The 52,919-nt window shown below is 43.8% G+C and overlaps 1 protein-coding gene across 7 annotated transcripts; it reads right to left on the reverse strand.

Annotated features, from left to right (window-relative positions):
* Window positions 1–371: 371 nt before the first annotated feature.
* Window positions 372–40,776, reverse strand: LOC308224529 (integrator complex subunit 6-like). Of its 7 annotated transcripts, none has more exons than XR_013957505.1 (19): window positions 40,491–40,776; window positions 40,323–40,400; window positions 22,425–22,574; window positions 21,407–21,496; window positions 20,908–21,091; window positions 19,971–20,099; window positions 17,872–18,035; window positions 16,660–16,812; window positions 14,954–15,086; window positions 9,074–9,168; window positions 8,231–8,341; window positions 6,234–6,449; window positions 5,650–5,773; window positions 4,939–5,081; window positions 4,347–4,578; window positions 3,559–3,951; window positions 2,000–2,093; window positions 1,014–1,315; window positions 372–575 (listed from the first exon to the last, which is right to left on the reverse strand). XR_013957505.1 is itself a non-coding variant. In XM_080624556.1 (18 exons), exons 1-18 carry the CDS (start codon window positions 40,599–40,601, stop codon window positions 1,216–1,218), a joined length of 2,700 nt encoding a protein of 899 aa, XP_080480682.1. In that variant the 5' UTR covers window positions 40,602–40,776; the 3' UTR covers window positions 372–1,215. The 7 variants fall into 7 exon arrangements, 5 of the variants coding, with proteins under 5 accessions (XP_080480682.1, XP_080480684.1, XP_080480683.1 ...); XR_013957506.1 differs by having other exon boundaries at window positions 938–1,315; XM_080624556.1 differs by having other exon boundaries at window positions 372–1,315.
* Between the last annotated feature and the right edge of the window lie 12,143 nt (window positions 40,777–52,919).

Genomic DNA, 52,919 nt, shown 5'->3' on the forward strand with positions numbered 1-52,919 from the left:
AAAACAGTTAGAGGAACGGAGGAGAGGATACCAGCTCAGGTAACCAAAGGTTTGCTAAACTGGAACCTTCAACACTGAGTGAAAACCTGCACCCCAAGCAGGCTGAGCTGAGCGATGGAGCAGGTACTCCAGGGTGCAAACGCATCCTGCATCTCCCACTACAAGCCGTGTTCGAGGGCGTGCAAGACCAGGTGGAGCTGCAGTGTAACTGCTCACTGGTGGTACAAGACCCCTCGCAGTCTGTTGGTAACAGACAAGTGGAGGAACTCAGTGCTGCCCGCTACAGACTCCTCAGATGAGCGCTTCTTAAAAATTAATAAAATGGTTTATTTTATATATACATATGTTCCAAAAAAATTTATACAGTTAAAATAGCAAATTAGTGATCTGGTAACAATACTGTTCAAAATAATCTCTTTCGTATGAACATTAAAATACACGGTTTGTTAAAAGCGTTTCCTTTTAGTGCTTCCAAAGCACAGCGTGTGCCAAGGCCACCTGAAGAGTCTCCGTCCTCCTCACAGGATGAAAGAGAACTGAAGTCGGGGACCTGGGAAGCCTCAGGTGCACTTTGTCTGCAGACAAAACAGAAGAGAGTCTGAGGTAGATTGTTTAGTGACCAGCGGGTGGTAACAGTCACAGGGCTGTCTTTAGCTTTCATTAACACAATAGCAGTTTCTTTACTCTCAATCTACACTGAATCTCAAGGTTAAAGGCATGGCTAGCAGTTCTTGGGAACAAGACCCTTGTCTCTGTGGTGGCAACATGCAATTTTACCAGTGCAGGTGTTTCTGGGAGGGTTTTTTTTTGGGAACACGGGCTCTCTCCACGATGCAGACAGTGTGTGCATTTGACAGTGCCCCATTTTTAGTGCAACCTGCTGCCTATAGCACGTAAATGTCTAATGACAGCGTTCAAATGAGTAAATTCTCATCACCTGCAGGAGGGGCAGCAATGGGTATTTTCTTCAGCCTGTTGAGCAAATAGCACCCTCCACAGGAAAAAAGCCACACCTTTCATAGCAAATCCTTAAGGTTATAGCCCAGCTTCTGCCGATAGAGGTTCTTAAAGTTAAAGCTCCACTGCTTCTTCTCAGACTGTGACAGTAAAATCACTTGACTGCCAAGATGGTGAGGGCGGCAGCGACATCCTCTTCCACTCTTCTGCGGCACAGCAAACTCATTCCTGGTCCATATCCGTCCGGCTGGTACATTATTATCTACTGTTGACATGATTAACTCTGTTGGGGAGGCTGTTGAACTCTAGTTCCTCTAGTATTCTCTCTAAGTGTTGTATTAAGACCCGTTTTTTAAACCTGAAGAAGAAAGGGAGAGCAATTTCAATTCGCATCTTCCAAAAATACAGTTGAACAACTCAAGACAGGACAAGGGCTGATGGCTTTAAACTGAAACAGGGAAAGTACAGGTCAGATATAAGGCAGAAGCTCTTCCCTGTGAGGGTGCCGAGGCGCTGGCACAGGGTGCCCAGAGAAGCTGTGGCTGCCCCATCCCTGGCAGTGTTCAAGGCCAGGCTGGACACAGGGGCTTGGAGCAGCCTGCTCTAGTGGAAGGGGTCCCTGCCCGTGGCAGGGGGTCGGAATTGGATGATCTTAAGATCCTTTCCAACACAAACCATTCTCTGGTTCTAAGACTATTCATCCACAACAAAACATATTACCAGAGGATTATCTTTTCCCAGTATGGAAGAGCTCGTTTAATTTATGCCATCAGAATGGCCAGAAAAATGTAATTTAATGCAGCCATCCTTGCCCAATGCACCCAAATTTTGGGCTGGTCTTCAATAACAACCCATCTATGGAGTTTACATTTAAACTTTAAGTAAAAAAAAATTACTCTATAAAAATATAATAGTTGTTTTAGCACTGAAATAACTACAATAATCGAAATATGGCAAAAAGGAAACCAGAAATTACTAGTACTGGAAAAGTTTGATTTACTACTTATCTAAATCAACGCAAATCATTTATATCTGTACAAACCTTGCTGCTTCCTTGATAGCAAACTCAATGAAATACTTCTGAATTTCCATAGGTCCTTGCACCTCCTCAAGGAGTGAGAAAATTTTTTCATAGTCTAAAAAGAGAAAGAAAATAAAAATTCAACCACTTATGAAAAAAATAAACCAAAACCTTGAAAAATGCATTTTCAATAAAGCTTAACAGTCAAACAAAGAACCAAAGCCCAGCTCCACGTGACTGCATATGGCTATATGTGTAAGGCAAGAAAAAGCTCACATTAGCTTTATGCACATAAAGCAGGTGTAACCCGAAGTGATACTGAAATGTGGCACCAAAGAATTAGGTTGTCTTTAAGAGCAGTAGCTAGGAACATCTGTCCTTAGAAACTGCAGGCTAGGGAGAGCAGCCTCCTATCCCCATGGCTGCTGCTCCCGCCTCCTGCCTGAACTCTGCAGCAAGAAAGGTGACTCACAGTGAACACAGTACTATTTTACTCTACAGCACCACTTCCTAGACATTAATTTGGTATAAGATTAGACAAGCCCACCTTGCAAAACAGGAATCAAAGACATACCCAAATAAGAAGTTTTCAACCATCCTAAAAATCAAATACAGATGCAGCATAAAAATGGCTTCATCTCTCAACAGCTTCTGTCTGCCACAATGATTACAGGCATCAAAATACTAAGTTTTGGGCAAGCAATCCAAGATCAGAAAGCCAGAAAAGTTAAGAACACTCCGTTATACTGATTACTGGCACTTGACAATGCATTAGAGAAAGAGCCAATAGTTTAATTTGTAGAGATAATGCACTCAGACACAGAGCATATATGGGACATCTGCCATTGGCAAATCCTACAGCACATACGTCAGTTGGAGTTTCAGGTTAGTGTTTTGATTTTGAGCCTGTACACAAGTACGGGCAAAAGTATGTAACAAAAGATGAGGAGGAAAATTACTTTTCCTCACAACAATTTAGATTTTGAGGGGTTATCAAACCTTACAGGAAAAAGGAAGAAAGAAGTATTTAGTCTTCAGTTCCTATGCATTTGCAACAGTTTCCACCAGTAATTACACTGTCTCCCAAAGTAAAACAGTTAGTGGTAAAGTGATACTTTTAAGATTCCCTTTGGAACATATTTCAAAATGCACCCTTGTAGCTACATATGTCTTTGCCCTCCCCAAAGGAAGCTTTGAGGGGCACAGAGCAACAAAGTATACTATGTACACACAAGGAGCAGTGCAGCCTAAGGCAAAGTCTAATCTCATTAGATCCTCACCATCCAACCCAAAACCTCTGCTTTCACAGAGTACCTTTTACACCAACCTATCTTCAAGGGCAAACAAGGTCACCTGGCACTCAACTTCCTAAGCCCTGCTGGCTGAACTACAACTCACTTACCCAGTGTGCACGAACTTGCTTCATTTTCTGCCCCTCCATTGCTCACACGCAACAACCAGAAATGACTCAACATCTGAAGTTGTACATGGACTGAAAATAGCTCCTTATTTCTAGGAATAGCACCATGTATATTACATTCATAAAAACCATACACCCACACACAGGAAATCCAACTTACTTCTTCCAGGTTTGCGAACCTCTCTCATCACTTTAATTTTGATATCAGCATTGTTTCCCTCCAGCATCATAGGGGTTATCTTAAATGAATTTGGCACAGACTCCGAAGTAGACTCCATGGCCCGTTTTTGGTCCTCTCCAGGCATGCTGCAATTTAGAGGCCCTCGAACAAGTGCGTTGGGACCAGGTTTATGATCCAATCCATCTTCACTTAAACAATTGAATTCAACAGGTAGAGAGTCCAAGTCGTTGTGTAATACTTCATCCTCTCCCGTAGCAGCTGGAACCGAAGGACCCATCTGCACAGGTAAGCCATCCATCTGCTTTTCCAGTGACTGACAGTTCTCTGCTTTCTTCTCTCCATTGCCATCTTGGACAACACTGTTATTGGTATCTACAAATTAAACACAGGTATCTTACTAGTGTGCAACTGCAAGATCAAAAAAACCCAAAAGGAAGCAGTTCTGGATCCTTTCATGTCTGAAGTAGCACACAGTGATGTGACAGAGCTGGACAACTCTCCAATACTTTAGGTGACCAAAGGAATACTCCCTTCAGACTGTTACCACCTCATCTCACTATCGTGAAGTCACCATTTTCCCATTTTTATTCCAGTCTTCGTTAGCTATAGCAGCAGCCTGTTTATCTAGGCCAACAAAAGAAACTCAGTCCTACTGCACGCTAAAGCATAAGCTCTATAAAGCACTGAATCAGCTCAGAACACACACAAGAGTGCTTTGCTTCCTTTTTAAAATCATTTGCAGGCTGCTGCACTACAACTCAATATACCTTTATTTGCTGGGACACCTTTGAGGTTCGAATAGGACGGGGATCCAGCAGCAGATGGTGGCCCTTTCCCACCAACGTGGTTGGTGACGACAGGCGGTGACTGTGGCCGTCTCAGCAGTGGTGACATGCTTCGCCTTCTCTTCAGTGACGCTGGAGTGTTGAGCTCTCCAGGACGTTTGATCTTATTCTGAGGCCCAGCAACAAATTCATCTGCTTCATCTATCATCATACCCTGAAAAGGAAAAAATACCCCCAAGTTTTAAGAACAGTACATAAGAGAAATTATTCCATCGATGAACTGATGAAACAAGCTCCCCTGTGTTAAAATTCAGGTGGCTTTCCAAACGCTTTACAGCTCTTGGAACAGAGTTACCTAATGTATACTGTAACCAGAGACAGAGCAGTGCCACATCAGCACGATCCTTTACACATTTCCCTTGAACCACGTGAAAGGCAGCAATCCTTTCCTCAGATGACACAAGAGCTACACAGGTTAGCAACATACTACAGTTGCGAGAGAGAAATTCTACTCTCAAATGATTTCAAGCCATGTTAGATATAAAAGTATAGTAGATAGTGTGGCAGCTCCTACCTTCTTGTCCTGTTTAAATGGATTGCCAAATGTATGAAGTCTTTTTGGTTGGTCTGGGTCAATCTCCCGAAGGGGTGAAGGCATCATTTTCAGGTATTCCTGGTAATTCCCCATTTGAGCAACAGGAACACTGTGAAGACAGTCTGCAACAGAACAAGAGAGATCTTACTTTAGAGTCTACCTTAAAACTAAGGGAATACAAACTTCAAGCATTTTAATTGCAAGTGCTAGCATTAAAGAACTAGAAATGACTATTTCTTTTCACTAGGGAGGAAGAGCTGGAGACTACATCTTTAGAAATAAGGCGGGCAAGAGTTGAGCTTAAATAAAGGAAGAATGAAACAAAAGCAACTTCAATCTCTATGCTAACAATTGTAGCTTTAGACTACTAGCACCTAACAAAAGTAAACCAAAAGAAGCTCCTCTCTGCTTTATGGCTATAAAACCCACATCTACTGAACCCCAGTGTACAGGAAAGCTCTCCCACAAAACTGATTTTTAACATTCAAAGCAAGATGACATCTTGCATGACCCAAGGCAAAAGTTTCCCTCTTTCCCCTTCAGAGTCAAAAGGGCATGGACTGAGTCAGCAAATGACGCAATGTCCATTTCTGCTCCCATACTGAGGGCAGAAAACACTATTTCAGGGAACAGAAGAACCAAAAAGCTGTACTCTCTCCAGACTGCTGAACAACGACAGTGGCTCCTTACCTTCATCCTGCCCCAAGATAAGCCTGTGTGTTTTCAAAAGATTGGTTCTCATTCTAGTGAGCTGGTCCAGAAGACTGCGACGAGGAATATCATAGGCATTTCTGAATGCCTGAGGCTTCAAATCCTAGTTTTAACACAAAAGAAGGCACTTTCACTTAACCAGTCAGTTCTCATGCACGGAGAAATTCCTCTATGAGCAGTAATAATGTTAACTGTTAATTATTCTGAAGTCACTTCAGAGCCTCAGAACAGGATAGAGCAGACTCAATGGCTGTCCTTTCAACAAGACCTTATTGTGCACTAGTGCTTTCAGTTCCATCAAGCCCAAGCATGTTAAGTCCTGACGAACACCACAAGCAGGGATTGTCACTTAAAACAGTTCTCTGTTTACTACTGTGGCATTCCCAAACAGTCCCAAAATCAAGTGCAAAATCTGCATTTGCTCTTCTCACCATTTATGCCTATGCTGCATTCTTCACGCCTCAGTGAAAGCACTCCCTTCCTCTACACTAAGTCCATAAAAGTTACCCATTTAGAACAGATGAAGTTAACTGCTTAATCATGCAAGATCACTCTGTGTTTACCTTGTTTAACAGTCCTATGTGGAAGCCAGCGAATTCTTTAACATTCATTTCCGCCAGTCTCAGTGGAGATTCCCCAGTGATCCCTTGCAGCAGTTGCTTAAAATCCCTACTGTGTACCAAGGAGAGGCCACTGGAGTGGTTTTTCACTTTTATTCCAATTTCTTGTGGTACTTTCTTACCCACTGAACCTATTATCCGTTCCGACTCTATTTTTGTCTAAAATGGAATCACACCATGAGTTATCAGCAGGAATTGCACATTTCCAGTATAAAACATAGTACATTCACAGAATCAAACTATGAATTTAATTCCCAACTGCTCAACAAACAGGAGAACTACCTACCCCAGGATATATTGGATTACATAGATTAAATCTCAAGTAGAAAGAAATCCTAATGTGCTAACATATGGAAAAGCCATTTAGCCAGTGTATCCACATTAACATGCCAGTAGGAGATCTGTGAATATCCCCGATTTTGCTAAAAGTCTCATTTTTTGGGTCCCTAAAGAATCATCTTTCAAGGGAAAGGGGAAAAAATAAGGAAAAAGGAAGGTGGGATAGGTGGGATGCCTTAGGTTACTGTAAAGTTGCATCTAAACCAATAGTATTATTCAAATACAGTAACATAATTTCAGGTCTTATTACTGAAACCACCTACAAGCTAAGGTTTGCACTGTATGATTGCAACAAGGGAGAGAAATCATTTTAATCAGTAAGTTTCCAAAAACATATTACTTCTCAAATTAGCACAGATTTCTTATTACAGTTACAGATAACTTTACTGTATTCAGCTTTAACTGTAGCAAAGGAAGATTTTCACCCACTTGCAGTACCTCCACGAACACCCCAACCAACCAAAACCCCAAACCCCACAGTGACTGTAACCCACTTCCCCCAGCTCTCATCCTCTGCAGGGTTTGCTTCATTATCAGCGGGAAACTCTGAGTGTCAGGACAGCAGCAGCACAGCGCCATTCTGGAACTGCTTGTCCCTATACAGGAGCTTATAATGCATCCAACACATTGACACTGTTTCATGTGCTAAGAATGTCTGTGAAAACCACAGTAGCCATCTCAAGCCATTCCAACTCCATATTGCACATAAGTAATGTGAATTTGGATATCATTAAGTTATATATCACAGAAGTTTGATGTCTAATAGTCACTCAGGCATTCAGAGGCTTTTGGAATGTATTTTGTGCATTTAAGGAGGAGGATTTTTTCCTTTGTAATTATAAAGGCTGCACTGCTTCCCCACTGACTTCTAGACATTAAACTACTGTTGGAAGACCCATTTGCGCTAAGGAGGCATGGCTTTCTGACAGTTACATCTGAAATGGCATTCTCAACAAGGAGAAAAAGATATGTAAGACTATTTGAAGTCTTCAACTGTTCAAGGCCAGGTTGGACGGGGCTTGGAGCAACCTGCTCTAGTGGAAGGTGTCCCTGCCCATGGCAAGGGGTTGGAACTGGATGAGCTTTAAGGTCCCTTCCAACCCAAATCATTCCGTGATTCTATTTCCCACCAGGTCATGTTTAACACACATTTGACCTGAAGGAAACAGGAAGCTCAGATTTTGTTCCCCATGGACAAGAACATACACTTCTTTTGGAGCACACACATTGCCCGGGCACATGTGGAAATAAACATGAGACAGAGCAAGCCTCTGACTTCAGCTGTGAAGAAGGATGGCAATAGGAGTGAGCAATCCAATTAGTGATCATCTCTGGACCTTAAAGATCTAGTAGATACTTAAAATATAGTTGAACAGGTCTCCTTTGTGCTCCCCTCCACCACTTACAGAAGGCACAATCACTGGCTACAGAACCACTCTGGCTTCACCCATATTTGCAGTGGAAATGCTCCCCAGTCTTCAATTATAGTATTTGCTGTACACCCATATGAACTCCCACAGGGATTTAACTGCTTTATAATGAGATTACCACAAACTAAATAATCAACGCACTTCTAATTGCAAAGGTTTTATCAATACTACCTGTTGGCTGAGTTTTTTAAGGTAAGAGATAACACTGTAACTAAGTCCACAATCTAAATTATCTGATATCAGATTTGGAGCTCCCATCATCCTTAGGGCTTTCTTTAATGGCTATAAGGAAAACAAAATACACAATAGTAAGAGAAGAAGTATTTAAAAAGAAAATTGATAAGCTCAATTACAGGAAGCTAAGGCACACAGATCAGTGCTCTAGCTTTTCCACTTTTGGCCACTAAAATTCAAGTCTATTCAGATAACATGTGACATGAGTTTGGTAGTCTAACTAGCTCGCAATGGACATTATGCCACACTACCAAGACACCACACAGAGTGGTGCCACTGGCAATTTCCACTCAAAGGCTCAGTACCAGAATAGCCGGGATGATGCAAGTCCGTCTTGAGGTGCATTGTCCAAGCTACATGTAAAAGGTGCCTCCCGCCACCCTTTATTTAGCCCAGGCAGTTCTCTTGGTATCAGCTTCCCAAGTTCTAGCACTTCATCCACATTAACAAACAAATCTGCATTTTCCTTCTCAAGTTACAAAAATAATGCCAAATTGGGTTTCTCTGAACCATGAAGTACTTTAGATCAAAGCTTATTTAATATTTAATGAACAGAAAACACATCTACTATCTGAGTACAGTTACTATTACTCAATATTACTACAAACTTATTTACTACTACATGTTTGAACTGTTCTACGTACCTCTACAAAGCAAAATGTCTACTACCTAAAATGTCATCATAATTACATCAAGTTTACTAGGAAGAGGTCTGATGCACAGGACTCTGGTGACACCAGCCATTATACCCAGGAGGATGAAATAAGTAAAGGAACATACCAGTAAGTAGTAAGGAGGCATTGTTTTTAAGTAGTTGTCAAAAGCCTGTCGCCACTTCAGATTTGGCTTAAGTTTGTGAACCTTAAACAAATCATCTGCAACAAGGAAAACAACAGAAGAATGTTTCATTTATACCGTCCCAGACCATTTGTGTTATCCAAAATTCAGTGTGCCAAGTTCCAACCCCCCTTCTTCTCCTCCCTCCACCCATCTCCCAATGGGGCTTCCCCACAAAAACTGTTCTTAACCTCAGGTTTGAAGGATTGTGGATCCCCAGTCCTAGCTGCAGTGGACAATCCAGGACAAAGTCCTCATTACAGGCAAACTTACAAGGTACACCAGACTCAAACCACACAGCTCCTAGCAGCATGGAAGGTGCAAGAGATCACCTCCCTTGCCTGTTTCCTGCATCGTCAGGGACTCCCTGTATCTGATTTAACCAAACAACATTCATTTGGTTCAATTTCCATTTTCAGCCCAGCTTTGCTTTGTTCCACCTGTATGAGGAATTCTGGTCTCCAGGAAAAGCATTTTGGAGTACGAAAGGGAAAGAAAAGTGAATAAATCAGAGCAGGGAATCCCTCTGGTCAGCTTTGCAGCCACACTGCCTGCCTCCTGCCACAGCAGCAAGCTCTCCCTCTCATACAGAGACAGTCATCAGCTACAAAAACTGCTGCCCTTTAAGAGATGGGCAAGTAGGCACATTATTTCCTTCAGATACTGGTTCAGAAATACCTTGCTCACACTACAGGTGTGCATATTGCTGTTAGGAATCACTGAGTTGAAGCACTTGCTGTACATGCTATAAACTGTTAACAGTGATCTCTAAAACATCACCACAGTATCCTGCAATTAATTATTTGAAATTATGGATAATCAATGGAAATCAGGTTTCTCCTTAAGCAAGGCAAAGTGACACAAAGCGAAAGATATGCAGCACTGGAGAAAGGGATGTCCAGAAACTAACTGGGGAGAGCTGCAGGAGAGAGATGCACAGAAGAGGGTGTGCGAAAGACAGATGCAGCCAGGAAATTGGTTTCTTCAGATTGAGCTTTCATAAAGATTTGGAGAAGGAAATTTGACTTGCATAGTATTCTGCACAAACCAAACAGATGTTAAGAGACCATTTCCCCAGTTCTCATAGTCAAAGCACACTTGATTTCAGGTATTTTCCAATCTAAATGAGTTCTGTATCACATATAAAAAACACACTACAGATGCTGCTTGTTCTTTTCCCTGTCCTGAAGGAAGTGGGGTGGAATTTGAGAGGACAAGTTAGAACTCCATTTGAAATCTCAGTACACCACATGCTTAGCGCTATTATCCAAAAGAACTTGTGATGGTATCATGACATATGGCAAATATAAAATAGCATCCATTCTGATCTTACAGGCCTATTAGCTTTTTGCAGCAAAATGGAAGTTAAACTATACTCCTGCTCCCAAAATTCAAAATGAAAGGAAAAAAATGCAATGTAAAATGTTCAGTATTACAGTACGGATTTATGGGCTATGAGTTGCTTATGAGTACAGCTCTAACCTTAAAACCCTTATCAGCACTTTATTACTGCCTCACTGCACTGTGAAGGTTGTAGCAGTCCATAACCCCTGCAGCTCAACCGCAACAGCCACTCTTAAATGGCAGAGACCTTGCTAATGCTCAGCTGGCTGTGACTCCTAATCCACAGCACAGCTGCACCCCGAGATGTCAACCACAAAAGCACATCCCTGATCTCTGCTGTTCAAGTAAGAAGTGCTCAAATCTAAGCAAAGATTTATCTACTTAAAGCGAGAGCCTCCGCACAGCACACGCTCACTGCAGGCACTCCTACCCTCTACAAGGGAGACAGTCATGGTGGTAAACACAGCCCCAAGTTTCAAAGAGAACATCACCATCAACATCTTACCTGCCTCTACTGTGACAGTTTGAGACATACACTGTCAGCAGATTGAAACATAGGCACTGGAAATGTGCTTTTCCCACTGTGCCCTGGGCTGCACATAACCATTTATATCAATAAGCAAACAGTAACACACTTAACTATGTCTTTCATAGATTAAATACCAAACTTCCATAGGTAACATCCAAAAGTATTGAAAAAAAATAGCCTCACATAAATTAGTTTTAATCCAACCTATTCATTTTCAGATGCTGCTCTTTGTATAGTCCACTGATGGCAGAGCTCCTTTCGCTTCTAAACTCAGAAAGCACTGGGTAATTTGGAACATGGTATCAAGAACCACTGGGGAAGGGCCACAAGCTGCAACAACTCAAGAGATCAGATAAACCCACAGACAGACCAATGAATTTCAAGCTATGTTGCAAAGTCTTTATCCGCTTCAGATGAATGTACAGAACAAGCAAACTGCGATAAACACGATACCAATGCACAGGTTGAATCCCAGTGCTACCTAAGGGGGCTTGATGCACTTTCAATCTCAGTGAACAGTTAGAAAGGTGATTTAAAAAGAGCTCAGTAGTTCAGCTGGAGCCTAATTACAATAACAGTTCATGTGACAAGTGCCTGGCTGTGAGTGACAGCTTGTACCATGTAACCCAATGTAAAACTTACACTGGTTTTTAAATCACCACTCATTAAATTCCACCTGAGCAAGCACACCACCATTCCCTACTGACTCCTGTAATTCCCTGAGCTTTCTAATGCCTCTGCACTTTAATGCTCCTTTGTTTTAAGCAGTAGAGAGCCATGATTTTACATTCACAGAAAGCAGCATCCTTCCCTGCAAGCCATCTAGCTAGAAATAATGTACAGTGGTAGCCACCATTAAAAGAAGGTATTTTGGCACTCTTTTCCACTGATACAAGATGTCTGGCTCTCCCTCCAACAGCATTGCTGTGGTCACATTTGTGGAAAAGCCAGCCCTTGGTTTCCAAAAGATTAAACATTACTTGCAGGCTGTCTCAGGGAGCAACTGCCCATGTTGCAGCCCTTCATGGGCAGACAGTTTTGCGATGCTCATCCTTCTGCATGTTTAGACCCACAGAGAAAGGGTAAGGACCACTGTGTCATGGTACCTTTTTATTTCATCGCTGCTTCTGCTGACACTCCCAATGAATAAAATCACTCCTATCACCCAGCATTAGCACTCCCACTAACACAGAAAAAGATCACAGAACCCCAGAGTGGTTTGGGTAGGAAGAGACCTTAAAGCTCATCCAGTTCCAACCCCATGCCACAGGCAGGGACACCTTCCACTAGAGCAGCTTGCTCCAAGCCCTGTTCAACCTGGCCTTGAACACTGCCAGGGATGGAGCACTCACAACTTGTGATGATGCTGAGGAAACATCTTGGCAAAGCAGGAGCACAGAGAAGTATACTTCATCTCTGCTAAGCTCTCCATCCCCTCATTCAATTCTACTTTAGGGACTTGGCTGTACAATTGGTTTTAAACAGACCAGTATCTGAAGGACTAGAGCTTTGCTGGTATCAGTTAAAGGCAACAAAGCTTCAAGAGGAAATGTCTATAACGTGTGGGCCAAATGTCCTCAGCAAAAAGTAGTGAGCACCTGCCTGTGAGCTGTTCTGTCTTCAGAAGTCTGCCTCACCGAGCAAAACACAGTGCATGTGTCAGGTTAACACATGGACTCTGTGGATTCACTGTTCTATCAAGTCTCATTAATTGGCTCCTTTCCATACAAAGCTTCAGATTTTAAAAGCAGACCCATTAAGTTACAACCTAGGAGAGGCTACAGCATTCCCAAAGCCACTCTTGCAAAAAAACAGGGTAAGGAATCACCAAACCTATAGGATGTGGTACAATTTACCTCTGTCAGTCCCAGAGCACTACACCTTGGTTCGGTTTGCTCAAGTACCACCTGCAAGCTTCCTCATGCCTAGCTATCTTACCTGTCCTTTAGGGCTGTATCTTCAACTATTTTCCAAAACCAGAATTAAAACTGCTCAAGAATGCAGGAGGAAAACAAAAGTTCAAGGAAAAAGAAAACATCCTTAAGCATCTTACTCTATAAGGTTGAACACACACAAGCCACTTGAAAGTGGGTTTGGCTTTGTCTGAAATAATCACTAGATGGAACAGGTATGGTACAGGAACATGGTACTATCCCAAGGTAAGTCCCAGTCCTCCAACACAATATTCTACCAGGAGGGCAGTAGTCACTTGAATCATAGAATCCCAGACTGGTCTGGGTTGGAAGGGACCTTAAAGCTCATCCAGTTCCAACCCCTGCCACGGGGACAAGAACCACACTGATGCAGCAGTATGGGTGGTAATGGCTGATTTCTCCTGGGCTTGGAAGCTCCACATCCTTTGTAATCCAGATCAGACAAGCTCAAATCAGCCCTCTGCTGAACGTCAGCATCTACTACTGATATGTATGAAGAGAGACACAAAAGAAGTATTTAAAAAACAGAAACTACCTATCTACAAACACAGTGTTTTTTAAACACCTATAAATAATTTAACAGGTATCTTAGCCATTTTCTGTGCTGCTAAACAGGAAGGGTGCCAGATCTGCTTCCATGCTTTATGTATATTCCACAGAATTGAATTCCACCATGCCTTAGAGACCAAGGATAAGCAAAGTCCTGGAAGGAGATCTGAATGTACCACTTTGTGTCTGTGTTAACAGTACCAAATGCACAGTATTTGCATTCTAAAGAAAACATCCCACTTTACAACTGGGGCAACAGAGAAGCTCTGCATCTTCCTTTAAAGTGCCGTCAGGAATGCAAGATGTGGGATAACCAGGTGAATAACTGCAGAATAGCACTACACATACTGCAAACAGAGTAAAACAGCTTTACAGCCCTGCAAAAAAGGCAGGGGGAAGACAAGAGCTGCCAGGGAAGACACAGCAGAACTGCACATGTCAGCTCAAAATGAACAGGGGAATTCATTCAGCATCAGTGATGGCAGTTCAGGTAGTGGATCTGCTGCAGCAATTCAGTAGCCACAAACGTGCAGAAGCTCTGATTTAGTCTAAGTGTATCCTACTTGCACGCTTTGGGACCGTTATTAGGCTACATGGATGGCTGTAAGAGACAAACACAGATTTCTGCCCTTGGTTATGACCAGGATTATGAAAAAGCATTCCTGAAATGTGCTGTGGGGTTTTTTGCTGGATATGAATGGAAAAATCCTGTGTAAGGCAGTCAGAGTCAATGTTAAGTCTTTGATCTCCACTCCGTATTACTAAACACACCCACAAAATAAAACGGAACAAAAAAGTCTTACAGCATCTGCAACTAAAAGGGTTCATAGCACCCACAAAAGTCTTCTCTCTGCCATCACCTTTATGCCAGAACCCTCATAGCCACAATTATTATGGCAGTTATTCATACAGCACCTTTTCATACCATCTTCCCTGTAGAAAGCATTTCACTGTGGGAGTGAAAGGGGAAAAAAAAGCCACTGGTCCTTTGGGCAGGGAAGAAGTGAGACTGGTTCAGTGCTCAATTCCTTCCTACTGCTCTAAACTGCACCAGGGAATTCCCTCTTCCCAACACCCATGACAAACATTGCATCTGATCTTCCAGTAAAAAATTAGCTGCTACAGGAGCAACTGCAAAACCTGGATACACCAGCCCCTAAATGAGGGAAAAGAATGGAGGTTGAAGCTTACTCCAGGTTAAGGAAGAGGCTATGTGTCTAGGAGGTGAACAGCATCAAACATGCACTGGAAGCAGGTAGCTCTCCTCCTCTGCTGGAGAGAAAAAAAGGGAGAGGGGGTATGAAAATCCTCTCCTCCCAAATTACGTTAAAGAGTTTGCAACATTCTCTACTCTCTGATCTCCATTAGTTTATAATGTCTCAAACTAAGGCAGAACACCAACCATTATTGTTTTGCTTTTACTCTGAAGTAGCTGCATTGGCAGTGCAATGTAAATAGATTACCTACCTAACAAGGGAAGTAAAACAGGATAGTTGTAAGGCATCACAAAGAGGTTTACACAGGTTAAAGTAGTGCTTGCTTTTAAATACCCAAAAGGATGGCCAAGTTCGCTGTATTTTCCACTGCTACTCACAAACACCTGACAAAGAATAAGAGAGATCACTGCATTAGAAGAACATGAAGAGTATTAAACATGAGACATTAAAGATCAAAACTAACCTGAATCCAATCGCATTAAGACAGCAAATTATCAGGAACAGCCAAGTTTGAGGTTGCACACATCAGGATGGGTAGGAACTTATGTCCCCCAGTCACAAAACAGACATACATTTAGCGCACCCCTAGCCACTGTGGAAATGCACTTCACAGTCTATAACCTTTAGTGCTTCAGTGAAACTACTTTGAAGTGATGCTCTGAAAAGCTTCCCAAAGTATCTAAAATAGATTAGGGGGGATCTGCTGAAGGTATGTTCAAAACCAATCTACTTAAAATCAGTCTTCTGACTCATAAAATAGCGTGAATAAAAACACTGAGATAAGAATGGTAAAACTTCTAAAGTATAGAATTTAAGCAAAACAAATATTTAAGCAACATCTTTTAATCATGCCAAACACCAATATTATTAACATGGACTTTTTTAAAGTGTGTGTGTGTGTGTATATATATATATGTATACACATGGGGGTATTAACACTGAAAAGCAATAGATGTAAACTATAACTTCAACAGTACAAAGATGATACATATTCTTACTGAGACAGTCAAAATAACTATCATCTAACCAAAAATAGCTTTCCTCAAATTAAAAAGGTAAATCCTGCAGTAAAAAAAGAAGTGGTTTTCCCCTCTATTTTTATTTCAGGTCCTAAGCAACTGGATTTGTTACATGGTTGCTATGACAATGAGCCTATTCCTCTAGTTTGGAAGGGTTTGATACGTAGCTGGGAGAAGAAAAGCAGTTTTTGCTCAACAGCAGAGTCATTTGAACTTAAGCATTCACAGGAACGTTATTTGCCTAAAGGACATTCTGAAATTACTTTATTAAAATCAGTGTTGCTTTTTTCTTCTGAATATCCACGTTATATTTTCATTGAAGTTGTAATATTTATTAGGGAAACAGAAACACATAAAGAAACACCTCCAAGCCCATCTTTCCAACTAAAGTATCCTACTAAGCAAATTCTTGGTGAAGATATTAAGCTATTCTTTACAACACCACCACTGAGAAGGGAATTAGAAACTTTATTTTATAAAGGATGTAGAAACAAGTCACATATTCAAAAAACACAAAAAGGATCAAGTGACAAAGGATTTCTGCAACAGAAGGCCAATTTAGTCACCAAGATGAGCAGCTTCCATGCAATTCCCACTATTTGCAGCTGTAGACAAAGTAAGTGATGGAAACTACTGCTTGGTTTTCCCTGTAAGCAAATGGAAGCCTACAGAGAGCTTTCAATTTAGCCAAAAGTGGAACCTGAAGGACACATTTCTTAGTAAAATGAGATGGACACAGAAAGAGAATGAAATGAGATTACAAAGTCTATAGAGGGAATGCTCATTCTGACTCCTGATAATTCTACTAGAAAGGAGGTAACTGAAACCTTGACATGTTTCTTATCAACTGCAGTGTGCAACCAGACCCCAATTCCCCAAAGACAAGAGTACCTCAGGATACCTATTACATTTCTCAAATCAAATAAAGGGCAAATACCTGCCAGCAGGTATGAGGAGACTTTCGTTCCAAGATGTATTGTGTTAGAGGTGAAGGCTCAAGCTCATACTTGTCAAAAGGGAGCTTGTCTATTACCATTGGCTCACAATCAACACAGGAGAACCTCACAACAGGGTGAGCTGTGCGTGGAGGCTGAAAGGAAGGGGAAAAAGCACATCAACTGTATGGTATTTATTGCAATCAAATCAGTTCTCTTACAAAGACTCACAAGGCAGATATTTTACCATCCTATGGGCTTAAACAATCAGTTCCCACAATCTTCTTTAATAGAGAAAAAGATGCAAGCACTCACAACACAATATAGATTCACTAAATATAAACAAAGCCACACACTGCTACACACATTCTTCCCACCAAGAGAAAAACATGGTTAATAGTCAACTCTTTATGTTCATATTCTAAAGCCTCTGTATCAATCCATAACAACACAGATAGGTGGCTTAAAGAAAACTTCAACTCTGCTTCCCAGCTTGATGTTCACAGAATCACAGATGTGAAACTGCACTCACTTCACAAATGGTATCTCAAGAGATTCCCTGCAAGTCTGATTTTTATGTTCCTCTTGAATCAGGGGAGAAGATGGACAAACAGTACCTTGAGTACTTGCAAAGTACAGAAACAGAACATGCCTAACAGATGTTTAGAAAGGCAAGTAAGGCATGCCAAATGTATGATCATTTCAATGAGCAAAGGAGAAATGCTGTTTCCTCCTCACTTTCTGAGGCAGTTATCTCTTCTGTTTCAGTTTTACTTCTTCCTGCTACTGAAGGAAGAGTCTATATGTGAAGTAAACTTACAGAAAACATGGCTGATGATCTATCAAGATGAAATACCCCTTTTTCCATCTAAATGCATTTTATAAAGCTTTGATTAAAATGTAATAGGCTCTCTAAGATACATGGTACATGAAGTATTTTACAGTTAAATTTCATAATCTTTTAAAAAACATTTACCAAATGAACTAATCATATACATGGAAGTAAACCTTCCAGATGCAAAAACTATCACAGCATACAGTATCTACGTTAGATTATGCCATTCTATGTTAAGAACCGTTTTAACTACCTTTGTAAAGCAAAGACAGATGATACTAGTAAATATGTAAGAAGAGAAAGTAAACTCCTGTAGTATTCAGTTTCCAGCCTGTTTCATTAGGTGGAGAATCCTTCTTTCAGTTCTTGTTTTACTTACCAGGGTTGGTGAATTCTGATCAGGCCAAAAAGATTCTGGGATTGGCCAGTGCCCCACAGGAACCCCCGTTTTGGGGTTAGGCCGGACGTAAATGAGTTTATGACAACTATGCCACGGTTGAGAAGCAAATGAATTGATGGGCCTGGATGAATCAACAAGTCCATCTACAATTTAAACAAAGCAAAATAACAGAAAGGAAAATAAAAAGCCACATGCATTTGTCTCTCAGTATTAGCAACCAATACGATGTTTCATCACAGATCTTTACGTCAGTGTTTGAGAAAACTTGAAGGACCAAAATGTAGAACAGCATCATCTGAGGAGTAAAGGTCACATTTGCCCATATCTACCCTTCTGCTCCTGTGGCACAGTCATCAGACAATGAGTGCAGCATAGCACACTGGCACAATATGGAAAAGGCTTTTGCTTAAGCTTACGAGGTTGATATAGATCTGATAAGCAACAAGCCTGTTGGTTTTAGCCTGCTGCACCTGCAAAGACTAATCCTTCACATGTACAGTCCTTCTACATGGGATACAAAACTCCCTGACTGATACTGCCATTAGTGCGAACTGAAAGTGAAGAAAAGTTTCATGGAGAAGCTGCATGCATTCTGCAGGACCGGCTCTTGTCTCAGTTTTAAGCAGTAATAATTCACAGACCATTTAAACCTCACTGGCTACCCCAGTGTGCTCTGCAGTGTGCCAGCACGGACTCCCCCCTACAAACTGAAGACAGAGGTTTGTAGCAGTACAGAACCTGACCATTAGTTTTCAAAGCAAACAGCACAGCAGATATCACCCATTTAAAGAATCATCTTCTTTTTAAAGAGATACTACATTACTGAGTTTTATAGCTTTAGCTAGCTGGCCAGTAGTACTCTGGAAACCACCTTTCAGCTACACATCAGTTTGGTTTCTCATCATTATACACACAATGATTTCTATAGCTTGGGTAAAAATCCCATTCTATTTCTATCTAGTTTAGGACTTTCAATTCACATGAGGATGCGAAGTCTTGGTATTTATACATTCATGCCCACACCACATCACCATTTAAATGTGACCAAAACGAGAGAAGGTTTCACCAGTCATTTTGCCACATAGGAGAGCATTTGGGCCAACAGAGTCAGAGGAATTTGCTGAGGTGCTGTCCTGCTCACCATTCTAGGAAAGCCTTCCAATAAAATGACATTTAAATAAGCAAAAGGAGAAAAGAAATATATACAGCAAGAAAAAAGGTGATTCAAAAATGACAGCAGAGATCAAGCCGGCTATGCTTGGATGCTCAGGGGATCCTAAAAGCTATTATGTTTCTGACATTCCAGAACATCTTCATTTCCTAAATATGAACTGGTCAGCTCTCTCCTCATTTTCAGCCATGAATTTCTGCAGATGTGAAAAACCACTCCATGTTCAGAGGGTATTTTTGTCTTCCCTGCACTTCCCTTAGAGCTAGCAAAATAATGCCTTGAGGTTTGCATGCAGCTTTACACTTGCAGCTCAGAACATTCAACAAACTTACTGTGCAGTGATCAACCAGCAGAACGACAATGTGCAGAAAATTAAGCATTGAGATTACTTTAGAGATGTTCAAGTGTTTAAATACACCAGTCCTGGATTTCATTATTTTAAATCCAAGTTTTCACAACGCTAATTCAAACTTTACTGCTTCCTCCAAGCATTCGCTTTCCTCAGTGGCCAAAAATAGAGGTTAAGATGACAGCAACAGGAGAGCTGGCAAGCAGGCACATCATCCATACAAACATATGCAAACTTATGGCACCATTTAACTTATTCAGGATCAAGCTAACACTTGTGAAAACGTAACAAAGACAAGACTAAACATGAACATAAAACTACTCAGAAGCTATGAACAGCACATCCATTACGATTCGGGGTATTTAAAGAGGTACCAGAGCACTATCACTCAAGCATATAAGCTTTAGAGCTTAAGGGCTTTTAGCAAATGTATTAGGCATCTGATGCATCCTGCACACTACAGGGAAAAGCTAGTAGAAAGGACAGGGAAAAGAGGGATATTTACATGCATACAAACCCCCTCTTGAACATTAAGGGAAGCAAAATGAGTTACTGTACCTTCTCCAATAGGAGCTGGATCTGGTCCTGACTTTTCAAAGTTAATAACAACTCCACTTTGGACTTTTTGAACTAGAGATTCTAAACATTGATTCAACATTCTTTGTGTCCGAACACAGTAAGAACGACCTATGCAAGAGAGAATTGACATAGGGAAAACATGAAAGCCAGTTTTGAGTCATCTGCATTAAGGAAGATGGTTTATGACATAAAAAAAAAGCAACAACAAACTTTGTATAAGGTAATGGAAAAGGCAAAATACTTTTCAAATGCAGTACAACCAAGGGGGGAGAAGAACCACCAACTTTTACTGAGCTTTTACTCACTACTGAAAAAAAGGCCATTAAAGCTAAATCAGGCTGGTTCAAGGCCAAGCTTATAAAGACCCTCGAGAACATCTGATTTCACACACACGTGTATATATATATATATCACACACATACATACACACACTGCAGTCTATATAATCTATCTGCATTTGTCTACCTAAACATTACCAACTCCTATACATACCCAAACTTCCCTCTCCCACAGATTAAACATCAGTTAAACTAAAATCTGATCAACATCTCAAGGAACAGGCTCCGGAATTCATTCTTAAGACTAAACGAGCCCTGCAGCAGAATGAACATCTCAGTAATACCTGCCCTACTGAATTCAGCAATCTCACGACTGAGCAAAGCCAGCCTCTGGAAGGACAATCCAAGACATTTTCCAGTGCCTCCTACTGGTGCATTAAGGAAATGTTCTCACTTCTAGATCTGAAATATTGCTTTATTTTAAAGTTCTCGTGTGCTGCTGGAAACCAAGCTCAAAAAGCACCACACAGACACAGAGCAGTTCAGATGGAAAGAACAGCAAGAGGTGAAGCCCAACTCTAACTGAAGAAATATTTTAAGGCAGATGCTAAATGTAACCCAAAGTAATATCTAGTTACCTCCTGTAACTTCACACATCTGTGTGATAGCAGATTCATCAGTAGGCACACTCCCAAGCTGCTCTGGTTCGGCAGATGCAGCTCCTGGCAAACGCAGCACCAGAGCAAAGAGCCTTTGATCCCAACGAAATGGTTCTTTGGTTAGTTCACTTCCAGGCAAAGGAGAGTTCAAAGGAAGATGAAGCTGGGAAAAGAAAGATTGAAGTATATTTTTAAGTACTTGACAAACCATCTAAAACCATAATATCCAAATTCATTCATTACCCTGTAAAGGACCCCATTTCTCTCCTATCAACTCATTTATCTGAAGTTAACGGTCTGGAAACCCATAGGGCTATGAATTATGGGGTTGGGCAATTAGAGCATAGCTAGCTTCTGTTCTCTATAAAACAGGCTGATGAAGCAGAAGTAGCATTGGAAGGAAAAAACAATTAATATTCATCTCAGCATAGCACCAACTTGCAAGATCCTAACTTGAAAGAATTAAATACAAGCTTACCTCCTCTTGAACTCCAGCTGTATTTGTCAGCTTGTTTCCATCCGTGATGGTAATCAAAATAGATGGCTCCAAAAAGAACGGATTCCTTCCCTAGAGACAGAAGCAAAGGAATGCTGAGAGTAACCTTAACACTCACTTACAGGCTTGTATTTTTGTCTGTATAAAATAAACAGTAAGATGAGCAATGTCTCAAAACAGACCTGTAATTTTCTTTCAGGAGGTGTGGAGCCATACGGAACTATGCAGGATGTGCTGCTCTGGGCACTCACACACAGTCCCCGTAAAGATATGTTTAAAGTTACTAATCTTTTTTCCTCCAGTTATAGGCTCAAACGCCTCTAGGCCACAAAAGTGGTACATAAATTGTTAATAGTATAGAGAACTCAATTCCATGACATCAGGGGCAAAAATCAGAGGACTTTAAACTGGACCCTTCAAACGAGAGAGGGGAAGTCAGGACATGAACTACACATAACGCAAAACTGCAAAGCAGATTCACTGCCATCCACTGTCCATACTCCCATACAGCATTCTGCATCAACAGTCAGGGTCATTTATACTACTACTTTCTTTACAGTTCAATAAGGAAAAAGGTACTAGTACCATAGAATCCCAGACTGGTTTGTGTTGGAACAGACTTCAAAGCTCATCCAGTTCGAACCCCCTGCCACAGGCAGTGACACCTTCCACTGGAGCAGCTTGCTCCAAGCCCCTGTGTCCAACCTGGCCTTGAACACTGCCAGGGATGGGGCAGCCACAGCTTCTCTGGGCACCCTGTGCCAGCACCTCAGCACCCTCACAGGGGAGGACTTCTTCCCAATATGTAATCTAAATCTCCCCTCTAGTGTGTTCCAGGGTATGTTCAGTAGGGAAAGAAACAGTTCAGAGCTCAAGCTTTAACATCCACCTATCCAACATTTGAAAGGAAAACTGAAAAGCAAACCCAAACCTGAACCACTGATACCTCTCCCCTACTATGATTTCAAAACCAACAGAAAAATACAAACAGATTTGTTACCTGCCCATAGTTGTCTATTCCAGACACTAATCTATTGAGATTTAACAAGTCAAACGATGACCTGAGTGCCTGACCAAGGGTTGTTAGTCCTGAAGCCTGAAGATTCTTCAGTTCATTCATAAACGTGGCGTGGTTTTCCTTCCATCCAGCCTATTACATGAAACAAAAAAGCTTCTTAGTTATTCTAGCAACAAACTGTAATCAAGTGCAGGTTGTCATTTATCTCCCTTCCCACCAAAAATTAATTACATTCCTGATTAACAGACACGCTGCATCATTAACATGCTACACACATGTGCACAACTTGATCTGAAACGCACAGTTAAGTCTACAACCTGAGACTCAAAACACACACATTTGAAACAACTTGCAAATATCCATCTCTTACCATGGAAACTGATGTAGAGGTGACAGAATTAATAGAAATCAAGCCCCCTCTGCCACTTCTGCATTACAACCCCCCTGCCTTTCTCCTTCCTGGATGTTTTGACTGCCATTCCTCTAACTACACTCTCCCGTCCTCATATCCCAACGCACAAAACACTGTGGGGTAGTTGCAAACACCCTATATAACACAGAACCAAATCACTGTGTCTCAGGATCACAGCTTGACACTTTAGAGGTCTTGAAGAAGTGAAGTTACTGCTGACAGCACCTGCAGCCCATTCAGAGGAACAGTGATGAGGATGGCTCAGTCTCACCAGCACTCTGGATCCCACGTTAAGCACGGCTGACACATCAGCATCACTTGTGATTGACATGCCCTTCTCTTAAGAAGTGGAATGCTGCAGACTGAGGTAACTACTTTAGGAAACACAAGCTTACACAGAGATTGGTAAAGGATTTAAGCTGCCTCAACTAGAACAAGCAAAACTTGAAAATCCCAGCTATTCACATAGTTACCAGCCTTGCTATCACACTGTACTCTCCACAGCAGTTATTCACTCAGGCTCGCTACCCTCTGGCACCAGAAACATTCCTGTGCTCCACAAGGAATCCCAGTTACCCAGACATGGAGAGAATCATTTCAGACAGCCTGACTTTTGCTGGGACAACCTCCAAGCAACACGGCCTCCGCGTGAAGTAGCTTCTCTGCTCCCCAGTGCAGGGAGCTCAGCAGCAATCACCACACTGTGTAAGAACCTGAAAGGATGGGATTTTCCTGTCCTTTCCACAGCTATATCCCACTGCTAACCTTTAGTACATGTGGGGCTGTGGAGGTGGTCAGAAGACAGACAATAAGTTGAGAGCCCTAAAGGAAAACAAGAATGGAGCAGGGAGGAAGGACAGAAGATGATCAACAGCTCTGCTGAGCTCTCAGGCCTAAGCTAGGGAGGATTTCTTTCAGAATGAGGGCTTATCATAAGGACATACAACAAAAATAGGTTTTGGTCATGTTTAGCAACCTGAACCAGTTCTTCAGGCTTCATATTAGCACCAGGGAGACAGACAGAAAGCTCTGCCATGGGGCAAAGAGAGAGCAGACTTTCAGCAGGACTGGCCCAGCTTTATCATCAAACCACACTTGCAGCTCACGCGAACAGTGTGACCACGATCAGCCAGGTCATTCTCAGTAACACGCCATCAACAACCCACTCCCAACCACAGCCTAACAAACTACAGCATCTCATCAGCTGAGCCACAGCAACTCCTCACGTGCTCAGCCCAAAGCAAGAGTAAAGTACAAACACAGGGTCATTGTTTTGGAGTAAAAGTGACTTAGTTAATGATCTTTCTCAGAGTAAAACCACACCAAAGCCCAACAAAATGACGATGTGTCAGCCTAAAAAAGGCTGCCTTAAAACAATTTAAGTGATCAATGACAAAGAGCTTTCTGTATGAATTCTATGAACCCTGAGCTGTAGGTGGAACTGCTTCCTTCTGGAAGTCTGGTAAAAACACCCATCTGAGGAGTCCAGCTTCTTGGGAATAGCCAGGCTGCAGTTCAAAGTGTTTGCCAGCAAAGACTGCTGTTTGAATTACTTTGGTACCAAAGCACAGGAGGGAACAAAACCTTTACAAAGGCAAACATTATTCCCAGCCTGCAACTCTTGATTTGAACTCTAATGAATTTAAGAGTATTTCTTGGTAAAATAAACAGGAACAGTCTTCACTGAGATTTGGAGATTCTGCTGTTTTCCCATCTGAAAACATTAGCTCAGCTTCCAGCTCCTGCTGTGCCTGATCTGGCTGCAGTGCGGCCAACTGCCTGCAAAGCATGCTGCCACTGCCCCATGCAGAACTGAGCTGAGGGCATCATGAGCAGCTGATCCTCACTGCTCTGCCTGCTATGAACACTGGATTTCATCTTGCAGCCTCCCCTAGGATCTTTAAAGCTGAGAAGAGCTGTATCTTTTAAATAGAGCAACACTGAAGAACTCCTCATCAAGAGGACAAGGGCAGCAAATGCAGGATTTCCTAATTCCATATCCAGTAAATAAAGGTCCCATCAGTTAATGTACTAAGAGACCTTGTAACAGTCTTGCAATACCTAAAGGGACTACAGGAAACCTGGAGAGGGGAGCTTTGGACAAGGGCCTGTAGGGACAGGACAAGGGGAATGGCTTGAACCTGCCCGAGGGGAGACTGAGATGAGCTCTTAGGCAGAAGCTCTTCCCTGTGAGGGTGCTGAGGCGCTGGCACAGGGTGCCCAGAGAAGCTGTGGCTGCCCCATCCCTGGCAGTGTTCAAGGCCAGGTTGGACACAGGGGCTTGGAGCAAGCTGCTCTAGTGGAAGGGGTCCCTGCCCGTGGCAGGGGTTGGAGCTGGAGGAGCTTTGAGGTCCCTTCCAACCCAAACCAGGCTGAGATTTCTACGATTCTCAACCCTATTCTCAGAACCAGCTTCTTGAATCAAAGCCACCACAATCAGTGACAAGAAGGTCTATTGCAGCAAAATGCCTTCTCCAGAAAGACTCAAGCCAATGTATACAATTAAACATGTATTTGAGGGATAGAAACTCAGGCCCCAAAGAACTCTGTATATTTGCCTTTCCATAGATACAGTAGGATCATTCTTAGGGCAAAATAAAGTCAAATACATAACGCTGAGCATATGCATAAAAAGTTCAAGAAAGCACTTTGAAGTGATTAAATAATAATCCTTCCTAAATTCAAAATACTGACACTAATGCTGCTTAGAGAGAAAAAAAAACCGCACTGCTTTTATGGAGCACTGCTTCCATTTGGCAGCAGAAACACTAACGGCCAAAACAACCCTCCAACCTTAGAGGACAAAACACATTTTCTACAACAACTGTGTATCCTCTATAGGTCAGTAATTATAGAGAACTTGTTATTTTAGTTGGTTATGAACCTATACTGAGAGTGATTTCTGATCATCTTCAATATTACATTCCTACGTAGTCACTCTTATGCCCAGCATTTACTGACAGCAATACCAGCAGCCTTTCCCATGCCATGATGTTACTTGTTTCTCCTTTGACAATGTAGATGAACAAATCATTTCAGTCTGTACAGACACACTGAAAGACTTTCAAAGATGGCTGGGGAAAAAAAACCCAAAACCCAGTATTATGAGCAACAATCTCACCCTGCTTGCTTGTGCCAGAAGAGGCAAAAATGCAGTGTCATTTAGCCTCCTGTGCTGACACGCTCTGGACACCGTCCCATGAAACCCCGAGGTTTGGAAGCAGCATCCCCCCTTTCACCTACTGGCTGCTGCCTCTGTAAGTAAATCATACTGGGGAGAAAGGAAAATGTACTTATAACACAGGGTAAGTAAGTTAGGGCTGTTCAGCCTGGAGACCTCACAGAGCAGCTTCCAGTATCTGAAGGGGGCTACAAAGATGCTGGAGAGGGGCTCTTCATCAGGGACTGTAGCGATAAGACAAGGGGTGATGGGTTCAAACTGAAACAGGGGAAGTTCAGGTTAGATCTAAGGAAAAAGTTCTTTACTGTGAGGGTGCTGAGGCACTGGCACAGGGTGCCCAGAGAAGTGGTAAATGCTCCATCCCCAGCAGTGTTCAAGGCCAGGCTGGACAGAGCCTTGAATGGCATGGTCTGGTGTGAGGTGTCCCTGCCCACGGCAGGGAGCAGGAACTGGACGATTTCAGATGCAAGAGGCAGGAAAGGAAGTCTTGTAAGAGGCTTTAGTAGGGGAAACCAAAGAAAACCAACTCCCCACTACCTTTATCACACACAAGAGAACAGTATCAAAGTACAAGCAAAGCATTCCCAAGTTTTAAATGTGTGCAACTCTTGCACGTTGTATTCTTAATTACACTGGCTCAACTGTCATATTTAGTGATTTTTATTGTAGGGGTTTTAGTGGTTGGTTGTTGGTTTGTTTGCTTTCTTAAACAATACAACATTTTGGGGCAGCATGGGCTTTTTTCCAACTATTCCTTAGCATGGTTTGGTTACCTTACTGGAGGAAAATCCAGAGGTTGGGCATCAGAGCACAAGAATTCCAGATCCAAAGCCGTCTCTCCTGCTTTCACCAGGGAGCTGGCTCCTTTGAGGCTGCAAGCCTTCGTTTTTAGTGCTTCTCCACACCATGCCAAAAGACAGAACTGTAGTTTATTGTTCACTGGATTGCTTTCAGATCTGATCCAAAAGACAATTTGCAAGCAGGCATGCCAATCTCAACAGCCTGGGTTGCAGCAAGTACTCAGTATTTAAACATACAGATTCTGGTAATGCTGCTCTAGAAGGAACTGGATCTCAGATATCACAACTTGTTTAAAGAATCAGTTATTCCAGCTATTACTAAATGCACCCATCTTGGAAAACCCAAGACAAGTTCATGATAACACGCCTGTGGCATCCCAGGTTGTCAGCGACATCCGTTTGGAAAGCATAAGGTCAGAAAATCCAGCTGTAGTCATCTCAAACTGCTCCTGCTGTGGAAATTCCAAGTGCTGTGGGAAGACAGTGAAACCAGCAGCGAAGTTTGCCTTCCAAACCAGCAGAATGGCTCATCTTTATATTACCCTTCTGCTCCCTGGTAACTGTACATAACCCAGACCTGTCCATGTCTGTGTGAGCTCCCTCAGGAACTCAATTATTCTTTCAGACCCCCTATAATGCTGCTTCTCAAATGCCAAAATACCTTCACCTCTTTGTAACGTCCTGAACATAGCCCCAGCGTTGCTCAGTGGGTTCTGCAGCAGGGAGCACCCTCCTATGTAACCCCAGGGCTTCCCAGCCCCAGCAACTCCGGAATAGGAGGAAACACACAGACCATCTTGGTCATCCCAGTTTTCCTACAACAAGATTTAGCCAAGAGGGAAAAGGAGAGACATCATCAGTACGATGTCCACGTTCTTTATCTGATGTTCAGAGATTTACTAGTAAGAAAAAGCACACAGCAGAAGCACTAACATGTAACAAACGTTTTTATTTAACATTTAAAAGTCTTAAAATAATCCAACATCAAACCACCTGTATCACCTACTAATTTCACCCTCACAAGTGTTTGTGCTGTGTAAACGGGGCAGAAGAACAGGCCTAAAACATATGCAGACACTAATTCCCCTCAAAACACTTATAAATGCCATTTTTGAGGCAACAAAGCTCTCAAGTTCTGACTGTACCTTGGCTGCAGACTAACACTTCTCTCATTTCAGTACCTATGCTCTCTAGTTACTTTTATGCAATGTTCCAATCCTGTCACTGTCCTGTCACTGTCCAATATCAAACAGCCCTGAGTAAAGAAACTCACAAGATCAATTCGTTTTTGTTCTTGGCACAGAACATCATCACGACACCCACCTCTTAGACAGCAGATTAGGATACCTCCAGCACAGGATGATACTGGCACACAGGCCTGAAATCAGCTTATCATCAGGGCAGTGCTGAACACAATGAGCCAGCTTGGATCCAAGCTGTGCCGTCCTGGATTTGGAGAACTAGTGCTGCTGAAGGTACATCAGCAGATCTTAACTATTCTGATGCAAAGCTATTGGGAAGAGAAGGTTTGATGGGCTCAAGCCAGCTGTGAGTAATTGCTATCTCTGTGTTAGGCACATGAACATGCAGAAAATCATCTATATGACTAGTTTTATTCCCCACTCTTCCAGTCTCCTCTTGCCTTAGATAAGGGTTCAAAGCACAAACAGCTGCTACCCTTATCCTTTGCTGTAACAAAGTCAGATTCAAGGGCAAAGATGGACAAAAAGACAAAGAACGTCTTGGTTAGCAAGCTGGGAGCTTTTCACACTGAATTCAAACAGGGATTAGAGTTTGAGGGTAAAACTTTGACATGACCCTACTCAGACACAACAGGAACAAGCCCTGGCCACTCAAGCAGACAGTATGAGACCAGCCTAACAAAAACCACCTTCTCAGTCCTCATCTGAGGAGTATTTTAATGGATAGTCAATATGCAGGCTTAAACTACTTCCTCAGTAAACCCACAGAGCACTGAAGTACAGTTAAGAGCCTACAGAGCATCACTTGGTTCTCTTCACATCAGAGCTAGTGAGCAACAGGTTAACATTAAGGCTAAAGCATTGAAAACAATAAGATAATTGTATCTTCCCACCAAGTTATTTCTGCTGTCACTTTGCTTAGATGTTCTCCATCTCCATCCACTTCAGGCACCACAAGTCTTTTCTGGCACAGACTATGTACCTTGATAACAAACACAGAATCTCTGCTCACTTCACCCACATTATTTTTCCCTATACAACTGGAAACAGCTTTAGTGCAAGGAAGAATTTGTCATGCACTGGCTACCTTTGGGCCAGCAAGCAGTTCAGCACAAAAGTCAGTGGTTTCTAAGAGCTGATGACAGCCACACAACTGGATTTCAGGGGATTTACTTCATAATAGCTGTCTACAGTAGAGTCCTGCAGACTCATCGCTCAGGGGCTGGGCTGCATCTTCCACTTTCATTTCATCCAAAAGCTATCAGTTGTTGTGCTCCAAGAAAGGTCTGTAGAGTGAGCTGAGGTGCACAGGACACAGAATCACAGACTGGTTTGGTTTGGAAGGGACCTTAAAGCTCATTCAGTTCCAACCCCCTGCCACAGGCAGGACCCTGTCCAACCTGGCCTTGAACACTGCCAGGGATGGGGCAGCCACAGCTTCTCTGGGCACCCTGTGCCAGCGCCTCAGCACCCTCACAGGGAAGAGCTTCTGCCTTAGATCTAACCTGAACATGTCCTTTGATTGCACATTTCTAAGCTGAGCTCCCCTGTAGGTGCACCAGCAAAAGACTAATTCATTTATAGAAACAGACTGTTTTCTAAAGCATGCATTAGTGAATGTGACCAAGATCAGAACTGCATTCTAGTGCAACATGTAAGTACCGTTATTGACAGCCAATTACACAAAGGTTTAATCTTGGACAGAAAAAGTATTTCTCCATGATACCTCAAAAAGCATCACACACCTTAAGACACAAGGTCAAACTACACCACGCAGCTCACTGTCTTTTTAAGATGACTTCAACAACAAACAGGATACAGAAATGCTTTTCCATCGAGGAGAATTCAAGATGTTTATGCAAGAACAATTCATATTCATCTTTAAGCACAGTATCCATACAACACCAGCAAAGAGGCTCTTGAGCTCCAGTTACAAAACAAGTACTGGGCCTTCTGTTAATACCAGCATTTACTGTAAGGGTGGTGAGGCTTGCTTGAATGGGTTGCCCAGGGAAGTTGTGAATGCCCCATTCCTGGCAGTGTTCAAGGCCAGGTTGGACAGAGCCTTGGGTGGCCTGGTTTAGTGTGAGGTGTCCCTGCCCATGGCAGGGGGTTGGAACTGGATGATCTTAAAGGTCCTTTCCAACCCTAACTATTCTATGATACTATGATTCAGAGAGAAGCAGTACCTTCTCCTGTTAGACGTGTCAAAAACAGATGCCATATGAACAACTCAAAGCCTGAAACTGTGCTTGGAATCAAGCGATAATAATAATCAGTGCCAAGAGAAAAAACCCTACACTACCTTTTTATTTATTACCTGCTGCTTCTACTTTAATCCATCTCGACTTAGCTTTTTGGTCAACAGTATTTCATACGTTTTGACAGCTACACTCACTGCACTCTGCTGCATGAGGATGAAAGGACTACACATGAAGGAAGGGAAGTATAAATACCAAAGAGATCTTTGTATCATCCTACTGCAAAAGGTATTCTTATTTAAGTAAAAGAACACCATCTTGTTAAAAAAGCATCAATTTCTGAGAAACACTCCTCAAGCACAGTTGAACCAGACCAAGCTATGTTTCACACTTAGTAGAGAGGGAACACAGATATAATCATCCAACTTGCAGCTCTAGCACAGTAAGCAAACCAAGAGGCTGCATGCTTCTTTTCAGCAGCATAGCAGTCATTTCAGAAATACCATTAAAGGTGCATCTAAAACAGCTACTGTACAGAGGGCAACCATCAAAACACTGAGGTTTCCATCAAAAACGTGCATTTAGCCACAAGCATCCACTGCTTTTCCAGACTATCCAACATGTTTCCAATGCCAGTCAGCTCCCAGCTCTGTCACAGAATGGTTTGGGTTGGAAAGGACCTTAAGATCATCCAGTTCTTACCTCCTGCCATGGGCAGAGACACCTCACACTAGACCATGATGCCCAAAGCTCTGTCCAATCTAGCCCTGAACACTGCCAGGGATGGAGCATTTACCTTCTGGTCCCTTCCTAGTCTTGTGGTTGGAAAAGTCACAAGGACTAAAGGCAAAAGCTAAAAGGTTACAGAGTGTGTGTGGCATTGGCACAACGGATGCTTCAAGGCACGGTCTGGAGAATCAAGTGAAAACTGACTGGTGAACCTCTACCTTCACAGCCCAGAGCAGAGACCACACAGCATGATCCACACTCATTCTGGAACCATCAGATTCCTTCCCCTCCTTCCAAAAGCACATCACACAACTTGTGCACATACTGCAAGTTTACTTTGGATCCCAAGAAGGTAACCAATCTAAAGGGGGTCATCTATCCATAAGTTCCCTCAATGCATGTCCGAAATGCCACCTAAGGCAGTGCTGGGGAGAAAAAGAAGAGACAGACCAGTGAGCACAACACCAGGACGATGGAGCAGCTACAGGCGCTCAGTGTTGTGGCTCAACAGATGTAGATTTTCCCACAAAGCAGAGCTGAACTCATCCCCCTTTTTTCTTTCTATTAAATAATAACTTTCTGGCTCCACTCACATGCTATGAAGACCAATACTAATGCGTTATTCTCACTTAGAAGCAACACAACAACAACAGCTTAACCACACTGTAGAGCTTTGTTTTCAGCCAAATGAGTTGTTCAACATCCACCTTATGAGGATTTGTATGGGTTTCAATACTGTTTTAGACTGTTAAGAGTTTAAAAGCATCTCTGAACACACAGCTCAACAACCACCTTCATCTTTTAAGGGCAAAATTCAGGCGTTCTGAAGCGTTCCTTTTGTAGCCTAGAATAACATTTAACACACCTAGTGCTGTTGTTCCTGGAAAGCTTGCACAGGAGCCCAAGCAAAGAATCACAGAAACTGGGTAAAATGTGAGATTGGCCCTTTAGCTAGAAAATAATAAGGGGACGGAAAAGCTATTTAGAAGAAAACAAGGCTCTGCTTTACTTACCTGGTAAAATAAGTAGTTCAAGTGTCAGAGATACTTATAAATGCACTAAAAGAAACTTTGTCTTTCAAACAAAGCAGAGTGAATTCTGCAGAGTGAATACAGAGATTCACAGATTCACTCTGCAGAGTGAATACAGACTTGTAAGTCTACGGGCAACCACAGACTCTCATCTGCTCAATAACCGAGTCTCACTATGAGAATATACTTTTTCCGTGGCATCTTACTAAGACCTTACCCTTAGAACACGCTGCTTACAGCTGAAATTGAATTAGGAACTGATCACTACACAACTGTTCTCTGAATAATCTAAAATTAGCAAGAAAAATGCAAAGCAAGACTTTATATTACTACCTGTATATTTCTTTTTTGGGGGGTAGAAGCACAAGAGTTATATATTAAGTGGTACACTGTAACAATGATGGTTAAGAAGGAAGAAAAAAATACCAAGACTCTAAATTTACAAAAGTGAATTACTTAAATAACAATCTGCGTTTAAGATCTGAAACAGCAGCAACTGCTCTTTGCATTGATTTTCTGATAGTCTATGTTCTTAAATAAAATCAGGGCTATGGGCATTCAATAGAGAAAGTGAGTAAGAGAGGAGCTGAAGAATTCCGGGCTTTGCTCACAGGCCCTTTGGACTTAGGGGCACTGTCCTCCCCTTCAAAAGACAAGTGATATGGTACAGAATTTACCTTTCCCCATTTGATTACAGCTGTCTGAAACAGGAAAACACCAACTTTTGTCTTTCCTTGTTCACAAGCAGCTTAGAACATCATTCTTACACCACTGCTGCAAATTAGTTCTTTCTGGCAAGCTGTTCTGAAGAGTATTTGCAAGGGTGAACACTGAGAAGTGTCTCCAACCTTAATTACCTTTCCCACTGATCTACTGTGAGACAACCAGCATTTAGCACCATAGTTTAAAAGAGTAAGCACAGAAACCCCCAACTTCACGAAGCCCCTTCCCCCTGACAGAACATCCCACCACAAAAATACAACCAGGGAGCTCCCAACTCAACTGTTTGATTCCCCATTTTAAGCTTCTATTTTTAAAATAAAGACAACCTTTGCACTGAGGATGAGTTAAGCCTCTTAGTGCAAACATATCTACTTTTGTCTAGTTTATCCTGCAGTCTTAAGGGCTTACATCTTTGAATGTGCCCAAGATCAACTCAAGAACCAAACAGAAAGACGAAAAAAGTGAAATGGCTACAGCAGCTATGAACACCAGATGTTGGGTTCCATTCAAAGCCTCTGGCATCTCATCAACAGTAGGAAGCCGCAATCCACTTCAGATGAAAGAACAAGCTTTCAGTTCGCAGATTCCTGAGAAACAGGCCCAGTTCAAGTATCTGCATTACGAATTAGCTAAGCAGCACAGCCTCCCTTCCCGTGCAGGCAGGTAGCAGGCAGAAGCACAACTTCCAGTATTTAACTTCAGAAACAACAGAAGTGACAGCCAAGCAGAGTTCAGGCCACTCTGTCAAGAAGCTCATTTCTGAGCTGCCCTTCCATTTCAAATTAATCCATTGCAAAAACTTCATCACCTTTGTGCATGAACTTGATTTTTTTACACGAGACCTCAATTTCAGAATGGATTACAGTATTTCTTTTAGAAGAATGAATCACTCTGATTGTTACTGGTTTATCTGGGTTCTTTAGAAGGAAAGGTACATACTGAGCACAAAACTCCTCAGTAGGGTGCTTTCTCCTCTCACACCAGTTCCTGCAGAAGGATGTTCACCACAACTCACAAGTAAGAGGCAGACAGCAAGAAGCAGTCACTCAAGACAGGGAGAAAAAACAAGTGAGACTTTCATGCTTACACAGGTTTAATAGCATTTAAGATGCTTTACGCTATCCAGTATCTTGTCTCTCAAGAAAGGGAATGTGTTTTTTAAAGGATGCTCTCTACTGGAACCCATTTAGTACCTTTATGAACTAAAAGGAGCTACAATACATTATTACATGCTACTACAGGCATGCCAACTGATAATTGTAAGGCTTTTTAATTAGATTTTTAGATTATAAAGACACATGCACTGCAGTATATAAAATACAAGCCTACCACTTGAACCAACAAGAACTTTTTAGCTGCAGTTGGCCTTACTTATCCAATTCAAAATAGATGCTTAATTAAAAAGTATCTTTCTGCATGCATACACACACTGCACACATCCATAAGTGATAAGGCAGTTAGAAAGGAACACAGAAAAACTCTTTGGTGAGAGATTCTCAAACAGATGAGGTATGGGTTTGTTTTATTCTCAGAAAGAACTAGGCAACCAGGATTTGCATGAGTGCTCCTTAAACACTTAAGTGACTCCTGTTTTCTTAACTCCATTGTGTTTAACAGAGGAAGAGTAACTGTTGGGTTTAACCCGCCACTCATTTATGCTGAAAGTCAGCCTGCTGCAAATACACAAATTCCATGACAAAACCCAAGCATGCTCAGTGAAAGACGTATGGCAAGACTGAAGGGGAGGTTGCAATGAAAGATGGTAGTGCTTATAAATAAAAACTTTGCTCAGACTGACTCAAAACATGTATGGTGGTAAAGGAGGACGGCTCTAACTCCCCTAACAAATACAGAACAGCCTCCTCAGTTAGTTATCAACAGACTCTGTAGTCTACCTACATCTCATCCAGTCTTCAGTACTACATTCTGCATTTTCTTCCTCTTTCCAGGAATGTGTGGCTAGCAGGTTCACAAAGTTTGGCCATCATTCACAGCATATCTGGAGAGAAAGACAGGCCTCTCCCACTGACCTCGGCTCTTTCCCTTTTGTATCGCCCCAGTATCAGCTCCCCTCCTGCCCCTGTAGTCAGTATCTGTTCTGCACCATACAATTCTGCCTGTATACCTCAGTTACAACTTGTGAAACCCCAACTGTATTTCCAGCTGTTCATACGGCCTTTTCCACAGCACAGGTCAGACCACCACGTACTCACATTTGCCAAAAGCCAGACCTTTTACACATAAAACTGATGGGGTTTTGTGACTCAAGGCTCCTGTACAGGCTTAACCAATTTAAAATTATTCTGTGGCTTTGCTTTAAGTCAGTTTACCAGGTATTCCTCTGGTTTTCTTCCTTGCCAGAATTTAAAACACACACGTACAAATGCATTTCCATCACTTCAGGCAGCTTTCCTGAAGAACTCTGCCTCAAACCCAACAGGTCTCACAGTTGGGTTTCTCTTTCTCCCTGCAGCTCCAGGTCAGGAGCTCTGATCTAATACCTTCCAGAAACAGACAAATGGATCTCCCATCTCTGTTTTGCAGCACAGCCTACTCATTTGCCACCCCTCTTTGCACAGTCAGTGGCGGCCAGTGGCAGGTCAGACCCTGAGTCTGACCTTATGAAGTCCCAGTTTTGAAGCACTATTTTAATGCCATAAATGAACAGGGTATTTACATGTAATAAATACTCTTTGAGAGATGTTTAAAAGAGCCTTTATAAATTCCTATTCCATCCCAATCCAACCTCAAAAATCAGAAGTCATCAAGCTCAACCCCTTATGAGAATTTGAGGGGGACAGAAGAGGTTGCTCAGTCCATCACAACAGGCTGCTTCCACAAGAGAGCTCTTGAGCACTGAACATATGTTCAGACTAGCAGGGAACAGCAACAGAACTGGAAGGCATCCTATCTATCAGTCCCAGTTTGCATTTCTCAAACAGTAAAGTGTTTCACTGTATTAACTATTTTAAGGTACTTCTCAGACAGCTACGTCCATATTTCTGCAAATTCAGTGAGCCTATTTTTGTAGTGCAGTCACAACTGAAACAAATTCAGTGTAACACATAACAGAGAGAGGAAGATACATAATACATGTAATTTCAGATTTGGCAAACATAACTTCAGTTCTCTGTCCTCTGACTTATGGCCAGACCATTTATGAAGGTCATACCACAGGATCTCACAAGAATGCAGAGCAAAAGCCATATTTCTGTGACCCTACCATAAATAATATTCCTCAAGCACTGAGGCAAGGCCATCCCACTGCCAGCAGCCAGATACCAGTCACAAGGGAACAGAGCAGACCAGTTAATCAATAACTTCACATCTGACCACCACTGGGCCTGAACTAACCATTTGCAGCACAAACCCACAAGCAGACCACAAACTGCAGGATGTGGGGTTTAGCAGAAATTAAGAATGTAATAAAAACCAAAGAGCTAAACCTTGCTTTCCTTTCGGAAAACTCCATTTTAGGCAGAGATTTTGGTACGAGCTCCATTTACACAAGAATCTAGGTAGGTGTTGTTGAAACCTCCCTCCCTCTTTTCTGCATCATGAGAAAACACACTTAGGTGTGGAGAAACACACATCTGACAGAGGAATAAAAAGCATCTGGCAATGCTAAAAGTTATGTGATTATGTGGTCTAGTGTGAGGCATCCCTGCCCATGACAGGAGGGTTGGAACTAGATGCTCCTAAGGTCCTTTCCAACCCAAACCATTCTATGATTCTATGATTTTGGACTAATAGGTAGAAAAAGCCACAGAAAACCATTGGTGACATTCCAACTCTTTGCATGGGTGTCTGAACCACAAGCTGCAGGAGCTTGGGAAGTGCTCTGCAGAGCTGTAGGTAACATTCTTGGCCTGTTTTCACCCTCTTCCCCAGGCATTTGGTACCAGCCATGCAGGGTACTGAATCCAAGGGGATGAGAAGGGTGAGGCTGGCACCCAAGGTCAAAGCACCCATGGGATGGAGCAAGCTCCAAGTCCTCACAGTCCATGAATATAAAAGGCTTCAAAACAAGGACACATCAGGTACGAAATCCATTGAATCAGATAACACATTTATCTCAGCTACAAGGCCAAGAACACCAAATGCTGTGCCAGAGAACTGTTCTGAAACCCATTTTTCCCACTCAAGAGAACTGGATATACACGGGAGAGTAAATTACTTCAATGTCTATATTGTGGTTTAATTGTAATAGACACCTGCCACACGCTACTGGTTACAAGGGAGTTTTACTATAGGTATTGTGAGCTTCCGAACCGTGTCCAAATACCCCAAATCAGAATGGACCAGCTCACTCCAACGTTGCTAACATGCCACTATCCTGAAGTGGACTCCCTTGACAGCATCCTATTATGGTTTTAATCTGAAAACTCACAGTGGTGGAAAAACACACTATATTATGTTGAACTTTCTTACTTCATGATGTAACATCCAATTTCTCCCTCCTAGCCCACAAAATGAGAGTCTAACCCAATATTCAACCGAACTTACAGACATCTTTCCATTTACCTGTACAGCATCACACTGTTTGACCACTATGGGTTTATAAATCTCATAATATGCTTTTAAAATACTAAGTATTTGTCTCTTACTAGATAGTGTTTTGGAAGCAACGTCAGAGTTGAACATGGCTGCATAATTACTGTCACAAATCACCATCTATGCATTATGTAATGAACAGCAGAAAAAGAGCTAATGAGGTTCCAAAGACTTTTGCTACGGGAGTGGAACTGAATTCCTACCATCCCAATCTCCTTGTCCTCACGTGCCCAGCTCAGCACCCTGTCTCCTCTTTAAACACATGCCACCAGAGTTCCTGCAGAGCTACAGTGCAAACTCAGAGACTGAATAATCCTGGTTTTAAAGAGGGGCACAAATAGAGAACTATGAGCAGTCAATTAAAAACAGGTCTCTTAACTATTTTCAAACCCTCTATACTAAAGACAACTCCAAATACATCCTCTTACTTTAACAGACCTTAGCAAATCACCTGTGCAACGGCAGGATGCTTTTGCTTAGCACAATACCACCATGTGAATGATGTTTTCTTGAGATATTCTTGTCCATCAAAACTGAACCAGCATTGTTGATTTAAAGTACTTTAAGGCTACAGATAAATGAATTCTGGAACAAACCCAATGCACTAGTATCAGTTACTCCGACCTGAAGTTCCCATAATACCTCCACCTCCTGGGTAGTCTCCACAAGCAGCTTATTTCTCTCCATTGCTTCATTGGTAACTTCAAGAGCTATCTGTGAGATTATGCAATTTAATTAGTGTAAATCATAAAGAAAACAAGGGGATAAAGCTGCCACTAACCAAAACCAGACACTACTGCATGGACTTAGAAAGCACACTTGCAAAATATATCCACTTGTCAGGTTTGGTTTGCCCTTTTCTAAATCAAGAGATAAAAGTATCGGACTACATCAGCATTAGCAAAGAAACTGATTTCTTATTTTCTTTCACAAGCACGTTTTGCAAGACATGCAGAACCAGATCTAGGCCACAAAATTTTCTGGCATAACTGTGGTTCTTAGAAAAGACAACAGAGTGGCATCAGAAACACCAGCAAAAGGTCTTGAGAACACATCTTCTAGGAGGGGAAGAATCACGTTGCTGTGAGGCTTTCTGTGCTGGAGTGAGACAAGATGACAGCCTAACCATGCTGATTTATGCCATGAAGCCTTTATGTAATGGTTGTACTGGAGCTGTGATCATACTTCCTATAAACATGTATTTATTGGATCTGCAGCTTGGTCCTGAGCAAGTTACCAAAAGATTGTCTAAGGTCCAATTTAACAAAAATCAGCATGCTTAAGTTAGAAAAATACATTTCTAAGAAGAGACATTAGCAAGTTACAAGAACCACAAGGCTTCTTCCCCCTGTCCTCTGCTATTTATTGTACATCAAACACGACTGAACACTACCACGGATATCACACAGTCCCATTTTTTCCAATTACTATTTACTAAAACTGGGGAGAGTCAGATGCTCATTACATTAGAATGCACACAGATGCTCATTAAGCAGAAACATCTTCCTCAGCAGATTCGAGTATATATGTGGTAATAACCTGTAGCATTACCACAGAGCTCCAGCAGAAGAATCATGGTTTTATTAAGCCACCAGTATGCTTGCTAACACTGCAGTGAAAAGGTTTCCTCCCCAAACACAAGAAAGGTACACTTGGGAAATACCTGACACAAAACTAGGGGAAAAAGCCCTTAACACAAGATATCTACACTCAACAGAAGCGTAACAAGGATTTAGGTTTTATACCCAGCCACAAACATGGATGGGGAAAAGGGTGTGTGCATCATGTCTAAAAAAACCCTCTCTTGAGCAGACCAGGGTTTTTGGCCAGAGAGAAGGTTCCTTTAACTCAAGGATGGTTTCAACTCACAGAAATAGGATTACTTCTGCACCTTCTGAGGAAAGGAACTGCAATAACAATAAATACTGACTCAACTCCTATCACTTCAGAGTGCAGGCTGGACTTCTTAGCTGTGTAAATATACCGATTATGAAAGGAGCCAGGATTCAAAGCTAATGAGAATGAAGTTCCCCATTATCAAAGATGTGAACAGACAATATGAGTGAGTACAGGGGGGTTTATGGGCTCTCTTCAAGAAGTTTTAGCTGGGGGATCTATACAAGGTTTGTTCGTATTCTCTGGGATGACCAGCAACACATTTTTACATGAACTTCTTTAGCCTTCAAACTTATGGGTCCAAGGCCAACGATTATAACTACTATGATAGCCATGGCAAATGAAGTCCTAATCCAGGAGGATTCAAAAGCTCCCATGGCAATGATGTGTTCTGTGGCATGTTTTGTTTAAACATTTGAAGTCAGATGTTTCTATCGGCAAGGTGAAGGCTACAGTACAAGGGACACAGAGCCCCCATTTCTCTTCCTCTTGCCATAACCTCGTGGTGCAGTCGACGTGATAAATGGCATGGCCCTACTTGCCTCAGTGTTGAGGAATGAGAAAACAGGGACAAGCGCAGTCAGTCAGGCAGCCTCCACCTCACCACAAACCTCCACGGAGCCGCAATTACAAGCACCTTAGCCAACACTGGTGCGGCTTACAGAGCGCTGCAGGAGTACGGAGGAAGGGGAACGCCAACACCCAGCCCCGCTGCCGGCGGAAAACAGTCACGGGTGCCTCCGTCCCACAACGGACGCGAGGAGGGCGCTGCCTCCTGCCCTCACCCCGTGCCCCGCAGCGACCCGCGGCTGAGGCGAGGCGCGGCCCCCGCCGGAGCCACCGCCTCACGGGAGGCGAGCGAGCAGGGGCGCGGGAGGCGGAGCGCGGCCCGCCGGGGGCCCGCCCCCCTCGGCACGCCGGGGCGGTGAATCACGCTCCCGTCCGTCTCCTCCCCCCCCCTCCTCCATCTCAGCAGCGCCCTCAGCCTCTCTCCTCCATACAAAAGCAAAATGTCCGCCATCTTCACAGGCTGCTGCTGCCGCCGCCGGGCCGGACAGGGCTGCGCCGCGCCGCCACCGGGCCGAGGGCGGCCCCACCGCGGCGCAGGGGCGGCCGCGGGACGGCCGGGGCGGCCGCGGGGGGGTTATTACCTTGATACAGTAGGGCGGCTCGTCGAAGGTAACCAGCATGTACCTGTCGCCGCGGCTGGCCGGGTCCCGGGCCCGCAGCTGCGGAGAGAGAGCGGAGAGAAGCGGCGTGAGCGGGCGAACGGGGCGACCGCGGCGGCGGCGGTTCCCCCTCCCCGGCCCCGCGCTCACCTTCATGAAGATCTCCACAGCGCCCTTGGCGATGTCCAGGTAGCTGGTGCCCAGATACGCCCGCTGGTTCATGGAGGCGGACGTGTCTATGAGGAAGAGGAGGATCGGCATGGTCCAGGCAGAGCCCCCGGCCCGCCGGGCACCCCGCGGGGAGGAGGGAGCGGGGAGCGGCTGTGTGGCTCGCTGCCCCGGCCGCCCGCCCGCCCTGCCCGGCTCGCTGGGGCTGCGGCTCCGACTGCTGCTGCTCGCGGCGCTGCCTGCGCTCACCGAGACCCAACTTCTCTTCCCTGAGCCTCCACCAGCACCATGTGACCAGCGCGCACGCCATTGGCTGGCAATTATACCTGCATTTGCATATTCATGGCGGAGGGGAGGGATGGGGGGGGGGGTGAGGGACGCGCTGCCGCCGCCGGACCCCTCCGCGCGCGCGCACCTGTCACCCCGCTCCGCCCCTCTGCGGGGTTCCCCGCCCCTCGCCCCAGGGGCTCCGTGGGGCGGGAGAGCGGGCGGTGCGGTTGCGGCCGCCTCACGGTGTCGGTCTGGGTGGGCCCCCTCCATACACACGCTGCTACCGGCTTTACGGTAACCGTCCCGCCGCTGAGTCACCACACAGGCCGAGCCGCTGCCTCACACCTGCCCGTCGCGGCCTACCCTCGATGGGGGTCCCAGTGGGGCTGAGGGGAGCTGTGGGTTGGCCCCTAGGGACCGAGCGAAGCAGCTGGGCTCGTCCTCCGGCGGTATCACCGCTCCGGGGCTGTATTTCGGCGTACACTTAAGCACTAAGTCCTCAGGGCTCCACATGTGGTTGTTCCCAGTCAGGTAACGGCCGACAGGACACCTCATGGTACCTGGGTGAAGGCAGGATGGCAACACGTTAAAAAACAAAGTACTCCCGAGCTCCACTGCCTCATCCTACACAGTAATCATAGAATCATAGAATAAGGTTGGAAAGGGCCTTAAGATGATCCAGTTCCAATCCCCTGCCATGGGCAGGGACACCTCACACTAAACCATGGCACCCAAGGCTGTGCCCAACCTGGCCTTGAACACCACCAGGGATGGGGCATTCACAGCAGTGACCAAGGTAGGGAAGTTGTTACTTCACACCACAGATGGTGTCATGGCCTTAAAGCAGTGTATCACCTGTCTGGAAGCAGGAGGGAATGGATTAGAAAGCCATTGAGTTATAATGCAAGAAAATTAGGAAAACATATAGTTGTGCTTTGAACTCAGGCACTGGCATAGAGCCCATTGCACGCTTTAGCCAACAAAAAAGTGACTGCGGAGCAATGAGAGGTTCAGAAGGGCAACAAACAACGCTAACGGCAGCATGGTGTTACTGAGATGGAGTAGATGGGGATTTCCTTACCTCCAACAGGAGATTCTCTTTCCCAGTGACAACCTGATTCCCTAAACAGTTAAATGTACTAATATCTGGACAAGACAGCTTCCAGTTTAAATGTAAGGGCTTTCCTTTCACTCATCTCCACCATTTTTCACAGGTCTGCAAAGTAAAAACCCTTTCTTTAACCTACCGCTCAGGTAAGGATAATGAACGTCTCCATTTGAAAGACAGGATCTCCGTGTCCAGCTCCAAGGGGAAATTGGAGGGCTGAGCTGCTATGAGGCAATGCTGGGACAGGCCCCTGCATGATCCTGACTGGGTAAATGCAGAGACCAAGGAAACATTCAGCTCCATGTCTGCTCCTGAATGCTTGTTTGCTTCCAGGACTGAATCCAACACACACAAAAGCAGCACTGTCAACGTGAATCTCAGTTTAAAACAATAATTAAGAAACTGATAATATTTTCCAATGCTTTTAGACCCAAAGGCTTTTTCCACGCCTTATTTTTGTGTTAGTTTGAACAACAGGCAAAGAGTTTTCATTCTGTGAAGCACTTGGGAAATGCTGTTGTTCCTCAACACCACAGGTAAATTCTAAAATCCAAAGCAGCTTGAAATACGAATATTCTAAAGATATCGTGCTCCATCTTGATTAAAATGATCAGCTGTAAATTCATTTAATTCAGGGGTGTACTTGTCCCTGTTGTCACCAAAAAACCCCAGCATCTGAATACAGGACAGTGACAAGTCTCAATATTAGTTTTAGAAGTCGGTATTTCCAAAAATCTCAGGTTCTGCAAATATTTTTCATGTAACACAAGCAAATTATTTTTAGTGAACCAAAAGCGGATAAATTCCTAGTTGAAGAGCAGCTCATTTTGAAAACAAACACTGTCAAACTCAGAGATTCCAGGCCCCCTCCATAAGCTGCGTATGTGCAAGTACAACTGTGATCAGGGCTGCTGAATTTTAACCATCATAGCAGAGATGCCAGGGTGGATAAACAGATAAATACTTTTACACAAGTGATTAGTGCATAGGAGTGGCGCCAGACTGAAAGAAACAGGACTCGAATCTCTATAAAGCAAGACAAAAATGCAGATACCAGATACAAACACTGCTGCATGTTAGTCTAGAAAGAGAACTCCTGGGTAGGAATAGATTTGCTAAGGAGTGAATGGAAACTACGCTATTGGTATAAGATGCCAGCTAATTCCGCTAGGTCCCAGTGCTGACAGCTTGATGAGGCCACCTATGCATTTCCTTCACAGCAACCAGATGAGATCAGAGACTAACTTCTGACTCCAGCTGACCTCAGCCAATTCCAACTGGCAACCTGGAGGCCCCGCGTCCTACACCGTCCTCAATCAGGCTCTATGAAATGCTGAACAATTAGAACCTCATACCCTCACCATATAGTTGTTATTTTATTATTCCACACTGACAGATACCTAAAAGCCATTTCTCATCCAAACACAGTATTTAAAGGTCAAGATGAAATTCTCTTGTTTCCCATTTCAGAGGCTGACCTTTCCAAGGGCAGTAGCAGGCAGGATTCGCATACTCTCTGTCTTTCTCCGTTGAGGATTTCAGCTTTTGGAGCCTGCTCCTGCTGGACACCACCAGAGCTGAAGTCCAGCAATTTTTCTGGGCACAGTGCAAGACATTTGTTAAGTTTAATGAGACTTCCTTTATTCCTGCAACTAACAGACCCCATGGTTGCTAATGTGCATGAATGCAGATAGGGCGAGTGCTCCTTTACTGCTCCTCCATACAATCTGTGTTGGCAGTGCTGGCTCTCTGGCAGCTACAGCAGCAGACATTTGTTACATCTGTAAAGTTCAAACTTTTCTTGCCTTTTAATTGAAATTACGCTCATCTACATTCCTTCAGCTGCAAAAGTGAAAGAAACCCTCTCTGTGGGGAAATTAATCAGAACAGCTACTGCAGATTAAGCTCTCCTATAATTGTTTTGAGATAGTTCCCATGTAGTCTATCCCACAGTAAAAAGGAACATAATTCTGGGAGAATAATTACAGTCAGTTTCTGACCAAACAGATCACTGGTGGTTTTCCCTGTTGTGCTGATAAGTTACTATTTTTCTGTTCCTTGTCCTAACACAGCTTAGAATCTAAGCTGTTGCTTCTAACAGGATTTTAGCTTTAACCATCTTCCTTTCTTCTTAAAGCTTTTATATTGCTTCATCTGTTATTTTTTCCCCTCGCCTAGCTGCTTTCTGACCTGAATGAGGAATATACCTGTGAGCCATTAGCCATGCTCCTTTAGGCACTGAAGGAGGTCAGCTTTGCACCGATTAGCACCTGAATTTGGGGCATACTTGATACCTTAGTCAGAAATTATCTCCTTACAATCTGGATCAACAGCTAAACCCTTCAAACCTCCCTCTGCTTCTGTGGCTCCCTATCTTGGTCTTGTAATACAGCTGCCCTGGTGACTTTCCTGCTTGATTTAAAAGGCTTCAAGCCACAGCAGAAATGGTCACTGTTAAACCACTATAAAAATACTGACTAATCCATCCTGTGAGTTGGAAGTATTATCCTTACCACACAACAAAAGGGGCTGCCGTCAGAGCTGAGGGACTTGCTTTGCACCACACAAGATGCAGTTTTCAACACCACAGTGAGGATTCAGAAGCCACAGATCTATACTGTCCCTTTCAAAAAGATGAAATCCCCTATTTACATAAAGAATTTGTGTATGAAAGGTAGGAAATTGTGCTAAATAATACCTTCTCCTTTACAGCTTCAGTAACTGCATGGCAGAGTGAGAATACAGAGTTACATTGAGGATGGCAGAAGCTGACCAAATTCAAGTCCTTTGATAGTGTGCTGCATCAGGGCTAAATATTCTCACCCATCAGCCCTCAGCTGCTCTTAAGCCAGACAGCAGAAAAGGCTGCCAATGTCACACAGCCCCTTCTGAAACCAAGGAATAAAAGCAAACCAGTGTTCTCCAGGCTATTGCTCAGCAGCACTTTCTTTTTGTGTGTGTGATTTTGTAACTACACAACAAACTTCCACAAAATTGTGACTCAGCCCTTAAAGATCCCTGCCCCTTTCACTTGCAGTCATTCCACAAAAGACGAGCAAGAGTTTGGGAGCCTGAGCCAAAACTTGCCTTTCTGGTGCCTTTCAGGAGACTGTGTTGGCAGCCTGGAGGACAGAAGCAGGAGCTGAGGTGCAAATCCAACATCACTGTGGGCCATTGGAGTTTGTGTAAGTCTCCCATGGAGATGTGCACCTCAATTTCTTTACACAGGCTTCAGTGAATGCAAGAATTCCAGTTTCAGCAGAAGTATAAGGAACAGGCTACAGATACATGCCCTGACTGCAGCATGTTTTGTGCTGAGTTACTGACTGTGCATAAATACTACACTGTAACCGTCATATTTAACCACAAAAAGAGAAAGCTGTATGTGCAGGAAAATAATCCAGGGCAACTCAGAGTCCTGCCAGAGCCTGATTTTCTCCCCCCCTCCTCAGCACACGGGTTAACCCTTTGCTGTGTATGGCACAGAGTATCCTTCCTCTTTCTGCATGGCTTTTATGTGAGCTCAGCTAATGCTGCCCATGGTCCAAAGGTGAAGCTAGATCACTGCGTAAGAGCAGACACCGTTTGCTTTCAAGACCAGTGAGCAGGGGGTGAGGAAGTGAGTGGTTAGCTACGATGGTGGATTGTTTTGCAGTAAGATAAGCAGTACTCTGACAAAATACCTCCAAGGAGACATAAAAATGAACCTCGGAAGCAGCACTTTGAACAGCAAACCAAGCTGGAGCGGATTTCCAGACACGCAAGGCTTTTCCTATAAGTGCTGGTTCCAAAGTCCAACAGCCTCTCCAAAGAAGAAACAACATTCAGAATAAAAGCTTAGAAAACATTCTGGCAACTGAAAAAGAAACTGAAACCACCTCAGTAAATACAGCAAACGGGAGAACTGAGTTACTCTAAATGCAAAGATGAGGAAAAGAAATTAACACTGCACATACCTATACACATGCAGGGAGATACAGAACTGAAAGTGACTTTGGCTTCGTGCATATTTGCGATCAGACAACAAAATAACATCAGATTAATGGGGTGGGTCCCCCCTACACATCCCACCAAGTTCTCCCCACATAAAGTCACATACCCTCTCTCTTATAAATGCGGGGAGAGAACAGAGCTTGTTTGGGGGGCAGGGGAAAGGAAAGGCAGAGGGATTTCTGGCTGAGACAAACTCACACCCAGCAGCCACAGCCACAGGAAGCGGGGGCTCAGGGGCCAGGGATGCTCCAACCTGTAGGTACATTTGAATTGACAGCCAGCCAAGAAGTGCACGAAACTCCCTCTTACTTCCTTTTACTGGTCTTATGCTAAGTGTTGCTAAGCTGTACCTGGGAATCAGGCCAAATCAGCTTGAGATCTTTGGATGAAAGGCATTATAAAAAAAAGAATATAATAATCCAAAGTATTACCGTGCGGAAAGCAACAATATGATTTAAATGAAGGTGCAAAGTAGCAGGATTTGGCTTTTATTACATTCTACAAGGTAAAAATATAAAGACAGACTAAAAATATTGCTTCTTCTGAGGAAAACTCCATCCTTCTGCCTGTGTTTCTGTGAGGAAGTCCTAAACCCAGTGTATGCTTACCAGAACTGACACCTGAAAACACAGCTTTAAATAGACTGAAGCTAACAGGAACTGGTTAGGAAAGTCACATTTGTGCCACATAGTGAGAAGTTACCATTGCTTAATCTATTGCCTATCAGCATTTCTTTTATGACAAAGAACACTCATGTAGGCTGGGGACCTGCTCTAACTGACGGGATTCACCATGAGGGGAAAGCCACACTTGGCTCTTTCATTTCTGGACACAGCCATGATTATTCACTATGTATGTGGTTTGCCTGCAACAGAAATTCTCCCTCACAGAGTTCAAAGTATCTCCCACAGAGAAAGTTTATCTAACCTGACCATGCACTCTACATCCTGCTTGTGCCTGATCCAAAGCAGCCCAGGCCCTGCTGCGAGTTTCAGGGAGCCTTCAGCATTCCAATTTGGGATCTGCAAGTCACTTGTCAGCCCTCAGCATCTTTTCCCTCCTCCAGGAACACCCACTGTCCCCTGCTGGCATCACCTTGTGTCTCGAAAAAGGGACAGTCTCCATAATATGGAGGGACAGCACTCTATGGGATGTTAACTCCCTGCTGAGAGCACCTAAAATCAAGTTACTGGTTCTGAACTGGAAATCTAATGTATTATGTAGGGATGAATGTTAATGTTTCCAACATCACCTTAACAGATCATCATCATCTTACTGAAACTGAACACTTTCATGCATCAGGATGTCTATTTTATCACCATTTAGTTGCCCAAAACCCCCAAAACTACTACAGAAAACACCGTGCAATAGAAGTGTTGTGTTTTATCATAAACATTTGGGTCAAAACATTATATCCCCCCCCCAAGTGAATCCAATATTTCATCATCATGGCTATTCAGGATGTCCACTCTTACACAGTGGACAGAACTATCTACTTTGAGCACAAGCTCTGATGCCACATGAGCTCTTGCTGTCTCTGCACCAGACCTGCACCAGCACCTCCCCCAGGTACCCAGCCTTCCCACCTCGGTTCCCTCCTCTGCACAAGGGCTTATTTTGTTGGTTTTAACTATTTTTTGCAAACCCACTCAAAACTGTGCCAAGCCTTTGCTAAGGAGGCGAGAGAAGCCAACCCTGCCCTGTAGTTGTCACCAGCTAATTTCAGACATGATCTAATGGGTGGGTGGTAACAAGCCAGCAAGGCGGGATGGGAGAGGAAGGCCCCGGCAGCACTGTGAGGTGGGCAGGGAACTCAGCAGAAAGCACAGCAGAATGTAAACCATCCTTTCCTTCCTCAATAGGTGCCCTTTGGTTGTTTAGGTGTTTTATTTCTAGATAAACAATGAAGAAGAGGAAGCAAAGGCTCATCTCCTGAGGTATCTGGTAGGGGTTCTTGCCAGGAAGAGCTTAGGCACGGACACAACCTCATCTTGCACGACCAGCTCCCTGTGCAGTGACGTGAAAAGAAGGAGATGGCAGGAGCAGCCAGCGCAGTGCAGATGGGAAACCCTAAAGCTGAGACACAGCAGCAAGCAAGAAATAGGTGTGCAGGGGCTGGAGGAGTCAGCTCGAGCGTGACAGGGCAGGCACAAGGTGGAAGAGCTGTACCAGACAGAATGGGCAGCGAGGTGTTCCCTGCAGATGCTTGCTCCTGGATCTGAGATTTGCATTTCCCTCTCTCCAATGGGGTATTTATGCCAGATGGGAGCACTTTAAATAAAAACCCTTTTTACTCCTCTCTCTCAAGATTTATACATGATAGAAAATATTGTGCTTATTCTGGACTAAGTAGAACAAAATCCCACACCAACCTCCGCTCTGTCTGCAGTCACTATCTTTGTTCTTGTTTAGCACTGCTGACCTTGCTCAGTACTGACTGAATTACCGAGCTTCCTGATCTCTCAGGTCCCCATTTTGTCACTTCCTTGCACTCACTCGATTTGTGTGTATTAAGTTGGAAGGCTTGTTGGCAGCAAAGGAGAACTTCACATCCAGACCCTTCTCCTGTTTACTTGCTGCATGCTCTTACCTAGTTTGGGATATGAATGCAACCTCAATCTGAAGGGGAGCACAAGAACAAAGTTTTCTCTTCCTTTCAGAAGCTCTTGGCAATTTCCAAGAGCTGAAAACTAATTATTTTGGCACAAAGAGGGCCCAAAGAATCATTTAACTATGATAAGGTTTTCCTGACACTTTTGTCCAAGAGGAAAGAGAGAAGTAATAAAAACCCCACACTTATCTTTGAGATACAGAGCAGCTTCACTAGAAGAAGGAATTAACCAGACAAGAACTCTTCAGGTTAGGAATAGAGATGCCTGCAGAGGGACACGACAGCAGCCTGTAACATGCTGAATAATTGTTCACTTTCTGAGGGGGCATCCAACAAAGTCATTAAGCAGCAGGTTTAAAGCAAACACACCCAAAAGGAAGTACTGTTTCATACCGTCCATAATTGCATTGTGGCAGTCGGTGCCTCAGGAGGCTGCAGAGCCTGAAAATGGATTCTAAAAGGCATTAAACAAATGCATTGGGGGACTGTGCTCGACAGCAAACACACACAGGAGCGGAGGTGAAACCTTGGGGTTTTCAAACCCTTACTCAGCTGATTTCCCAGAGCTAGGAGGAGACACCAAGTCAAGAGGAGTCTGCGGCCTTCATCACTCAGCATCTGTTCCTGGAACCAGTGCAGCAGTTCCTGTTGTTGTGAGCTGAGCTGCAAGGCCGGGTGCTGCCCATCAGCACTGAGCATTCCACAGTCCTCTGCAGCCTTCTGCTCAGCTCTTCTCCTTCTTGGAGCAGGAGATGCTTCTGGCAGAGCTCTGCAGTCCAACCCTTCCACCCCCATTTTCCCCAGAGCAACCACACTTATAATTGTGCAGAGAGAGAATCTCACATTAGCTACTGAAGTGCAAATCTGAGCTTAAACAAGGGAAATTTTAATCCTATAGTTCGGTATTTCATTGTAGCTTATGTATCTTGTATTTAAAGGGTAGAAAATGCAGCTGTCCTCTGTTCTTGCCCAAAAAGCTTCCCAGTCCCCAGTAATCTGGTACTATCTACAAGAAAAGACAGAGAAGCTAACCCAAACCCTGCTCCCCACAGCCAAGTGCGAGTAACCATTTACCTCAGACACAAGGAAAACCAAACACACAAACAGGAAAAACAGAAACTCCACCCTGAAGCCACTCGTTTTCACTCTAAAAAACAGTAACTGCAGTAAAAGACGTGTGCGCAGCATTTACAACAGGCACGAATTCCCCCTTCTGCCTATGCCCAGCCTCTACAAACCAAACAAGGCTATAATAATGCCAGTTCTCTTCCAAACAATTTCAGAACAGTCAGAAACATTTTCAAACTTCAATTATTCCCTATTCAGCTCAACCCATTGTGTTTGCAAGGAAAAGCCAACCAAACTGGGAGTCTGTGCCAGCGATTTCCCCATGTCATAACATGCTCATTCGTCACCCTAACACTTCTCCAGCCTTGCACAACATGAGCCAAGGGCAGGCAGCTTGTCCCTCAACCCCCAGCAGCAGTACCCTGTTCCACCTCCCAGCTGCCATCTCCCCTTTCCTCCCAGCACACACACATCCTGCTCCCCCCTTCACCATCCAGCAGCCAGGCAGGAAAGAAAGAGAGGAGAAAGCAGCAGAGCAGAAGGGAGGGGAAAGGATGTGGTGGGTGATCAGTGCTGGGCACAGACTTGACATACAGACAAGAACTGAAACAGCATTAAGAACTGAAGGGAGAAGACCACAGCAGCCCAGTGGTAATGTGTGATGAGCTACTCATGACTCAGGGTTTCCACAGTACTTGTATTCTCCACGCTGGAGCACATTAAGACAAGTGGGATACTTGCACTAAGGCAGGGAGGGGGCTAAGTCATTCAGCAGTCCTGCTAAGGGGGTTCTCCTGGCACTGCACTGTACCCTTCAAGGGTTAGTATCTGTGTTCCAATGCTTTAGAGTGCCCTGCCAAGAGCTCACAGCCTCTTTGCCCTTCTCCAGATGCTCAGCTCTCCTCAGTGCGCACACGTTAAGCACAAATGGGAGGAAGTAACATGGCAGGAGAATGGATGTATGGGAACAAAACAAGGAAAACATGCTTTGGAAAGCAGTAGTGAAAATAAAAGTGTATATAAGAAATGTATATATTATAAGAAAAACAAGCAGAGGGAAGCGCAGTTCTAACATGGTTCCAACTATTCTTTAGGAAGAGCCAAAGCTACACAAGATGCATAACTTCATAAACTGAAAACATAAATTACCCTTTGATACACATAGCAGGGGCTTACCTCAATCTTGTCCGTGATAGAACCAAAGTGACCACAAAACCAGGAGTTAACTTTGTTGATTTAGAGGATACGTAGCACCCACACTACTTACAAAACAAAGAACACCCTAACAGTATATTCCATCTCTGTGCATCAAGGTACAACGCTTCAGAATGGCAGCAAGAACACAGAAATTAGCCTCACCTCCCAAAGAGCACCTCAGTACAACACAAACATCCAGTTCATGGGGTTTGGCTGGGGGTATTCCAGCTCCAGGCATTCTAACTGGGGCACACAGAGCTTCATTCTCAGAGATATCAATCACTTGACACTCAGTTGAACTCAGAGCAGCAGCTGATGCTGGGCAGGGTCAGGCCCAGCAGCCCTGAAATGGTTAATCAGAGGCATACAAAGCTGTGACTCCACCCAGGTTTTGACAACCAAGGATTCAGCTGTAACAAGGCCAAGAGGGCAGCAGGACCTGAAATCCAAGGAATCCTGCCTGCCATTGCTGGCAGAGTAATAAACAGGATATAGAGAGTCTTCTGATCTCATCGTGGTACTCACACATCTCCCTGTGCATCACAGGCTGAAGGGGCAGCACTCCTGCATGCAGGAAGCCAGGCTCTGGACCCAGGGAGAGGACAGCACCTGCAGCAGCTTTGTGGGGTGCAGCTCCTGCAGGGAATGCAGCTACAGCCAGTGCATTCCTTGCTATTACAGTCCCGACTGCCAGCCAGCTACCTCTGCAACCCTCCCATGGCTGTGTTTGCAAACCTCTGGGCAAATAAAGGAGATATGGAGGGCTGGAAGGTAGGTAAACTCAAACTTAAAGCCCTGCTGCAGACCACATACAGCCGTAATGTTTTTCTTACTCATTTACTGCCTTCAAACAGAAGCAGCACAGGGTATCTGTCATCAAGCTGGACTCTTCCTTCCCATCTGGAGCTGCAGCTCACTTGCAGAGACTCCGAAAGCTTCCCCTTTGGAAGCTGTTCCTTCACCTCTGGGCTGCAGGACTGGCACATCCCCAGCATCCCTGGCTACAGGAGCTGGTGATGTGGCAAAGGGCAATAAAAAGAGGCAGGGCAGTGCTGCAGCTACGCCATGGAAAACTGCTGTGCTGGCTGCGAGGGGAACATGCAGCCTCCTTGGTCACTGCGACTCGTTGTCAAAGTACAACATGAGCATCTTATCTTTCCCAAAGCTTTCCTTGACACACTGTACAGAGCCGCTTGGGTTGAAGCGTTACACTCAGCTGCTCCTTTCCCAGGTGATAGGCAAAAGAGTGCTATCTAATTCCAGAGGCCAGGTCTGCACTAAGCCTGCTGTCTCCAAATGCTTTTCCCCTCCCATCATTAAAGCAAAGCAAACCTGTCCGAGGGATGGGACTCTTTGCACACAGTGAGCTTGGGGGGTTTGCTGGCTGTTCTCTCCTACTGAGGTTTATTTGCTCATCATGGCCTCATCATTAGTTTTACAGCGGTACAGGACATACACATAACTCAGCAAGGCAGCTGGCAGTGGCCACGTCCTGCCTCCTGCCAAAACCCACTTACAAGGATCTAAACCAGCTTGGTAAAAAAATCCTCTTTTTGTGATTGCTCTCCAAGCAAGAGAGCAGCTGGGAAAGGTTCTGTCACAACCAGGTCTTCCCACACACCCTGCTTTCATCTTCATTTTTATTCATAGGAACATGCAGATTTCCTGCCACACGGGCTGGGAATTGCTTCTCTTGCATTTCCAAAAGACATGGGAGGATTTCAGCATCAGCCCCTGTGTCACACGGGCCATAAACCAAATTCAAACAGACAATAGCAGAAAACGTCCCAAACCAAGAACGAGTGTACAACAAACATACAGAGAAACCCAGCCCTCCCTCCGAAAACACAACAGTTCATTGCTGCCAAGGTTAAGGAAACTGGAAGCAAACTGCTTCAGCAAACTCTGCATTGGTAGTTCTGAAAGTGTTTGAGGAATGGTCAGAATCAGAAGCAGGCAGGCCTCAGGTACAGCGCCTGAACCAAACCCAGTGAGCATGAGCAGCATCGAGGCCAACCTGCTGCTTCTCCAACAGGTTCCCTTTCCTTCTGAGGCTTGGGAGGGAGGGACAAACATGGCCATTTTCAGAGAACCCAGTGAAGGAAGTATGAATTCCTGGCCTCAAAGGCTCAGGGCTATTTGCTGCTCCCTAAGAGGATCCAAA

Source organism: Psittacula echo, assembly GCF_963264785.1.
Source record: "Psittacula echo genome assembly, chromosome: 8".
Lineage (NCBI taxonomy): Eukaryota > Metazoa > Chordata > Aves > Psittaciformes > Psittacidae > Psittacula > Psittacula echo.

What these genes read in the sequence shown, in the direction of transcription:
- LOC308224529 (XM_080624556.1), bottom strand. Translation starts at nt 40,601, where the DNA reads ATGCCGATCCTCCTCTTCCTCATAGACACGTCCGCCTCCATGAACCAG. An exon ending in AGCCGCCCTACTGTATCAAG is followed by an intron (nt 22,575 to 40,322) that starts GTAATAACCCCC and finishes TTCATGTAATAG; the next exon opens with GCTGGATGGAAGGAAAACCA. An exon ending in CATTTAAACAGGACAAGAAG is followed by an intron (nt 4,579 to 4,938) that starts GTAGGAGCTGCC and finishes TTTCCTTTTCAG; the next exon opens with GGTATGATGATAGATGAAGC.